Source organism: Gopherus evgoodei, chromosome 1 (genome assembly GCF_007399415.2).
Source record: "Gopherus evgoodei ecotype Sinaloan lineage chromosome 1, rGopEvg1_v1.p, whole genome shotgun sequence".
NCBI lineage: Eukaryota > Metazoa > Chordata > Testudines > Testudinidae > Gopherus > Gopherus evgoodei.
The window spans coordinates 154227969-154300057 of record NC_044322.1 but is presented as its reverse complement, the minus strand read 5'-3'; positions in this window follow the sequence as shown (position 1 = coordinate 154300057).

Below are 72089 nucleotides of genomic sequence, written 5' to 3'. Positions count from 1 at the left end.
CCTTAGTGTCTGCTCCTTATATTAATGCTCAAAGCTGCCCCGTTTACAAAATGCGAAAGTATTAGACCCCTTTTGCTGATGGGGATCTGAGGGTATATCTACACAGCAACTAGACAGCCACAGCTAGCCCATGCTAGCCAACTTGGGCTGGTGGGGCTAAGGCTGTGGGTCTGTTTTATTGTTGTGTAGACTTCCCTTCTGTGCTGGAACCCAGGCTCTAGCACCCTGTGAGGTGGGAGGATCCTAGAGCCTGGGCTCTAGCCCAAGACCAGAAGTCCACACAGCAATAAATCCAGGGTATAGACATACCCTGAGGCTTGGAAAGATGAAGGGCTAGGTCTGCAAAGGGAATTAAGCATTGCAGTACTTCATGGGAGAATGCCTGTTTTGAGAATGCTGTGGGGGATTAGGTGTGAGTGAGGGTGCAGAGCAGCTTGTTAGCTGTGTGGCAGGATCGGGTGGGTTTGGACATGCCCACTGGCAGAAATTTAGGCACCTAGAGTGTTAGGTGGCAATAGCGTGTTGGTTGTGAGAATGTCAGTCGTGCCTAAATCCAATTTAGAGCTACATCCACAAAGGGCTAAATATTGCATTTAGACACCTTTTGTATCTTTGTGGTTCTGCTCTAACTAATTTGTCCAAACTATTGGCCAGAGATGGGAATTAAACTCAATTTTTTTAGGGGATTATAGCAGTGTTTTAAGCACAAGACTATCATTCCTCTCCTTATGTTTATGCAGTCCCATATGCTGTGTAACTCAGCTAAAGACAATGGTGTTGCACAGATGTCATGAAAGGTGTACATTTGGCCTTGAGATTATTTAGTGATGACGATGATGATGATGTGTGGGAAGGAAAGAATTCAGCTTGATTTTCTAATTCCAGGGTGAGTTTGCAGGGGTACAGCATGGAACCACTACATAAATCCTTCAAGTATTAGGAAAGTAGTAATATATTACCATTTTTTGAGTGGGTAAACTGAGGCACACAGCAGTTGCATAAGTAGTTCATAGTCACTGGAAACGTATGGCAGAGCTGGGAATAGAGACCATTGTACTGCACTCTCAGCCCTGTGTTTTAGCAAAAAGACCTGAATTCATATTATGGTCTTTGTTCCATGCTCTAAAACAATACACTATTATAAACACTGCAGTAACATGTCACACTGTACACTTAATCACACAGTCATCTTCCATCACTGTCCATGGCTCTATCGTGAGGATCCAGGAGCGGTGCCAGGGTTTTGGGCGCCCTAGGCAGGGGTCCTTCCGCGCTCCCGGCAATTCTGCAGCGGGGGGGGGTCCTTCCGCGTTCCCGGTCTTTGGGGCACTTCGGCAGCGGGTCCCGGCGTGAGTGAAGGATCCGCCGCAGAATTGCTGCCACTGACCCAGAGTGCGAAAGGACCCTCCACTGCCGAATTGCCGCCCTCCCAAATCCTGGTGCCCTAGGCAACCGCCTAGGTCACCTAAATGGAAGCGCCGACCCTGTGAGGATCCACAAACAACATGGTTAGCGTGTCATTTTAAAGCACTGCTGCTAGATCCCTACGTGTCTTGCAGCAGTTCATACTATGCTTGACATTTTGCAGGCATTTGATTTCAATGCACACTTTGCAAGAAGGGAAGAAACACGAAGGAACAGAACACAGTTTTATGTGTGGAGTATTAAGGGGAAGTGAGGACAGCAGGTCCAAAAATTCCAGTGTTTGTAGCCCATTTAGCTTCTCTCTTCAGGGCTCGTTTGAAATCCTCCCACAGAAAGATGTCTGCCCAGAAACTTCAGTGTCACACACAAATAAGAGCTATTGCATATCCTTCTCTCAGATTGTAAAATATGTGGGTAGATAACAGCACCTAGAAAGTTTTTCATCTTTTTAAATGGGTGCACAAAGTACACAGGATAAAACCTTTTTTTGATGTTGAATCTGAAAGTTGGTTCTCTGGTAAATTAAAAAAAACCTTTCCTTTTACTATCACTTTGAGAACGGCTGCCAAAAGAAAAGCAGGTAAAGACTTTCACTTGTCTAGTGTGTTGATCTTTACAACTCATGAGTTCAACACTAATGAGTTATGGGTTGGCCCACGAAAACATAATGTGTAAATTAGGAATTTAATGATGTGTAAGATTAAAAGCTGTGCAGGGTTGCATTTATTTAAGGCTGCCATCTTGTGTTCAAAGAGGAATTACTTTATCAGACAATGTCCCTTTCACTAGATTTAAATTGATTCTGTTATGCATGTTATGGAGGATATTCAAATGCCTGAGAGTGCTGGCTGATAATATTTCCCACTGCATGTCCTCTCTGTTCCTTTCTTAGCTGCCTCACATAAGCAAAACATACTGTAAGGATATGGCTACGCTTACAGCTGTACAGCGCTGGGAGTTACAGCTGTCTTCATACAGCTGTGTAGGGAAAGTGCTGCAGTGTAGCCACACTGACAGCTACCAGCGCTGCAGGGTGGCCACATTTGCAGCATTTGCAGCGCTGTTGGGAGTGGTGCATTATGGGCAGCTATCCCACAGAGCAGCTCGTCCCATTTTGGAGCCGTGGGTTGTGGGAAGGGGACGGAAGGGTGCGGGTCATTCCGCTTCCTGTTCCAACGCTCCGTGGTGCATCGCTTCACATCCCAGCAGTCACTGTTTTTCCTTCCACTTTTGGCGCCATTGTGAGTCTCCCAATGGTTTCTGTGCAGAGCGATTTCTGTGGGAAATGGAGCCCGAGCTGCTGAGGACTTTGCTGATGAGTGTCGCCAGCACATCACTTTTGGCAGCTGAGCTATTCCTTCAGCTCCAAAGTGACAGTGAGGAGTCCGATGATGATATCGAGTCACCTGACGCGTATGACACTAAATTGCTTGTGGCAGTCACGGAAATGCTCAGCACCGTGGAACGCCGCTTTTGGGCTCAGGAAACAAGCACTGAGTGGTGGGATCACATCATCATGGAAGTCTGGGATGACAATTAGTGGCTGCAGAACTTTCGGATGAGAAAAGCCACTTTCATGGGACTGTGTGAGGAGCTCGCCCCCACCCTGCAGCGCAAGGACACAAGGTTGAGAGCTGCCCTGCCAGTGGAGAAGCAGGTGGCTATTGCAGTCTGGAAGCTGGCAACTCCAGACAGCTACCGATTGGTCGCGAACCAGTTTGGAGTGGGAAAGTCGACTGTTGGAATCTTGTTGATACAAGTTTGCAGGGCCATTAATCGCATCCTGCTAAGAAGAACCGTGACTCTGGGGAACGTGCAGGACATTCTGGATGGCTTTGCACAAATGGGTTTCCCTAACTGTGGAGGGATGATAGATGGGACGCATATTCTTATTCTGGCACCACTTCACCTAGCATCCGAGTACATTAATCGGAAGAGGTATTTCTCTATGGTTCTCCAGGTGCTTGTGGATCACCGTGGGCATTTCATTGACATTAACACAGGCTGGCCTGGAAAGGTGCATGATGTACGCATCTTTTGGAACAGTGGCCTGTTCAGGAAGATGCAGGCCGGGACTTTTTTCCCAGACCAGAAGATCACAGTAGATGCCCATTGTGATCCTTGGAGACCCCGCTTACCCGTTAATGCCTTGGCTCATGAAACCATATACAGGGAAGCTTGACAGCAGCAAGGAACGGTTCAACTACAGGCTGAGCCGGTGCCGAATGACTGTGGAGTGTGCTTTTGGCCGTTTAAAAGAGTGCTGGCGATCTCTGTATGGGAAGCTAGACTTGGGGGAAAGCAGCATCCCTGCGGCTATATCCGCGTGCTGTACCCTCCATAATATTTGTGAAGGGAAGAGTGAAACATTCAGTCAGGAATGGACCTCCGAGGTTCAACATCTGGAGGCTGAATTTGCACAGCCAGAGAGCAGGCTACTAGGGAGGCCTAGCACAGGGCTACGAGGATTAGGGATGCCTTGAGGGAGGAATATGAGGCTGAAAACCAACAGTAATGTTTGGTGCCTTGACCAGGAGTGAAGTGCAGTGGTTACAATGTTAGTAGGAATCTGTTTTTCCTAAGCTGATTTGCAGTGCCTGTTTCTTTCCTGGGCTATGGTATCTTTCACTTTCTGCAATAATAAAGACTGTTTTCAAAGCCAAGAATTCATTTATTGAAAAGAAAATAACTTTCTTGACAGACACACAACATTTTGGGAACCTAAAAGGGCAGAGGAGTGGGGTGGTGAACTGTACAGTCACAGGTTTGAATGTGTCCTGTCTGGAGTGCTATGCAATGACTGCTGCACTTCAAGATGCCTATACTGCATGATGATGGGGGTTGAGTGCAGAAGGTAAGGGTCGTAGTTCTCAGGGCTGGTTGGTGAATGTACAGGTGTTGGGGGCAGCTGCTGGTGGTAAGAACCTGGATGCTGGGGAAGGGGGTTTGGAGCTGACATTGGGGCACAAGGGAAAGAGCTTTGGGATGGGGGGGGGGCAGCACGGTAGTACTCTGCCTGCATGGCTACGAGTGACTGGATAGAGTCCGCTTGGCACACCAGGATGCTTATCAGCTGTTTTGTGCTTTTCTTCTTAGCAGCTGTGTTTCTCTGGCGGAGCCTGCTTTCCCTTTCCCTCCAGTCCTGCAGTTTTTTACGCTCTCTGGCAGAGTGATCCATAACTGCTTTCAGCATGTCTTCTTTGCTTTTTCGCGGCTTCTTCCTGAGGTTTTGTAGCCTCTGAGCAGTGGATGATACGGGCAGTCGAGTAGTCAAGGACTCTTTTGGAAATGCAAAAATGGCAACAGTTAACAGAGGCAGCATTGTTTATAATCTCACCCAGACAGTTATTCCCACACAGTGAAGGAGTTTACAGTCTTCGCTTTAGCATACTTTTCCCATACCAAACAGAGCGCACATAACCCACAGGAGCCACGAAATGGTGAGTAAGGGGAACTGTGCGTTGGGGAAAGCATAATGCTGCAGGGAGCACCTACAGTGAACAGTCTCCCAACATTTTCCACAGAAGTTAATCCTGGAAGCTATCTTGCTGCTGTGGGTCACCTGGGAAGGGGGAATGATTGCTACAGGGCTGTGCTGAGGTTTCTGTGCATTGGGGAAAGCAAACTGCTGCAGGGAACACCTACAGTGAACAGTCTCCCAATATTTTCCACAGCTGCTTACCGGGAACCTGCTCCTCTGCTTGTCCTTCACCAAGTACCGGCTGCTGCGACTGGCTACCTTCCTCCTGGCATGAGAAGAGCTCCTGGCTGCATGCCTCCTGGGACTCTGGGGTGTCTCCCTCCACCCCAGTACCCTCACTCTCGGTTTCCTCTCCCTCCTCCCCCTCCCACTTCCCCTGCTCCTCCTCCTCTCCCCCTCCCCCCCCACTCTGAAGTGTCCATCGTGGTCGTCAGACTGGCAGTGGGGTCACCCCCAAGTATAGCATCCAGCTCCTTGTAAAAACGGCAGGTCGTGGGGGCAGCACCGGAGCGGCGGTTTCCCTCACGGGCTTTGCAATAGGCACTCCGCAGCTCCTTCACTTTAACCCTGCACTGCACTACGTCCCAGTCATGGCCCCTTTCCAGCATGGCCTTTGATATCTGCCCATAGGTATCGTAATTCCTACGGCTGGAGCGCAGCTGTGACTGCACAGCTTCCTCACCCCAAACACTGATGAGGTCCAGCAACTCGCCATTGCTCCATGCTGGGGCTCGTTTGGCGTGTGGAGGCATGGTCACCTGGAAAAATTCTGATTGCACTCTACACCTGGCTGAGTAAACAGGAAGGGGCATTTAAAGGGTGGGTCACCTGAGGCCAGGGCAGTAGTGTGTGAACTGATGAGCAGAGTGGCTGAACAGGCATTCTGGGATACCTCCGAATACGCTGGAGGCCAATTACAGCACTTTTGGTGGCCACACTGGCGGAGCAGCGTTGCATCACCAGCGCTGCAATCGTTATTCCCCAGGCAGAGCAGGAGTACAGCCAGTGCTGCAGCCAGGGAGATACAGCGCTGTATGTGCCTTGCAAGTGTGGACGGTGAGTAAGTTGCAGCGCTGTAAACCCACCACCAGCGCTGCAACTCTCCAGTGTAGCCATACCCTAAGAGTGTTAATGGCTTCACCATAACTTGCAAAGGAATAGACTATGGGGATCTTTTCGGCCATGAATTTGCGCAAAGGAAAGTCAAGATCTTGTACAAGAGATGTAGACAAGAAATGCAAAAATTACATTTGTTTTCCACATTTTACTTTGTTTCCAGGTGTATAGTTGCTAACTCTTCCCAAACCCCAAAAGTACAGTCCCCTCCAAACAAACTAGGTAAACCTATAGGCTAGAACTATACACCTCTACATTAATCACTGTGATGCATTTGAAGTTCTAGTTTTATACAGGGTGACATCACAGCATCACTTGGTAAACCAGAAATCCTAGTTCTTGAGCCATTTTTTGCTGACTTAGGTAACTGACGTGAGTTCATTTGGCACTGAGTCAAGCAGGTGTGCTCTAACTCACGGAGATGGTGAAGGGAACCTGTGTGGGAAGAACTAGAGATGTTCTGTAAGCCTGGAGGAAAGTTTCAGGTTACATAACTCCTTCTTGATACAACAAAGAAAAAGAAGGAAGATGGGTGGGTGTCCACTTTATTTGTACGGACATGCTGGAGAATGACTCTAGTCTGATCTGAGACTACATATGTAGCAAAGTTTTAAATACAAGCAAGGGTGGGTTTACTATAAAAGTGATTTTAATAGCTGTCTTGGATAGATTTTCATATGGCTTGTCTTAAATTGTAATATCTTTGGAGCAGGGACCATGTCTTCATAGGTATTTTTACAGGGCCTAGCACAATAAAGCTCTGCAGTCAGGGGCGGCTCCAGGCCCCAGCACGCCATGAGCGTGCTTGGGGAGGCATGCCGTGGGGGGCGTTCTGCTGGTCGCCGGGAGGGTGGCAGGCAGGCCGCCTTCGGCTGCTTGCCTGCGGAGGGTCCGCTGGTCCCCATGGCTCCACCGAAGCAGTGGGACCAGCGGATTCTCCAGAGGCACGCCTAGGTGAGGTTGACCACAGCCGCGGGATCGGCGACCGGCAGAGCGCCTCCCGCGGCATGCCGCCGTGCTTGGGGAGGCAAAATGTCTAGAACCTCCCCTGTCTACAGTCTCTGGGCACTATTTCAATAGAAATATTAAATGAGGCATATGTGCATATATATACGCCCCCCCCATTTAATATTTCTACTGAAATAGCATGTTTGTGCAGTGCAGAGAATGTGTGGAGAATATATATATACACACACTTTCCATATATAATACGTTCATATAGTTCATACTACTGTTTATTTTTATAACCTACTATTATTTTTACTTTGTAGTTCTAAGTGCTACAGATTTCAAAAGTTTTATTCTTATTTCTATAACCTTGTGACTGTTGTTTTACAGGAAATCTTATGTGGGAGAGATTTAGTCTAAAAAGCCCTTGATAACATTGTTGTTATTTATTTGTATTATGGTAGTGGCCCCAGCCAAGGGTTCCCACACCTGCTTGGCATTGTACAAAGACACTAATCTGTTACAGTTAGCACGGGATGCTGGTAAGGGGGTCAGAGAGGCAACACTTTGCCTTGAGTAGCTTATACAAAGAAGAGATTTGGTGGTAAGGTAAATAAGTCTAGATTATGGCCTCTGGGAAAAATCTCCAATAGTTGCTGTGTTTGTGTTTGGCTAGAAGAAGCTGGTCCCAACACCTATGACATATAAAAGACAGAAATAACCAAAACATTCCATCTATTTTCTTTTGCTATCTCCTAAAGGTATCCATTGGAAATTTAAGGAGAAGTGAACACATCTCATGGACAGAGGTCATCCACTCCACTTGCAAGAATAGTGTGAAATCCTGTTCTGAAGCTGCATGGCAAGATGCTTTCTGCACTTTAGTCATTGACTGGGCACCTCTCCCAATGCCAGTGTGTGTGATTGTAGCGCCATTGCATCTTTTTAACAGGATAAAACTATTTAGCATGTTTCTGGCTGATATTTTTACAGCAGAGGTTTCTGCCATGAGCTCCAGACAATTTACGTAGAATAATAAAAGCTCCTCTCAGGATCACTTTGAGCTCTTCAGTCTAACAAATTGGCATATGACTGTCATCAAATCTGGGGAGAACTCAAGTGTCACAGCTGAGTCCAAGGCTTCCATTTGGTTCAAGCACCAGAGCAAATTACAGAATTCTTCCTTGTTTTCTGATGGCAGGGATATTTGATGATCATAATGCTGTGAGAACCTTCCCTGTCGGTCTTTGCTCACAGAATATTACAGTTCCATGGCTGTGTAGGAGAAGAAACATGACAAGGTTCCCTTCACATGTGGAACTGTTCTGATGTTTCATAGATAATGTTTTATTTTAAACTTTAAAAAGTTTTGTGCCAGAGAAGAGAGAAGCAAACAAAAACATATCGATTGATGTTTCTAACATAACATGGTGTAAGGAGACCTAGGGTGAAATCCTGGCCTCATTGGATATGTCTACTCTGCAATTAAAAACCTGCAACTGGCCTGTGCCAGCTGACTCGGCCTTGAAAGGCCTGGGCTAAGGAGCTGTTTAATTGTGGTGTAGATATTCCAGTCAGGCTGCAGCCCCAGCTCTGGGACCCTCTCACCTCGCAGGGTCCTACAGCCTGCAATTGAACAGCCCCTTAGCCCAAACCCCGCATGCCTGAGCCATGAGTATTTAACTGAAGTGCAGACATACCTATAGACTTTACTTAGAATTTTGCCACTGACTTCAGTGTGGCCAGAATTTCATGGTCTGGGATTTTTAAAGTGTCAGTGATGTGTTTATAACAAACTTTGGATTGAGTTTTTCTATTGGCTCACATTGATTTTATTTTTTAACATCTGTAATATTGCTACTGTTGGAAATTGAGGAAAGAAGAAAAACAAATAATTTTGTCCCTGCCCTGGCTGTAAAATAAAAGCTTTTAGCAAGCATGAAAACAAGCAGAACTTTACGGCCATTCATTATAGGGCCAGATTCTGATACCCTTATTTATGAGGAATGCTGCCTCATTTCACAAGTAGATCCTTTGAACCCAATGGGGCCACTCATAGAGCAATACTCAATTTGTGTATATGTATCATAATCTGGTCCATAATTAGGGTCACATCAAGAACCAAATATAAGTCTGAACCATTTTTTTGTAGCAAGGCATTCTCTCCCACATAATGATATGACTGAAAAGACCATACTTTTGTCTGCCACTTTAAGACATCTAAAGTGTTTTATTTTACTTCAAAATACTTATGAACTGCTACAGTGTTTTCCAAATACAATATAAAGCGATGTTAGCAAGCATTCCTTTGGTGTGTTGCACATTATAGTGAACTCATTCTTGAGCCAACCCCACTCCCCGCACATCATTTTCATGTATGGATATTAATTTATGTGTTCACTTGAATACAAACTCTCTCTGTCTCTGTAAGTTATAGAAGCAATCATCCAAGGATGATCAGAAAAGCCTAAAGTCAATACTGGTGTCATAATTTCATACTCTCATCTGAGATGCCAAATAGTGGCTCTTTTAGATGAGAAGTGGGAGTGTGAAAATACTCCCCTCTTCAGAATGGCAGACTTCATTTCTCTATAAAATATATTTATGTTTTGAAATAAGAAGTGGCTAGCCTGGCAGAAGAACAGTGGGGATTTAAGTCTCTTGGGAGGGCTGCAGCAGCATGCTCAGATCCAGATGAAAAAGAGCACCAGAAGCTTTCAGGCAGGGATTCCTCTCATTCACAAGGTGTCTTGTACAGTGCCTGGCACAATGAGGCACCCCGCTCTCAGTTGAGGCTTCTGGGTGCTACTGTAGTACAACTAAATAATGATGGTGAGTAACAACTCTTCATCTGCCCTGCCTCAATCATGTGAATCTCCCTACCTGATGAATGTGAAGAAACACTTCGTAGATGTTTTGGGGCCCCTGATTTCACAGCAATTGTCCATTAGCTAAACTTGGCTATTGCTTGGACAGCTTAGTGCTCCCTCCTGAGCAGCTTTTATACTACACACTTTTGGTACCTTGCCTGAATGTATCTTTTGGTGCGTTTCCCAAGGTAAAACACAACCCTCTAGGAATAAAGAGCAGTAAGTATTACCTGGGGTGACATTCAGGCCGACTCTACACTGAGGGTGGGGAATTGATCTAAGATACACAACTTCAGCTATGAGAATAGTGTAACTGAAATTGACATATCTTAGATCGAATTAAAATCACTTATTTTGCGTCCTCGCGGTGCGGCTCCCCCATCAACTTTGCTTCCATCTCTCGCCGAGCTGGAGTTCAGCAGTGGATGGGAGAGTGACTGGGGATTGATTTATCGTGTCTACACTACATGCGATAAATTGATCCCCAATAGATCGATCGCTACCCGCCGATCCGGCAGGTAGCATAAACATATTCTCAGTTAGTATAAATCCTTTTACAGACCATGTAAAACAACATACAATGCAACCACCACCCATTTAATTTGATTTGTATAGCAGTGTGGTAAGGTCAACCACCACAGCACCCCTGTGTAGCCCACAATGACATCACTCGCCCTACCTCAGTTTCCCCAGGGATATTTAATGAGACAGAGATTAACCCTCCTTGCCTCAGTGCTTTCAGCTATAGCCTATCTTCCTTTTAGCAAGGTTGTGGGCAGGCAACCATCTCAGTCAGTATCCTCAGGCAGGTCACTGACAAGCTTAAATAATAGCATCAAAGGAAACATAAAACAAAAGGGTCTTCCACCCTCCTGGGCCACCCTTCCACCCAGTCTGGTTTCCTCCCAGGCTTGCTCCTTCGTCCCTTGGCCATCTCCGTAGCCTGCCTCAGGAGCCTCTTCCACTCCCAGGAGACAGTGACAGAAACTCTCCTTCCCCCAGCTCTTCCAGCCTTTTAGGGAAATCACCCATCTCCTTTCCGCTGAGCCTAATAACTGACCTAAGCCAGCTCATCCTCAACTGTCAGGATGAGCTGGGGTGGAGTGGAATTGTAGCTGATGCATCACAGGCCAGGCTCAGCCTAGCTCCCTACCTTTGACAAATGAGCAACAAAAACAAAACAAAAACATTGGAGGAATGGGGAGAGAGAAGGATTAGCCCCATTTCACTCTCTTTACTTTCTTTTCCTCCATACTTAGCTCTTAAAGGCCATGGAGACCACAGTATGTGAGGGAAAGATTGGCCCTCTTCTGAATTTAGCACTGTCACTTCAGGCCCTGGCTGGTTGCTCTTGAGAGACACACCAGTTCTTTCTCCTTGCTCCCCAGGTCCACTGCAAACCTACATCCTGCCACCCAAGGAGCTAGGCCCACAGCCACAAAGGTATTTAGGTTTCTCATTTCCAGCATAAACACCTTTGTGGATCTAGACCCTTGTATCTAATTCAGATTCCCAAACTTGAATGTGTGAGCCTCTATGACTGCTTGCTAGGCTGGTGCTATGTAGTAGTTTTAGCCCCAGCGTCCCAGCTGTGCTATTTGTTAGTTCAGAGCTCACCGCAGTACTTTGCTATAATCAAATAATTTTGGATTCATAGACTCTGGGACTGGAAGGGACGTCGAGAGTTCATCGAATCCAGTCCCCTGCCCTCATGGCAGGACCAAATACTGTCTAGACCATCCCTGATAGACATTTATCTAACCTACTCTTAAATATCTCCAGAGATGGAGATTCCACAACCTCCCTAGGCAATTTATTCCAGTGTTTAACTACCTTGACAGTTAGGAACTTTTTCCTAATGTCCAACCTAAATCTCCCTTGCTGCAGTTTAAGCCCATTGCTTCTTGTTTTATTGTTAGAGGCTAAGGAGAACAAGTTTTCTCCTTCCTCCTGATGACACCCTTTTAGATACCTGAAAATTGCTATCATGTCCCCTCTCAGTCTTCTCTTTTCCAAACTAAATAAACCCAATTCTTTCAGCCTTCCTTCATAGGTCATGTTCTCAAGACCTTTAATCATTCTTGTTGCTCTTCTCTGGACCCTCTCCAATTTCTCCACATCTTTCTTGAAATGCAGTGCCCAGAACTGGACATAATACGCCAGTTGAGGCCTAACCAGTGCAGAGTAGAGCGGAAGAATGACTTCTCGTGTCTTGTTTACAACACACCTGTTAATGCATCCCAGAATCACGTTTGCTTTTTTTGCAACAGTATCACACTGTTGACTCATATTTAGTCTGTGGTCCACTATGACCCCTAGATCTCTTTCTGCCATACTCCTTCCTAGACAGTCTTTTCCCATTCTGTATGTGTGAAACTGATTGTTCCTTCCTAAGTGGAGCACTTTGCATTTGTCTTTATTGACAATTCCACTTCATCCGGTTTACCTCAGACCATTTCTCCAATTTGTCCAGATCATTTTGAATTTTGACCCTGTCCTCCAAAGCAGTTGCAATCCCTCCCGGTTTGGTATCATCTGCAAACTTAATAAGCGTACTTTCTATGCCAACGTCTAAGTCGTTGATGAAGATATTGAACAGAACCGGTCCCAAAACAGACCCCTGCGGAACCCCACTTGTTATACTTTTCCAGCAGGATTGGGAGCCATTAATAACTACTCTCTGAGTACGGTTACCCAGCCAGTTATGCACCCACCTTATAGTAGCCCTATCTAAATTGTATTTGCCTAGTTTATCGATAAGGATATCATGCGAGACCGTATCAAATGCCTTACTAAAGTCTAGGTATACCACACCCACCGCTTCTCCCTTATCCAGAAGTCTCGTTATCCTATCAAAGAAAGCTATGATGGATGATACAATGTTACCCCACTGAAGAAATTGGTTTATTTACATAGAGCTTGTGTGGAATAAACAGGGGATAGGACTTACCAATAGATCTTTAACATAAGCCAAATTTCCTAACAACCAGTTCGTGGGGGAACATCTTGGACTTTAGACAGATTAGACACATGGATAGAATCTACACAAGAGATGCCAAATTTAGTAACAGCAGAGGGATTTATTTTAAGTAAAACAATGCTAAGTTGTGTCTCTCCAGGGTGGTGAGAGGTGTGTTGGTACACTAAGTTGCTTTGAATAACACAAACTATTAAGTGCTTATGAAATGTTAACTAAAAAAAAATGGAGATGAAATTCCTGTGAAAAGATGATGTACTGTACCTATGCATTTTATAACACTAGGTAAGTAGTTTAATGTCTCTCAGACAATATCAAATCTGCGTTTGCAAATCTTAGTATGCTGAGCTCCCTAGTGTTCGAGATAATAAAATGGGATGGTTAAAGGGCATATCCTTGCATTAACTATTCTTTCTAAATTTGAAGGGCCAGCCATTATGAAAATATTTATTATAATTAACAGCTGAAGTTCTCATGTTGTCCTAGTTTGCAGCAGTTGTCTGCAGATACAATCATTCACAGGCTGTGACTCACGATCTGTAAATGGTCAGTTTTTCAACAACTTGGAAGAGGAGGTGAGCAAAGAGGTGGGGCTTTGCTTGTCCTACTAATCAGAGTCATTGCTATTGATGCTAATCACCTATTTGCTTAAATTCCTTTGGTTAAGAAATACTAAATATAGGACCTATAGGCAGAAGCAGGTGAGTCATGGAAAGGTCACATAGCAGCAACATAGCATGTTTCTTTTCACATTGCACGTCACAATGTTATGGCCAGACTTTTTATTACAATATTCTGCCTTTAAAATATTGTTCAATTTGTTTGACTTCTAAGATTCATGAACACATGGGCTTTTGGAGCTCTATCTGAATCTATGCCCAGGAGGAGAAAGGATTCTTTAAAATTTAATACCGTGAGGTATCTTATTGGCAGAGCAAACCAAACTGCTGACAGGAGGACCCAGGATTGTGAAGTGGATTCAGGATCCTGGACTCTGGGCCAAGACAGGTGATGCACTCGGGCACTTGGTTAGAGGAAAACAGTCTGCCCCTTGGTAACAACGCTTTGGTTTGACTTTTCTATGAAGTTACAACAATGAAGGCTCTGTAAATAACCACTCTGTAAATGTCCACCCAGAGGCAGGCTAAAACATTCTGTCTCCCCTCCTTATTTGCAAAATGGAGGAGTCAGTCATTCAGTAAAAGGAAAACATGACAAACTTGCACTTTCAGTTTTAGTATCTACCCCAAAAAATGAAAACACATATACGAGACTAGTCTGAATTTCATCTAGCAGCATCTTTAATGATCAAGAGTCCAAACATTCCCTTGTTATCCTTCCATCTTCTTCCCAACCTTCCCCTTACATTGTGTTTTGCTCTGTTCAAATTTTCCCTTCCCCCACCCCACAAGTCATGGAACACCAATCTGATCCTTCACATTAAGCTGCAGTGGTGGCATCCTTAATATGCTAATGCTGCCCTACTTTGGCTAGTGCCATATTTATTTTTACATGATGCATGTACCCTCCAGCTTAATGCACAGGGTCGATGTTCAAAGAGCGGGGTTGGTTGTGAAAACAGTAAGATAACCTCTTTTTTTTTTTTTTTTTGGTCTTTGTCTTTTAGGCTTTATTAAGCTCCCAACATTTAATCTCCAATACATCTAGAACACCTTTAGCAGTCCTGGCATGAAGTTACAGCACAGGGACACTGAATCTTCAGTCTAAAGAATTCTGGCTGGTGTGACCCCTGCATGTCTGATGACTATGCTACGGAGGGAGCTGCAGTTTTATGACATTAAATATTAACAGCTGGATATTAATAATGAAGGCTGACAGCTCCTTCCCCAGTTTCTGAGGTTCTCTTTCCCCCAGCCTGCAAGTCTAGCAGGACTTGTGCTTTTTCATTGCCTAAGCAATATGGTCAAGGGCCCCTGATCTTTAAGGTCACAGAAGGTAAGAAAAATAACACTGTGGAGTCATCAATGTGAATGAGACTCATCTCCCTTTGACTGGCCCTGTACTGCAACAGCCTCTGGCTGCCTCTCTCTTTAGCCTTGTCAGGGAATGTTCATTGGAAAGCAATTTACAGTTAAAGGCAGAGAAAATGTACAACACTAATAAAAAGCATAACACCAAGGAACCTAAAAGCAGATCCTCATGCATATTTTCAAGACAGAGAAGAATATGATATTTAATATGATTTATTTTAAAAATCTTCCCCCCAAATTACATCTTTCCTTTTTCTCTCCCTTTTCCCCCTTTTAATCAGTTGTTGCTTTTCGCCAGCATAGGATGGTAGCTGAAATGCTGCCTCAGGCCATGTCTACATCTAAAATTTTGCAGCGCTGGTTGTTACAGCTGTATTAGTACAGCTGTATAGGGCCAGCGCTGCAGAGTGGCCACACTTACAGCAACCAGCGCTGCAAGTGGTGTTAGATGTGGCCACACTGCAGCGCTGTTGGGCGGCTTCAAGGGGGGTTCCGGGACGAGAGAGCAAACCGGGAAAGGAAACCAGCTTCCCCGCGGTTTGCTCTCTCGGTCCCGGAGCCAGCCAGCAAACCGCAGGGAAGGAGACCTGCTTGCTCGGGGTTCCGGGACCGAGAGAGCAAACCGGGAACGCCGCGGTTTGCTCTCTCGGTCCCGGAGCCAGCCAGCAACCCGCAGGGAAGGAGACCTGCTTGCTCGGGGTTCCGGGACCGAGAGAGCAAACCGGGAACGCCGCGGTTTGCTCTCTCGGTCCCGGAGCCACCCAGCAAACCGCAGGGAAGGAGACCTGCTTGCTCGGGGTTCCGGGACCGAGAGAGCAAACCGGGAACGCCGCGGTTTGCTCTCTCGGTCCCGGAGCCACCCAGCAAACCGCAGGGAAGGAGACCTGCTTGCTCGGGGTTCCGGGACCGAGAGAGCAAACCGGGAACGCCGCGGTTTGCTCTCTCGGTCCCGGAGCCAGCCAGCAAACCGCAGGGAAGGAGACCTGCTTGCTCGGGGTTCCGGGACCGAGAGAGCAAACCGGGAACGCCGCGGTTTGCTCTCTCGGTCCCGGAGCCAGCCAGCAAACCGCAGGGAAGGAGACCTGCTTGCTCGGGGTTCCGGGACCGAGAGAGCAAACCGGGAACGCCGCGGTTTGCTCTCTCGGTCCCGGAGCCACCCAGCAAACCGCAGGGAAGGAGACCTGCTTGCTCGGGGTTCCGGGACCGAGAGAGCAAACCGGGAACGCCGCGGTTTGCTCTCTCGGTCCCGGAGCCAGCCAGCAAACCGCAGGGAAGGAGACCTGCTTGCTCGGGGTTCCGGGACCGAGAGAGCAAACCGCGGCAAAGCTGGTTTCCTTTCCCGGTTTGCTCTCTCGGTCCCGGAACCCCGAGCAAGCAGGTCTCCTTCCCTGCGGTTTGCTGGGTGGCTCCGGGACCGAGAGAGCAAACCGGGAAAGGAAACCAGCTTGATTACCAGAGGCTTCCTCCTTCCATGGAGGTCAAGAAAAGCGCTGGTAACTGTCTACATTGGATTACCAGCGCTGGATCACCAGCGCTGGATCCTCTACACCCGAGACAAAACGGGAGTACGGCCAGCGCTGCAATCAGGGAGTTGCAGCGCTGGTGGTGCCCTGCAGATGTGTACACCTTCAAAGTTGCAGCACTGTAACTCCCTCACCAGCGCTGCAACTTTCTGATGTAGACAAGCCCTCAGTCTGTACCCAAATCAGTCTTAGTTCCTTAGATAATTTACATGTGACGTTAATGCACAAGGCAGACTATCCCCTCCTACTGGCAGCTTCACCGCAGCTGAATAAGTCATGTCTGTGGCTCAGATTGAGTGGCCTGAGGACAAAAGAACACAAGTCCTGTCTTGAACTCGTGACCCTCAGTCCTGCCTGGAAACATGCTAAATGTTGCTGAAAAGTAATGTCAGAGGAATTAAAACATGGCTTTATTTGAATAAAAAAAGGTGCTAGAAATACAGTTGACACTGATAAATCACAGGCTACTTTATATTACTAGTGCAATTCTCTCTTATTTTTTCCACATTAGACTTTTTTTCCAAATTACATATTCCCAGTTGTGCATTCTAGCTCTTTTTACTGCGTGACAAACTGAGGTACCATTTATTATTTATATTTGCACTTTAATAGTAGTTCAGCTTTGGACACATAAGTCTGCTCTTTGCAGAAATTGCTTATTTGGATCAGTACCCTTCTTCTCTCTCTGCAAAAGTTGACATCTAATCTTGTCTACTGTACAGTGAAACCCCTTTTATCCAAACTGCTTTAATCCAAAGTGCTTTCTAAATCAAATCTAGTCTGTGTTCCCTCCTGTGACCCATGTTTCTAGTAACATTCCCAATTTTACCCAAACCCATTTATGGAAATTACTTTGAATGCTCTCAAAACACTGAAGATAAACAGGGTCATCCTGCTGTCAGTGGAGTTGCTCTGGCTTTACAGCAGTGTAGCTGAGAGCACAGTATGGGAGTGGAGATGAGTGGGGAGAGGAGGTTTGGGTTGAGCTAAGTAGAACATCAAGTTGATGTTATTGTGCATTGTGACCTGAGACATAGGGAAGGGTGAGGAAGGAGGTTTGAGAGGGGAGTAGCCTTAGAACTTGGCCGTGGCTCTTTCAGCTTTTTAAAACTTGTTGAGGCAAATATTGTTTCTCTTTTCCATGAGTCACTAAGGCCTGGTCTCCAATAAGAATGTTTCTGTGTGATTTATTCTTGTCTACACTTAAGGCAGTTAACATAATTTTGGAGAACTATTTTCAGACACGGTCACATTTTGCAGTCTAGACCAGTCCTATAGATTTTTTTTTTCTATTAAAATTTCCCTGGAGTTTCTCAGGCAGTTTTACCCTGCTCTGAACAGGTATAGACAATACAATGGTTAAATAGTGGTAGTCTGTCTACACCATTTGTGCAACTCCACTGGTAGTAGCAATGGTGGAAAATGAAAGAAAAAGCGTCTATTGTAGATGAAGCTTGCTGTCTGAGCAGGCAGGGCTCCTGAGTGCAGAGTGGATAGAATGCTGATCTAGGTGCTTTCCCAGCAGCCTGTCAGAGGCTTTCACACCAATGGACAGAGTGGGATGTATTAGCCTTGGTGAGATGCTGGCCGCTTTTTGCCTATTACTGGAGATGTTAATGGCACTAATAAACACACACAATAAATAATAAGGGACTTGGCTTTTTCAGCTGATTGGCACTGACTCTGGAAGCATCATGAAAGGAAGCAGAGAAAAAGTCTAGACAGGAGTGTCAAACACATTCAGAGGTGAGGGCCAAATTACACCTTCAATTACAGTCTGTGGGCCGGAAGTAAAAAGTTCACTGTGGACGGGCATATTTTGTGGTTCTGGCGGACTGCAGATCGTGCCTCTTGATTTAGGCAAGCAAACTCTCCCCCTCCCCTTCCTCCTCCAACCACACACTTATCTGAAAGCAGTAAGAGCGTTCCTGATGGTGCTGGAGGCAGCAGGAGGCTGCTGTATGCTGTTCCCTGGAGGAGAAGTGGCAGAAAAACAAGATGGATGATCCTGGAAGCCAGGAGTTGTGGGGCTTAATTGACAGTGCAGCACCAGGAACCACAGGAGGGTGGGGAGAGAGGAGAAGGAGAGTAAGAAAGAGAGTCTCCTGTTTACTCCTTCCCAACCTGAAGCAGCAGGTTCAGGAGGACGGGAGCCCCAGAGACCCCTCTTCTCCTTCCCTGGTCCAGGAGAAGCAGCAGCAGCTTGAGGGGGAACCTAAGTAGACTTTGTCTCTGGTCTGTGAGGCAGGATTGGCAGGAAGGGAGAGTGATCCTCTTCTCCTGAGGGGCTCAGTAAGGGAGGGGCTCTGCGCTGGGGCAGGAAACACATTGAGCTGGAGCAGTGGTTCTCAAACTTTTGTACTGGTGACCCCTTTCACACAGCAAGACTCTGAGTGTGACCCCCCCTTATAAATTAAAAACACTTTCACACTATTATAAATGCTGGAGGTGAAGCAGGGTTTGGGGTGGAGGCTGAAAGCTCACGATCCCCCATGTAATAACCTCACAACCCCCCCAAAGGGTGCCGACCCCCAGTTTGAGAACCCCTGAGCTGGAGAGTAGAGATAAGGAGGAGTGTGCTTCATTGCCTGTGACTGATCAGGTATAAGCGCCTCCCTCAAGTCCTCATCCTCTTCAGTAAGTATCTACTTGCAGGAGCAGTGCCAGGGTTTTTGGTGCCCTAGGCGAGGGTCCTTCTGTGCTCCCGGTCGACGGCATTTCAGTGGTGGGGGGGTCCGTCCACGCTCCCGGTCTTAGGGGCACTTCAGCGGCGGGTCTAGGAGCAAGTGAAGGACCTGCCATAGAATTGCCGCTGAAGACCCGGAGCGCGGAAGGACCCCTGCCACCTAATTGCATCCGAGGGCGGCAAAATGCCACCGCCCCAAATCCTGGTGCCCTAGGCGACCGCCTAGGTCGCTTAAATGGAAGCGCCGACCCTGTCTACTTGAGCTCCAGTGCTCTCCTAGCTCCTGCAGAGCAAGCAGCGAGCCAGACTGCACTGATATGCGCAGAGCAGAGCGAGCTGCAGGGTGGATGTGACCTGTGTGCCTCTGTTTGATGCTTCTGGGCTAAAATGGTGAGGGAAGAAGACTGGGGGTATGGCTACACTTGAAATTTCAAAGAGCTGCCGCGGCAGCACTGCAGGAGCGCTGCCGCGGCAGAGCTTTGAAGTGTGAGTGTAGTCAGAGCAGCAGCGCTGGGAGAGAGCTCTCCCAGCGCTGCACATAAACCACATCCCTTACGGGTGTAGCTTGCAGCGCTGGGAGCCGCACTCCCAGCACTGCAGCACTGTTTACACTGAGGCTTTACAGCGCTGTATCTTTCAGCGCTCAGGGGGGTGTTTTTTCACCCCCCCTGAGCGCGAAAGCTGCATCGCTGTAAAGTGCCAGTATAGCCAAGCCCTCAGTATCTTGTCCAAGTGTTGGAGCATTAGAACAGGTAATCTCCAAAGTTTTGTAATTTTTTTCTGTCCTGTCTAAAGGTAGTTTAACTCCCCCCACACCCTAAAGTGAGGGAGAATTTAGCATAAAACACTTATCACAAAACCAAGGCCGCTCTCATAGTCTTGCTATAGAAATTCCTCTCAATCTGCCAAGGCCCAGCTGTGTGAGGGGGACTCATACTGCAGGACACAACAATATGATCCCTAGAGGGAGCTTTAAATGATGCACAGTTCTTTCTTTAAGCATTGATGCCATATTCTATAACCTTGGATCCTGCAGGTTTGATGTAAATACTTTACAATGCTAAACATGGGCTAAGCACTACATTTGCATGGGATAGAGGTAAATTTGGATAAAAGGAAGAAGATGAGAAGGGCAACATCCTCAGTCTTTGTCGGGGACAGAGCGTGATAAAGAGGGGGCCCGGGGAGAGGCCTGCAGCCTGAATTAATCATTCACTCGCTTCAGCTGTTAGTTTTACAATAACCTTGCTCTCTTAGCAGAAAGTACCTCTCCTCCTAGTCTCAGTGAATTGAGCACATCTGCTGCTGGGAGGGGAAGTGGATGGGGTTTGTAAGCAGGAGGAGAGAATGAATGTACATTGAAGGCACTGGGTGAAATCTTAGCTTCCTTCTACCCCCTAGGCTGCCTATTCTTATCAGTCACTTCACAAGGGAGATTCAGGCCCCACTGGCATAAAGGCAGGTCAGGGTCAATGGGGTTAAGGTGAAGCAAAGGGAGCAGCTACCAAAAACAAACCAACCAATGCCCCCCAGCGAGTCCACTTTATTGGCTGGTACACTAACATTTTAATGAAATAACTAGATCAGCAGCTTGCAAACTATGGGGCGGGCCTCCCAGAGCAGCGCAGGAATGTGCCAAAGGAGGTGCGAGCTGTGTGCTTTTTTTACGGGCTCTGGCTGTCAGCCCTGGGTGCTTGGGGCCTGTGCAGAAGGGCCGTGCACACCCGGGAGGTGGAAATAAAGGGGACAGCCAGAGCTCTGCCACCCATTCTCCTTCACCTCCCACCACCATTCCTCACCAGGAGACATCCTGGACTCAGGCTCTCCTTCCTCCACCTCATTCCCTCACCAGGATGCAGTCCAGGCTCAGGGTCTCCTTCCCTTCCCCCCCAATCCCTCACCTGGAGGAATGGGGCTCCGGCTGTCAGCCCCAGGGTGGCAATGGGGCACTAAGTCTGTTGTGAAGAGTGATACTGACAAATATCTCTGTTTACATTGCACCCTTCGTTCTCTACTGCTGCTGGTGCAGTGCGGTCTTCAGAGCTGGATGCCCGGCCAGCAGCCACTGCTCTTCGCTCTGCCTTCACAACTGAGTGGCGGTATTTGGACTTGTGGGGAGGGGAGCATAAAAGACTACAGACACAAAGAAGGTGGGCCAATCAAATAAGTTTGAGAACCACTGAACTAGATAGCCCACATTTGACTCATGGTAGGCTAACGTTCAGAGATTAATAAAATAGTTTCCAGTAATTTAAGGATGGAAAAAATTGTCCAGCTGAGACTTGCCTGCTTTCCAGGGACATGACAGATTCAGGGGCACTTTTGTAAAAGTGGAGGTTTGTCCCAGTGTCCTTGGTCAAAATATTTCATTATGTGCTGGCTTCAGCCCTCACACCGCAGAAGCGGCTGCATTTCAGTGCAGGTATATTGTAGTATAGTTTGTCAAGTGTCTTGTGATTCTTCAGGATGGAAGGTGTTCTGTACATGTAGATATGATTGTCATTACCTTGCTTGGGTCACAAGTAAAATGAGTTTGATGGTCTCAGACATTAGTCTGAACAAGGCATTTGCCCATATTGTACGGCTTGTACACCATGCACTGAAAAGAGCAGGGATGTTGACAGCTAGCAAAATTGAGTTGTCCAGTCAGAGCTTTGGCCCCAACCCTACCGTCAGCTCTATGTCAGTCAAACCATACGCCTATGTGGAACCCTGCTGTGCTAAGTGGAGCTCTGCCCATGTGTCGGTCAAATTGCATGCTCAGGGCCTTAGCATGGAACCTTTTGTGTAGTACAGAGTTCCTGCTAGCCCTGGCTTTAGCCAACAGGGTTGGTCTTCATTTCTTCATAACCCATTATGTTTTTAAAATTCTAATTATAAACTGTCTGAGAGAAGGCTGTCGTCAAAGGACAAGAATGAAGTAGATGTGAGCTGGCAGGAGCTTTCACTGAGATTTCCTCCCCCTCCCCTTGTGCTTATATAGTCTGCAGCGCATTCTACGGGAGAATGGGAGATACAGGAAGATGAGAATTTCGTGACAAGTTGTCACATTCTGTGCATACGTTTTTGTAAAGTGTGAGGCACTGGTGGTGGGAGGAGCTGTTAGGCCACTCAATACAAATCCTGGAAGGTTTAGAAGACTTTACACGGCTTTTATGAGTGTCCCTGTGATGGAATAAACATCGCCTTTCCAGCATGATTCCTGCACAGTGCATATAATCCACACATTATTTGGTAAAGGTGCCTGTAAAAAACAACAGCTGGACAACACTCCCAGTACTAATATGAGTCCCTTTTCCCCTCTTCATTTTCATCCACATAATCACCAACCTTCTGCAGCACGAAATAATTCCAGAAGGAAAAATAATACTCAGTGCTTTTTTTCTTCAGAGCACATTATAGACTCATAGACTCTAGGACTGGAAGGGACCTCGAGAGGTCATTGAGTCCAGTCCCCTGCCCTCATGGCAGGACCAAATACTGTCTAGACCATCCCTGATAGACATTTATCTAACCTACTCTTAAATATCTCCAGAGATGGAGATTCCACAACTTCCCTAGGCAATCTATTCCAGTGTTTAACTACCCTGACAGTTAGGAACTTTTTCCTAATGTCCAACCTAAATCTCCCTTGCTGCAGTTTAAGCCCATTGCTTCTTGTTCTATCATTGGAGGCTAAGGTGAACAAGTTTTCTCCCTCCTCCTGATGACACCCTTTTAGATACCTGAAAACTGCTATCAGGTCCCCTCTCAGTCTTCTCTTTTCCAAACTAAACAAACCCAATTCCTTCAGCCTTCCTTCATAGGTCATGTTCTCAAGACCTTAATCATTCTTGTTGCTCTTCTCTGGACCCTCTCCAATTTCTCCACATCTTTCTTGAAATGCGGTGCCCAGAACTGGACACAATACTCCAGTTGAGGCCTAACCAGCGCAGAGTAAAGCGGAAGAATGACTTCTCGTGTCTTGTTTACAACACACCTGTTCATGCATCCCAGAATCATGTTTGCTTTTTTTGCAACAGTATCACACTGTTCACTCATATTAAGCTTGTGGTCCACTATGACCCCTAGATCTCTTTCTGCCATACTCCTTCCTAGACTGTCTCTTCCCATTCTGTATGTGTGAAACTGATTGTTCCTTCCTAAGTGGAGCACTTTGCATTTATCTTTATTGAACTTCATCCTGTTTACCTCAGACCATTTCTCCAATTTGTCCAGATCATTTTGAATTTTGACCCTGTCCTCCAGAGCAGTTGCAATCCCTCCCAGTTTGGTATCGTCCGCAAACTTAATAAGCGTACTTTCTATGCCAACATCTAAATCGTTGATGAAGATATTGAACAGAACCGGTCCCAAAACAGACCCCTGCGGAACCCCACTTGTTATACCTTTCCAGCAGGATTGGGAGCCATTAACAACTACTCTCTGAGTACGGTTATCCAGCCAGTTATGCACCCACCTTATAGTAGCCCCATCTAAATTGTACTTTCCTAGCTTATCTATAAGAATATCATGCGAAACTGTATCAAATGCCTTACTAAAGTCTAGGTATATCACATCCACCGCTTCTCCCTTATCCACAAGGCTCGTTATCCTATCAAAGAACGCTATCAGATTAGTTTGACACGATTTGTTCTTTACAAATCCATGCTGGCTATTCCCTATCACCTTACCACCTTCCAAGTGTTTGCAGATGATTTCTTTGATTACCTGCTCCATTATCTTCCCTGGCACAGAAGTTAAACTAACTGGTCTGTAGTTTCCTGGGTTGTTTTATTTCCCTTTTTATAGATGGGCACTATATTTGCCCCCTTCCAGTCTTCTGGAATCTCCCCCGTCTCCCATGATTTCCCAAAGATAATAGCTAGAGGCTCAGATACCTCCTCTATTAACTCCTTGAGTATTCTAGGATGCATTTCATCAGGCCCTGGTGACTTGCAGGCATCTAACTTTTCTAAGTGATTTTTTACTTGCTCTTTCCTTATTTTCTCTTCTAAACCTACCCTCTTCCCGTAAGCATTCACTATACTAGACATTCCTTCAGACTTCTCAGTGAAGACCGAAACAAAGAAGTCATTAAGCATCTCTGCCATTTCCAAGTCTCCCGTTACTGTTACCCCCTCCTCATTGAGCAGTGGGCCTACCCTGTCCTTAGTCTTCCTCTTGCTTCTAATGTATTGATAAAAAGTCTTCTTGTTTCCCTTTATTCCCATAGCTAGTTTGAGTTCATTTTGTGCCTTTGCTTTTCTAATCTTGCCTCTGCATTCCTGTGTTATTTGCCTATATTCATCCTTCGTGATCTGACCTAGTTTCCATTTTTTATATGACGCCTTTTTATTTTGTAGGTCACGCAAGATCTCAAGGGTAAGCCAAGGTGGTCTTTTGCCACATTTTCTATCTTTCCTAACCATCGGAATAACTTGCTTTTGGGCCCTTAATAGCGTCCCTTTGAAAAACTGCCAACTTTCCTCAGTTGTTTTTCCCCTCAGTCTTAATTCCCATGGGACCTTGCCTATCAACTCTCTGAGCTTACCAAAATCCGCCTTCCTGAAATCCATTGTCTCTATTCTGCTGTACTCCTTTCTACCCTTCCTTAGAATTGCAAATTCTATGATTTCATGATCACTTTCACCCAAGCTTCCTTCTACTTTTAAATTCTCAACAAGTTCCTCCCTATTGGTTAAAATCAAGTCTAGAACAGCTTCCCCCCTAGTAGCTTTTTCAACTTTCTGAAATAAAAAGTTGTCTGCAATGCAGTCCAGGAACTTATTGGATAGTCTGTGCCCCGCGGTGTTATTTTCCCAACATATATCTGGATAGTTGAAGTCCCCCATCACCACCAAATCTTGGGCTTTGGATGATTTTGTTAGTTGTTTGAAAAAAGCCTCATCCACCTCTTCCGCCTGATTAGGTGGCCTGTAGTAGACTCCCAGCATGACATCACCTGTGTTTTTTACCCCTTTTAGCCTAACCCAGAGACTCTCCACCCTTCCGTCTCCTATGTCCATCTCCACCTCAGTCCAAGTGTGTACATTTTTAATATATAAGGCAACACCTCCTCCCTTTTTCCCCTGTCTATCCTTCCTGAGCAAACTATACCCATACACACCAACATTCCAGTCGTGTGTATTATCCCACCAAGTTTCAGTAATGCCAATAATGTCATAGTTGTATTTATTTATTAGCACTTCCAGTTCTTCCTGCTTATTACCCATACTTCTTGCATTTGTATAAAGGCATCTAAGATACTGGTTTGATCTTGCCTCCCAGCTTTGCCCTGACCCTCCTTCCTCTCTGCCATTATAGCCCGTGCTCCCTCCTGTTTCCAACCCATCTCCCAGGTCTTGTTCCCCACTTACCTGTGGGCTTTGCTCACCTGTCCCCGTCGAACCTAGTTTACATATATTACATATATTAACTAATTTATCTTCACAATACACCTCTGAGCTAGGTCAGTTGTCATCCTTGTTTTTACAGAGTGGGAAACACAGGCAGAGAGGATAAGTGCCTGATTTTCTGAGGTTCTGGGCACCTACAATTCTAATTAAAGTCAATGGAGCTGCAGATGCTAAGCACAGTGGGTGAAAACTAGGACCTGACATTCCTAAGACCAGGAGAGGGCAGGGGAAACTATGAAAACCGGATTTAGAAATCAGATACTCCTAATTCCCAAGCCTGTGCTCTCACCAGAGCTTTATCAGGTACTGCTTCTAGAAGATGGCATATCTGGGAAAGGCATTGACAGTGTTGGCAACTCAGCATTTCCAGCAGAAGTCGGTTCTAGGAAGTAGTCCTCCAGCAGCTACACGTTGAAGGGTAATATTACAGTGTAGTGCATAACATGTAACCTCTTCACCCTACTATGGGGGGTGGATATTGGGTCAAATGGTACCCTGTGTGTCAGCATACTCCCCTGCCTTTGAAAGTAGGTGGATTTTTCTTTAGCCATAATGGGACATCTCTGAAATATACCAGATCATAGGTGCTGAGTTTTACTTTTCCCTGGGGGTGCGCTGCCCTGAGGCGCTGCGCCCACTCCACCACCACCACGACATCCCACCCATGCTCCGCCTCTTCCTGCCTCTGTTCTGCTCCTGCCCCTAAGATCCCTCCTCAATCCGCCTTTTTCTGCCCCCACTCTGCTCCCTCCCTGAGGCCGCTGCCTGCCCACTGTTCGCTGCTCTCCGCCCTCCCCCAAATTCCTCCCCAAGCTGCCAAATAGTTCTGGCTGGTGGTTGCTAAGCACCCACTATTTTTTGTCCGTGGGTGCTCCAGCCCCAGAGCACCCATGGAGTTGGCACCTATGGCTAGAACTCCTCTCTGTAATCCACTATCTTTATTTCATGAAATGCATTCTCTGGGCAACAGGCACTCTGGAGAGGGAATAGGAATGGTTGTGCTGTGGCTGGGGCCCATAAGAGGATTTTTGGCTGAGTGGGAGCTCCAGCTCCACCATGTCTTGAGGGGGTGAATTCTTGCCATTTCTTGTACAATAGGGAGTTCCTTGCACTCACTCCACTTTTGCACTCACACAGGGGCTGGCCAGACTCTGGCCCTTTATTTTTGTTGTATGAATATCTAAGCTTCCCAGGCCTACCATTTTCCTGCTGATTTCGATATTCCCTCCAGCAGAGAGCAATAAGCAGAGTGGGAGCTTAGAATGCAGATGTGCAAGGCCCCTTAATGGGCTTCCCTGCAGCCCTTTGCACTGGCAGATGTAAGGCCCACTGGAACAGGAGCCCCCCACCCATATACAAAGACAACTCTGCATTACCTCTGACAAAGTCCCTGATGTTGAGGAATCCACAGCAAGAGAAGATGGTCCAATAAAAGATATTACCTCATCCACCTTGCAAACCTGATGCAGCGACATGCTAGGTGAATTAGGTGTGTGTGTAAGGGGCATCAGGAGGTGTGGCCAGAGCAACCCTATGGCCTTACTGTTCTCTGACCATGCAAGGCTCAGAGGAACAATGGCAGCCAGGGCACAAGTTAGGGCTCTCTTAACCAGGTCCAGGGGCTGAGTTGGCCCTAGCATATCATGAACTGTGGCGCTGCAAGCCACCTTCTCTTGATCACTGCACTGATCTTAGTGCCAGCAGAGGGATACGTTCCTGTCACAGGCAGGATGGAGGGTGAGCTGCATAATCAAAATACAACCCATGATCAAAATATTAAATTCTGCATTTTTACCCCTTTGCTTTGCTGGTTTGATGCGGGGAGGAAGGCAGCTGCATTTTCATTCACTGTGTATGAGTTAGAATTCATCTCAGGAAAAAAATGATTGAGCAGGCTCTAGGAGTAAAGGTCATTGTATTACATGGCCACACCCAACTAAGGCTGTGCTGTGGAGAACCTGGAGCAAGCAAGTGTTTGGTATCAGGGTCAAATCAGGGCACCCTACATGACCACAGTAATTCAATCCAGCATCTTACCTGTCTAGAAGAAAGTGTTGTATGGACATCAGATTTTACAGCTCTTCAAGGATGATAATAAAACATTGTTTATTGACACGCCCCAAGGTTCTTTTCCAAATTAAAAATCTAAACATTTATTTTTCTTTTGGTGTGTCTCATCAAAACTCTGCGCAGTTAACATACACTAGCTAAAGCTCTCCTTCTCCTTCCTATAAGATCAGCTTTAATTTTGCTTTTTTGGTCTAATGATTTAGATGAAATATTTAAGCTCTCCAGCTTCAGTCCCTTTGGAGCCTCAGCCACAAGGTCATGTAGCTTGGTTGTGGGGCAGGTGTGTGTGTGAGATATGGATTAGCATAGAACTGCAGCCCACCTAGCATTTTGCCTCTCCCTGCTTACAAATTGGTTCCCAGGTCCAGATTTCCAGGAGCTGATTTGTGCAGGCTTGGAAGTAACCAAACTGTGGCAGCAGCTCCCATTCAGACTGAAGATACTCAGCAACCAGCTCAATAGGTTGCTATAGCCAGGAAAGTCCTCCAGTGAGGAGCAGTGAAGTGAAGAAAAACAAAGACTGTTCCACTGCTGCTACAGCAGAGAACGGTTGAGAGCAAAGAATCAGCCTTGTGTGGGTGTGATGGGGGAGAGAAAAGAAAATCAGATGGTATTTTCTACAGCAAACTCAAGATTTAAGTGGCTTCGTTCATTTTTTCCACAAAGAGAAGGAAAACGAATAGATCAAATATTACATAGATTTCCTCTTCTTTTACAAAAAGAATAATTAGCAGAAGCTTCTTCCTCCGATTAACTTCAGATGGAAAGTCTTTTTTTTTTTTAAAGCAGACAGTTCCCTTTAACTCCGCTTGTCCCTGCTCTTCATAGAAGCATTTCTCTGACTCCAGCAACCTAATAGGTTGATTGCTGAGCCTCTTTTGTTTCATTTACTTTTGACTGATTCTCAGGTCTATGTAAACCATTCAGTGCAGCCACCATCCCAGGAACAAAGCTGCAGCAGCTGAAGATGAAAATAGCTTTCATGAGCACTTAGGAGGGAAGTTCAAGCCTTTTTCCTGAACATAAGGTTGCTGCAGGCCTCTCTCACAAACAAGTCTGTGTGGTGTCTGGTCAGTGCTGCTCTGGATCATGGTCATTCTCAGGTCTAGCCTAGGACATGATTGGGGAAGGCTACAATGTTTTTGTGGTTTCCTACCTAGGGACTATGAAGTGCTAGTTTTCCCCCCAGCACAAGTCAGAGCAGCCTCAGAGGACTGTAGTTGACTGGAGATTCTGACCTACTTTGTCTGCAATAAGATTTATTTATAATTTCCCACCGTTCCTATCACTGGTTCAGCTCTACCAGTGGAAGCATCTAACCCTGCTCAAAGTAGATCTGCGCAAGATGGTGCTGAAAACAATTGATTGCACCTTGTGCAGGAACTTCCACCATCGTTACCACAGTGCAGCTGCACTAATGCCCACCAGGGTTCAGAAAAGAAAAGTCTGATGTATTCAAGACTGAGTCAGCTCAGCACTTCCTGGGATCCTTGGTATCCTGCTGTCAATCGAATTGTTTCGTTAGACTGACCTCACACTTGGTAAGGCAACTCACATCTTTTCATGTATTTATACCTGCTCCTGTATTTTCCACTCCATGCATCTGATGAAGTGGGTTCTAACCAACAAAAGCTTATGCCCAAATAACTTTATTGGTCTCTAAGGTGTCACACGGACTCCTCATTGTTTTTGCTGATACTGACTAACACGGCTACCACTCTGAAACCTACATCCCTATAGTACATTCTCTGCTGCTTTTCTTGAACGGAAAAAAAGCATTCCGGGCTCTCTTGTGTCTCCCTAGCTACTGAAGCTAGACAGATCTGCCTATGAGGCACAGATTCTCTTACAGGTTATGTGTCTTCTAGAGCTACCCCCTTGCAAAGGATATGAAGAGATCCTATATTACAGCAGAGCAGCAACAGGGGACAAAGAGTTCTGGCTGGAGAGACACACTGTCCCAGGGGAGAGGATAGGTCATGGTAAAAGGGAGTTCTGAGTGTACTGACCACGTGGGCCCAAAATCCTTCTGGGAAGGGACCTGTAAGACTCTGCTCTTCCTAGAGGGAAGAAGGAGTAGAACAGAAGATGGAGCAACCAGAGGCTGGGAGGCAGGGCCAGCTCCAGGGTTTTTGCCTCCCTAAGCAGCAAAAAGAAAAAAATGCCTTGATCACGATCTGCAGCTCTACTGCCGCCGCTTCAGTCTTGGGTGGCAGTTCTGTGGCTGGTCCTTCACTCCGAGAGGGAGTGAGGGACTCGCCGCCGAATTGCTGCTGAAGACCCAGACGTGCTGCCCCTCACCGTTGGCTGCCCCAAGCAGCTGCTTGGTGGACTGGTGCCTGGAGCCGGCCCTGCAAGGAGGTGCCCTCTTGTCATTTCTAGCACCCATGGGAATAGGCAACTGTATGCTAAGGGGATTGTCACAGATCTGGTCAGATGACTCCTTCTGGTCACCCACCTAATTGCTGTGAGAAGAGTCCAAGCCTTTGGGTCACTAGGTCACCCATTAAGCTCTCCTAGGTTTCAGCAGGCTGCAGCATTAGTCCCGCCCTTGACGTCTCTGGCACATTTCCTAGACACCAACCTGCATTCTGCTACCTCTTCATGGCAATGGAGCTCCTCAGCCTACCTGCCCCTTGGCCCCCGAATACTCCAGTTACTTAAACACACCCTCTCCCAGAACTATACCCCAAAAGTGTGAAGCTTCTGGTTACAGCTGATCTTTCTGAAGCCATGCATTAGTTGTGAAGCATTTAACACAGAGTACGGTGACCAGATGTCCCGATTTTATATAGAGAGTCCCAATTTTTGGGTTTTTTTCTTATATAGGCTCCTATTACCCCCCATCCTCTGTCCTGATTTTTCACACTTGCTTTCTGGTCACCCCAACAGAGAGACATTTTCCCCCAGAGTCTAGCACAATTGCCCCCGTATACTCTCTATCATATAAAGCACAAGAGAGAGTACAGATTACAGAAATCAACATACCATACTTGCATTTCCCTTTCTCAGTTTCCTCACCACTCCAACGCATTTTTTGGGCCAAGGTCAGTGTCCCTTGGGCTGTCCAGAGACCTGATGCTTCAGTGCATGGCTTGTGGGATAGACAATGAAGCCTTCTTCCCCCTAGGTCAGCTTGCTTCCTTTGCCTTTGACCAGTCTGACTCTTTACCATGGGAGTTGCAGGGGCCATCTGGGCTCAGGAAAGCAGGCAGGACCCCTGCAGCTGTAACGCCAACAGATCCCAGTCACTGGTGGGCAGGATCGAACAGGGGACCTCTGGAGCTTAGCGCATGAGCCTCTACTGCAGGAGCTAAAATCCACCTGCCCCTTAGCTAAGGCTGCAGAGCAGACCCATTTTCTCTCTCTCTTTAAGTGGTCTCTATGCCACTAGATGGGACACAAAACCATTCCCAGGAGGTGTTTGAGTTAACGATACTTCCCCTAGCTGAGGGGGGGCAGCCTGAGTTTCAGAGACTTCCCAGTTGAAATTCTGGATAATCCCCCACTTATAAAGCGGATAGACCCCAGTTGTCGGCAGGTGGGATTGAACCAGGGACCTCTGGAGTTTAGTGCATGAGCCAAAAGCCAGCTGCCTTTCTCTCACTAAGAGGTCTCAGTGCCACTAGATGGGACGGAACACCACACTCAGGAAGTGTGTGGGTTACACAAGCTCCTACATATTGGGTTGCTTCTCCCTCTTGTTGAACCGGAGACAAAATAGACAAAAAGAGAGATCAGCTCCTGTCTTAACTCCCTCTGGCAGGTGACATCCTTGCCAGACTCCTTCCGGCTGACTTCATTGCCAAGGTGACCTTTCCCCAGTTCTACTAGCTGGGAGCCAGCCTATTGTTCAGAGCTATTCCATTTCAATGGCTGAGCATTTTAAGTCAACAGCTCTCTTTTGGTGTTCTTTTGCCACTAGTCATTGGATTCTCAGCCCAACATGGATGCCAAGAGACCACAGAGAAGGCAAAAGGCTGCAAATTCAAAATGGAATTTGCAGCTTGTAAACAGATACAGAATTAATAATCTCACACAGAATTCATATTTTGTACAGAGGGACTATCAAAATCATCACAGGAAGTTTATCTGAATTAATATATCCTGGAGAATATTCCCCAGTCCACTACGGCTCTTTTTATTCAGCCCATACCGTCAGAAAAGCCTGGGAGAATAGACAGGCCTCACAACCTGCTCAGAAGTTCAACAAAATCTGGCTCTGTCAGTAGGGCCGGCTCCAGGCACCAGCGAAGGAAGCAGGTGCCTGGGATGGCCAATGGAAAGGGGTGGCAGTGTGTCCATTGTCAGGGCAGCAGGTCCAGAGCGGCGGCACTTTGGTAGCAGCTCAATCGGTCCGCTCTGGATTGGTGGCCGGTCCTTCACTCGCTGTCTTGCTCCTCAGCGGCACTTCGGCAGCAGCTCGATTATGTTCTTTTTTTTTTTTTTTTTCCGCTGCTTGGGGTGGCAAAAAAGCTGGAGCTGGCCCTGTCTGTCAGTTCAAGAGAGGAAGCAAATGGAAGACCTGAGGGCAATCTCATGAGAAGGCCTTACCCTATCACATACAAATCTGTTTGTGGCTTCAGCTTCCTACTGAAAATCTGAAGATAGACCTATCACTGGGAGTGGTGCTGATTTACACAAGAGGGCCCTATCTTGTAAAGATTTACTCTCATGAGTAACTTTTATGCATGTGATTAATCTCTTTGGAAAGAATTTTCCCCTCCATTATGGCCTCCATACACTGCTGCATTGTCAGACGGGGGCCATAAATGCTTTGCAGCCAGCCAGAGTGGGGGAGGGGAGAATTCCTCCAGAGCTGGCAGTACAAGACAGCTGTAGGCTGCTTTATGCAGGCCTTCTCGTGTTTTGACCATGCTGGAAGGTGACAGACACATGTGCTACCACAACTACTCTGTGGAGTTCCGGATTTGCAGAATTGTCCAGAGGCAGCCCAAGCAGAGCTGCTGTAACTTAGAAAAGCACCTGTGCTGCATAAATTACACACTGGGACTGTTTCAGCCTCCCCCCCAACCCCACAGCCCAGAATCTCAAGGGTGCACAAGTGGCTGTTCCTCCATGCACTGCTCCTCCTGGAGGGACAGCACACAGTCTAGCCCCTTGAATTCATGGGGGACTCTCATCCAATGAAGCCCAGAGCAGTTTTTCCATAGGAACTGGGCCACCCAGTCATATGTGTAAAATTACTCAAGTGTGCAAGATTGGAGCACTAGTATATTCTGGAAGTCTGCTTGCCCATTGCAGCCAGTATGGTATGTTTTTATTTATTTCAATTGATACACAAATGTAAATATCCTATTCATGGGTCTAGGTGCCCCTGGCAATATTTAATACCATGGTCATTAACACTTTAAACTCTTTTAGTCACTGACCTAACCAACAATGGCTAGACTGAAACAAACACCAATAAGCCCCACAGAATTAACCTCTTCAAACCTTTCCCCCTCCCCACCTCCACTTCCCTTCATATTTCTGTCAACTCACCAAAGGCCAAGGATAAGAGATGGATTTTGTAGCATGCCTTGAAGGCCAGAACGTTCAGCCTATTTTGGATCAAGGTGTGGAGTCAGACTAGTCCCAAAACAGAGCCCTCAGTATGCAGAGAAGAATTGGACATGAATAAACACCTGCTGTGAAAATCCCTGGAGTGCCCTAATTTACAATGCGCCCCTGTTGGATTGAATAATAAGTGATTTGTGTCAGCAAAGACTTTGAGAAATAGTGACTAGGCCCTGCTCACATAGTGAATTTGGAGAAGAGCTAGAACCCAGGGGTTTTGACCCCCACCTCCCTGCTCTCATCACTAGGTCACAATCCCAAGCCAGCTGTGATTGCACAAACTAGTTTAGTCACAGCCCTCTAGCTAAAAAAAGGAACCGGTCCCTGAAGTGGCAGTTTAAGTCACAGATGTTCTACATTTTAAGTCATGCCTAATTCTTCAGAACTGGTTTTGCCACATTATTTTTTCTTAGAATATTATCAAAGTTGAAAATATGACTTCTATTAATTATGGCAAAAGCAAGAAAAGAACTGCCCCATAGTCTGACTGAAAAGGACTGAAAAAGGACTTTGGGAAAATAACCTGCATCCCTTGTGAGTAGGAGTAGAGTTTAATTTCATCTAAGGGATCCTAGACTCAAAGCTTGAGAGCAAGTGCTGTAGTCATGCAGCCCCTGTGAGGAGACTGCAACCTCTGAGACTGTTGCTTTGTATTAGATATATAGTTCCCCCTACTGTTTTCAAAAGACATTTTAGATGCAGTGCCTCAGTAAACTTAGAAAGTAATGCCAGCTGATCGTAATGTCAGAACAACGGCAAAATTATTAGCTGCCTGTAAGATGAAGGAAAGATTAGGAGGTAGTGAACTTTCTTTTCTATTTGTTGCAACTATTAATGGCATCATGTTCTACAGTACAACACAGTAAATGAATTCCAAGACAATATTCTGTAGTATTAACTCTATAAAGTTAACAGTCTAACCAGGAGCGGCGCCAGGGTTTTTGGCGCCCTAGGTGCAGGGCTGGCTCGCCAGTCCCGCGACTCCGGTGGACCTGCCACAGGCGCCCCTGCAGACGGTGCACTGGTCAAAGTGTAAAGGGAAGAGAGGAGAGGGATGTAATATTCGCCATCATATGCCAGCAATGCCCCTCTGCTATGTACATCGGCCAAACTGGACAGTCTCTATGGAAAAGGATAAATGGACACAAATCAGATATTAGGAATGGCAATATACAAAAACCTGTAGGAGAACACTTCAATCTCCCTGGACATACAATAGCAGATCTAAAGGTAGTCATCCTGCAGCAAAAAAACTTCAGGACCAGACTTCAAAGAGAAACTGCTGAGCTTCAGTTCATCTGCAAATTTGACACCATCAGGTCAGGATTAAACAAAGACTGTGAATGGCTTGCCAGCTACAAAACCAGTTTCTCCTCCCTTGGTTTTCACACTTCAACTGCTATAAGAGGGCCTCATCCTGCCTGATTGAACTAACCTCGTTATCTCTAGCCTGCTTCTTGCTTGCATATATATACCTACTCCTGGAAATTTCCACTACATGTATCTGACGAAGCGGGTATTCACCCATGAAAGTTCATGCTCCAATGCGTCTGTTGGTCTATAAGGTGCCATAATAATTATCAGTTCCCATTGTGTAGTGCTTGCATAGTTGAGTTCCACAGTTGATTAATGGGCGGCCTGGCAGGAATACTTTGCATGCCACTAGCAACTCACAGCGTATTTCAGTAGCAACCATACAGCAGAATCTCATAGCTTTATACACACTAATGATATACATATTTGGACAGAATCACAGGTTTCATCAGATCATGATCTTTCATATGATACCTTACATGGCATGCTTTGTATGAAATATCACAACCATATATGAATGATGAATATGGGGGTCACAAGGTGTAATTCGGAGGTACAGTGTGTCACAGTGTCTAATTGCAATATAGAGATATCCCAAGTGACTTAGAAGCACAAGTCTAATTGAAAGTCAATGGGGTGCATGCTCCTAAATCACTTGGGAAATCTCACCCTTTGTCAATAAATCCTACCAGTTTTTACTTGCTAGTCTATCTAGCTAACAGAAAACTCACAAATGCTGCTTGTGAGCTCAGCATTTCATGCAGCTCTGGGAGTAGGACCTCTATTTAATAATTCCAGCAGTATCTAAAAAGCTAATTCCTTCAACATAGCTACAAACAACTCTGACTGCAGAAAAGCTTTGAGTGAGTTTATTACTCATGAAAGGTGCCAGACTGGCAGCCGTAGAGACTTGCCCTCTATTTATTCTCGGAGTTGGCAGTGGCAGTGCAGATTCCTCAGCTTGTATCTTATAAGGCACGCCAGTAGCATAACAACCCTAAAGGATTTTGGTGCTCCCAGTACCAATGGAAGCAGTTCAGTATTAATTCAGTGCCTGGAGTCCTTGTAAAATACAACATGTCCAATGTGAAATGTGGTATAATATTATAGGATATTATTTGTGAAATAGTATGTGACTGAGTAAATAAAATCTGTGGTAAAATCTATACAAACAAGGGCCAGAGTTAAGGCTATATGTGCAACCTTGCCTTTGGAATGTCCTGGCTTTTGAGTGCTTCACTGTGCATCCTTTGGGCTAAACTGTGCCACAGTCAGAACCTTGAGTACGGGGCAGTGTGGAGCTATCCTTGGGGAAGTGGTTGGGGAAGCACAATCCCTCCCAGAGCTCCCTGTGGCCTAGTGGGGATCCCAGGAGGCCATCCTTTCCAATGATGCAGCTTGCTCTGCTCAGTGTGCTGAAAGAAGGTGTGCTGGGTCATGGTTGCAGCTCCACCTTTCCCCACTCCAGTGCTTTTGGTAAAATGGGCCTGATCCAAATCCAGCAGCAATCAATTAAAAGACTCTTCAAATGTGCTTTGGATCAAGCCCCAGGTGTGCCCAAGGGGAGTGCATAGAAGGAGCAGTCCCTGTGCATCACAATGAAATCAATAATTGCAGCAGGAGCTCTGAAAAAAATTTCTTTAGATGCCTAAACAAGGTTTTAGGAACTTAACTTTAGGCACACTAGTTCACAAATGTTAGCTCTTATTATGCACTCCTCGAGAAACTACATCACATAGAAACTGTCTATCAGTATACAGCATAAGGGAGTTATTGCAGTATGTCTGAGACCTTCACTGCTGCATCCCATTGCAGATTGTGTATTGCAGCAGAACCCTGAGCCTTCCTTTGGAAGTACCAACATTCCATTAGCATGTCAGCACTTCAGCACCTGATATTTGTTTTGCTCTAGGTAGCAGGAATGTTACTCAGCAGAATGATAAACAGAATGTGCTCAGTTTGCGGGACCAAAAAATGGTAGCCATGCAGACAAACATCCAGATGTGCATTGACATTTTTAGAACATGCATTGATTTGTTACGAATATGCGGAGAGAATATTAAACTCTTGGTACCACTGCTCAGGCTGAGTATTTTATATTTCCTTTAGATGCACTGACTTCAAAAAAACAAAAAACAAAAAAACGTTTTTAGGCACTGCCGATTTGAATACAGTGTTTTTTCTTCAGCAAATGAAATGCAAGATGTTTGGGGGGCTTGTTCTTTTGTCAATAATTAAACAGTTCTGCACTTGAGAACACTCTTGCCCTGTCATGGTATAATTTCCCACTCTGAACCTTAGCGTCCAAAAGATGGGGTACCAGCATGAATTCCTATAAGCTCAATTACCAGCTTAGATCTTGTAGTGCTGCCACCAACCAGGACTTGCAGTGCCTAGTACACTCTGGTCCCCCCAAAACCTTCCCAGAGGACCCCAAGACCCAGACCCCTGGATCTTACACAAGGAAAGTAAACCCTTTCCCCCACCGTTGCCTCTCCCAGGCTTTCCCTCCCTGGGTTACCCTGGAAGATCACTGTGATTCAAACTCCTTGAATCTAAAAACAGAGAGGAGTGCACCTTGCCCCCTCCTCTTTCCCCCTCCCCACGAGGTAATGCAGATTCAAGCTCCGTGAATCTAAAACAGGGGGATTCCACCTTCCCCCCTCCCTTCTCTCTCCCTGTCTCCCACCAATTCCCTGGTGAGTACAGACTCAATTCCCTTGAGCCTCAACAAGGGGAAAAAAATCAATCAGGTCTTAAAAAGAAAAACTTTTAATAAAAGAAAGAAAAAAATAGAAGTTGTCTCTGTAATTAAGATGGTAAAGGTTACAGGGTCTTTCAGCTTATAGACACTAGAGAGAAGCCTCCCCCCCAGCACAAATACAAATTAAAATCCTTCCAGCAAAATACACATTTGCAAATAAAGAAAACAATCAAAAAGACTAAACTGCCTTCTACTTATACTTACTATTTGAACAGAAAATTAGAGAGCCTGTAGGTACATCTGGTTACTCTCAGAACCCAGAGAGAACAACAGACAGAGAAACAACACAAAACAAAGACTTCCCTCCCCCGAGATTTGAAAGTATCTTGTCTTCTGATTGGTCCTCTGGTCAGGTGGTCCAGGTTCACTGCTTGTAACCCTTTACAGGTAGAAGAGACATTAACCCTTAACTATCTGTTTATGACATGCCCTGTCTACAGAACAGACTTTTGGCCAAGGTTTTCCATTATTGCTAACACCAGTTAGCTCCACCAGCAGTAGCAAATATTGAGGGGTCTACTGTGAATGGGCTGGCTGGCTGCCACTTGCATTTTAAGCTTTGTTTTGATTAGAACCACTCTGAGCAGGGTTAGAGGACATGGTGCTTAAAAAAATACCAGCAGCAACTGGTCTCTACCTGGGCTTTCTACAGTGGGGTAGAGCCAGGGGTGGCTCCAGACCCCAGCATGCCAAGCTTGTGCTTGGGGCGGCATGCCGCGGGAGGCGCTCTCACGGTTGCCAGGAAGGCGGCAGGCAGCTCCAGTGGACCTCCCGCAGGCGTGCCTGTGGAGGGTCCACTGGTCCCGCACACTTCAGTGGAGCTGTGGGACCAGCGGACCCTCCGCAGGCACACCTGCGGGAGGTCCACCGGAGCCACGGGACTGGCGACAGAGCGCCTCCCGCGGCACGCCGCCCTGCTTGGGGAGGCAAAATGTCTACAGCCGCCCCTGGGTAGAGCTGAACTGCTATTAGCAACTGGGAAATGTTTGCAAAATTTCTTTAGCGAAGACAAGGCTTCAGGGTGCAGAAATTCTCCGGGTGTCAACATTTCGGATTTGTATTCCCCCGAAATAATATGATTTCTGAAGCATAACAATAAATGCAAAAAAAAATAGTTTGCATTTGTGAAGCACATTTATTCCCAAGAGTGTATTAAAAATGTGACTTACAGGAATGATGTAGCCGTTAAGGACAGCAGTTAGATGGACAACCTGCACGAGAGAGAACTGGGGGGAGGAGGAGGAGAAGAGGAGAAACTTTGGCCAAGCAGCACTGTAGCAAGCCCCCTACTATTACAAGAAGGAACAAAGGATCTTTAGTTTCTGTAAGGAGCAGGCGGGTCATCTCAATGGGTAAGGTCTCATCCAGCCCCATGCTGCAATCTGCATGAGACTCCATTTATTTTCCTCAGAGGGCCAACAGGCTACATGCCAGCATGGATGAAGTTTGAGTTTGTTTGTTCAGACCAGTAGGAAAGATCCCTCCAGATCTGTGGGTGGGTCAGGAGTCTCTGCCGTTTCATATTTTCCTGTTGTGGGACCCTGAGAGGACCCTCCACCAATCTGAGGAGCCATGTGTGCAGGGGTGGGAGGCAGAAAGAATGTGAGAGCTGGGGCCAGAGGGAAGTGCATTGTCTCTCACAGTCAGCAGTGGTAAATCCAGTGCATAATCTGTAATGAAGGAGGTGCCAGGGCCCAAGCAATTCAGTGCCAGGGCTCAAGCAAATTTTTTTTACTTTCATAACTGATGCAGCAGGTCCCGAGGTGCCAGGCTATGAACTGCTGAGCCGAGAGGTACCGAGGCTCAGCCCTTGCAAGCCCTGGCACAAATGAGGCACTGAGTAAATCTGTTGAAAAGTTAATGCAGCAGTGGAAACTCTCCATTTAAGGGAATATCCAAGAGCAGCAGAGGAAAGTTGTGGCTGAACTGGAGCTATTCTGCTAGACAGCTGGAGTAGAGGCAGGAAGTGAGCAGATGCAGGGCCTGCCTGCTGAGGGCAATGGTCTCCTGTGGCTCCCTAGATTCTGATGGGGAAGCTCTGTCTCTTCAGTGGCGGTTCTGCCTCTCCGCAGGAGAAATTAAGGACAACTAGGGAAGGGTCCTCTTGCCAAGTTTTCTTTCCTCTGAGGCCCTGGCCTTTTTGTTTTCTGATGGCTGATGCGGGCCCTGAGCCTTGGTCCCTAAAAAATTCCCCCTGCTGTATTGTTTTTTGGCCATATTGTGTCTCTTTATCCCGTTGACTCTTGGTATTTGAAGGTGGAACCGCATGCAGTAAGTGCTGCAGGAGACCCAGCAAGGAAAAGGGAGTTGCTTTCTGCTCCCTGAAGCAGACAGATATGCTGTAATGTCTGATTACAGCTCAAAGTCATCTGTAGAATGAAGAGTCTCAGAGCCACTTCTGCTTAAGGCATCTACTCTGCTTTTGATTGCCTTCTTTTTCTCTTTTTCGCGCCTTCACCTTTATTTATATTATGTCCTGTATCAGAGCCATAATTAGGTGGTTATTTTCACATGAAAGAATCTTACTTCTGGGGTATATTTCGACCATGTGCTTTTGTTGGTGTTGGCCTCCGCTACAGAAGAAAGGGTTTGCCTGACATAGCTATACCAGCCCAGGGTGGCTCTAGGGATTTTGCCGCCCCAAGCAGGGCAGGCAGGTTGCCTTCTGCGGCTTGCCTGCTGACGGTCTGCTGGTCCTGCGGCTTTGGAGGACCTCCTGCAGGCATGGGACCAGCGAACCCTCTGTAGCCGCGCCTGCGGGAGGTCCGCCGAAGCCGCGGGACCAGCGGACCAAGTTGTGGAGGGCAGCCTGCCTGCCACCCTCGCGGCTCCGGCAGAGTGCCCCCCATGGCTTGCCTCCCCAAGCACGCACTTGGTGTGCTGGGGCCTGGAGCCACCGGCGATACCAGCAAACTCTTCTAGTGGAGATGCAGTTTAGACCGACAAAAAAGTGTTTTCCTGTATAGCTTATACCAGTTCTTTGCTATAGAGGCAAAAATATTTTTAAACTGCATCTATAGGGCTTTGCCCTGCACAGTTGTAGGTATGATTTTTTTTGTTCAAAATTACAGAAAAGTGTAGGCCAGTCTGGTGTTTTTCCTTATGCTCTTTCTTCTAGTTTTGCTTCTATATTGCTTGTTTACCCCAGCCATTTACTCGGTCACATCTGGGGCGATATAATTTTCTTAATAATTAAGAGTAATGACTTTGAGGGCTGTGAAGATTTCCCCTTTTTGGAATCATCATCCACCAAAGAGAGGCTCCCAGTAACTGTTCTATACCCATATGGGGGAGGGATAGCTCAGGGGTTTGAGCATTGGTCTGCTAAACCCTGGGTTGTGAGTTCAGCCCTTGAGGGAGCTATTTAAGGAAGTGGGGATTAGTCCTGCTTTGAGCAGGGGGTTGGACTAGATGATCTCTTGAGGTCCTTTCCAACCCTAATAATCTGTGAAATCTGGATCTTAATAGTCAGTATAGAGAGAAATGCAGTGAATAGAAGGAGCCAGGCCAGCAGGCACTTGGGCTCTGAGGATAGAGCTGAAGGGGGAAGCTGAGCCAGCAGGACAGAGGGAGGGGAACTCTGGAGCTGGGGGCAGATTGGATGGAGGGAACATCCCATGACAAACAGATTTGGGCAAGAGGGGCAATGGTAGAGGGAGCTGGGCAGGACATACTCATCTTCATAGGCATCAGTCATTTCATTAACCAACATTTCAATCTGATTCAGAATCAGATTTGTCTGAATGTGGCAAAATGAGTAAGCTTGTCAACAACTGAGTTCTCATTCAAATATTTTACACTCCTCTTACTACTTTGCACTTCACAGATGGGGAAAAGGAGGCACAGAGAAGTAAAGTGTCTTGCCCAAGCTCATGCAGAAGGTTTTTGATTGAGTCAATCATATGTCCCAGTAGCCCTAACTCCCAGTCCCTGGTCTAACTGTTGGAAAGAATTCCCCATGTCTTAACTCCAACTGGCTAGACCAGTGTTTCCCAAACTAGGGATGCCACTTGTGTAGGGAAAGCCCCTGGTGGGCTGGGCCGGTTTGTTTACCTGCCCCGTCTGTAGGTTCGCCCAATGCGGCTCCCACAGGCCCCGGTTCACTGCTCCAAGCCAATAGGGGCTGCAGGAAATGGCACGGGCCGAGGGATGTGCTGGCCGCCACTTCCAGCAGCTCCCATTGGCCTGGAGCAGCGATCCGCGTCCAATGGGAGCCGCAATAGGCTGGACCTGTGGACAGGGCAGCTAAACAAACTGGCCCGGCCCACCAGGGGCTTTCCCTACACAAGCAGTGACCCCAGTTTGGGAAACGCTGAGCTAGACTATAAATAAAGGCAAAAGGCCAGAAAGTTTCAGGAGAGTTACTACAGATTCTCCATAGATCTATTTTAAAAAATCCCAAATGATTTGAAATGTTTTTATTCTACTGATCATCCTGCTGGGCAGAAAGAATGGAAGCAGCAAAAGAATTGTAAATCAAAGATCTGCTTGAGCCAGGGCTGCCAGACACTCTGTGTTAATTTGTCCTTGGCAGCAATCTTCGTGTCTGAGAAGGCTGAAAGCCCTGCTGCTTACCCTTCTCCCAAATTTATATGTGTCTGGCTCAGTATCAGATAGGCAATACAACTATTGGCAGAAGATTACATTTTATATTAGTAGGTGACGTATCAAATCCACATCAGAAACAACTTCAGGTTGGCATGTTCATGCAGGAGACTAGGAGCCAGATTCTTTGGTCCTTCAAGGTGGCTTTGTGTATTCTGGTGGCACAAAGTGACTGTAAACCTATCTTGATTGGTAGTGGAGGATTCTCTTTCCATAGAGGAATTCTCCTGTAGTATAGGGTTGCCTTACTGGATCCTATTACACGCACCCCTCTTGGCTTGTGGTGTACAAGGTCTTGTTATAGAAACAGGGATAAGGCCAGGGCACCCCTGTGCCTTGCTGATCTCCAACTGGTGGAATATCCCTGAAAGGCCGCTGAGTCCAGAGACGACTTTAGGCTACTTTGTTTTCTGCTGGGAACTATACTGGTGGCCCTTGAACTGGGAGAACGGAAAGGTGGTGTTGCTTCTTTGACCAAACAGACAGTTGAAATTTGGGATTTTGTGAGGTGGTTCTATGTGATTGAAAAGTCACTGACACACAGCTGGGGTAATCCTTGGTGTAATGTGTTTATTTACAGAAAGCTATACGCATTGTGCTGTAACCTTGACCAGCAGTAAGAACATATGGCACAGAAGACTTGCAAAAATCTCAGGTCAGACATCTTAGCCGGGTGCCCAAGCAACTGCTTGTCTCTCAGCCTCTGCTTCCTTTCTGGGTCACACTGCAACTCCTCCTCTTCCAGGGCTCTCACAGCCCCACAAACCAAATTATCTCTGGCAGCTCAGCACAAAGTTTCTTTCCAAGAGCTATTTGCTGGTTGCTGAACACACAGTAACATACACCCTTTGCTCCTGCCCCAGCTCCGGAGAGTGACTGAGCTCTCATGCTCTGGAGACAGTGCGTCTGGGTATCACCCTTCCTTTTGTGTAGCCACTCCCAACACAACACCTCATTAAGGTTTCCCTGCATGAGTGTGGCAATTGCATCAATGTCCCCGAATGGCAACCCATTACAATGGCTTTAAGCCACTTTGGTACCCCTGGAAAGTTCCACTACATGCATCTGACTAAGTGGGTATTCACCCACGAAAGCTCATGCTCCAAAACATCTGTTAGTCTATAAGGTGCCACAGGACTCTTTGCTGCTTTTACAGATCCAGACTAACACAGCTACCCCTCTGATATTTGGTACCTTTAATTATGTTGTTCCTGCAAGGCACAGCTTGGTTGGTCCAGAACATTTGTGCCAACTGTCTTATATTTGCCACTTTTCAACACTACCACAGGTCACTTACTTATAAGCAAGTCCTGGAGCACTGAAATAATTCAGTGGGAGTGATCCAGAACACATTAGCAGCAAAGAGTCCTGTGGCACCTTATAGACTAACAGATGTTTTGGAGCATGAGCTTTCGTGGATGAATACCCACTTCGTTGGATGCATGTAGTGGAAATTTCCAGGGGCAGGTATATATATGCAAGCAAGAAGCAGGCTAGAGATAACGAGGTTAGTTCAATCAGGGAGGATGAGGCCCTCTTCTAGCAGTTGAAGTGTGAAAACCAAGGGAGGAGAAACTGGTTTTGTAGTTAGCAAGCCATTCACAGTCTTTGTTTAATCCTGAGCTGAAGGTGTCAAATTTGCCGATGAACTGAAGCTCAGCAGTTTCTCTTTGAAGTCTGGTCCTGAAGTTTTTTTGCTGCAGGATGGCCACCTTAAGATCTGCTATTGTGTGGCCAGGGAGGTTGAAGTGTTCTCCTACAGGTTTTTGTATATTGCCATTCCTAATATCTGATTTGTGTCCATTTATCCTTTTCCATAGAGACTGTCCAGTTTGGCTGATGTACATAGCAGAGGGGCATTGCTGGCATATAATGGTGTATATTACATTGGTGGATGTGCAGGTGAATGAACTGGTGATGGTGTGGCTGATCTGGCTAGGTCCTGTGATGGTGTCGCTGGTGTAGATAGGTGGGCAGAGTTGGCATCGAGGTTTGTTGCATGGATTGGTTCCTGAGTTAGAGTTACTATGGTGCAGTGTGCAGTTACTGGTGAGAATATGCTTCAGGTTGGCAGGTTGTCTGTGGGCGAGGACTGGCCTGCCGCCCAAGGCCTGTGAAAGTGTGAGATCATTGTCCAGGATGGGTTGTAGATCCCTAATGATGCATTGGAGAGGTTTTAGCTGGGGACTGTATGTGATGGCCAGTGGAGTCCTGTTGGTTTCTTTCTTGGGTTTGTCTTGCAATAGGAGGCTTCTGGGTACATGTCTGGCTCTGTTGATCTGTTTCCTCATTTCCTCGTGCAGGTATTGTAGTTTTGAGAATGCTTGGTGGAGATTTTGTAGGTGTTGGTCTCTGTCTGAGGGATTAGAGCAGATGTGGTTGTAACACCAGAACACATTGCAATGCACATACCTACCTTGGAGCAGCAGTTACATCTAGGTTAGCCAAAGTTGTTTTAGTTCTCAGAGTGGAAAAGGAATAACAATACCTTCATTTGACCTGATGCTTTTTATGTTATTGTTTTTACTGTGCTTTATGTGAGGTGCTTAGGGGTAGAAACATAAGAACTAAAACTGTTTATATTATTACTTATAATAAGACTCACTTTTTCTGCATTGGCCACAAGAAGTGAGTTAGTAATTAAAAGCAAAAACATAAACCACAAAACTTCAAATAATTCATCTTGTGAGTTTCTCAGAGCATCCTGTCTTCTCTGTCTATCAGGTGGAGTGCTTACTAACACTGTGAGATCATTATTATGTATTATTTGTAATGCAGTAGTGCTTAGGGTTACTAATCAAGTGTCAGGACACCATCGTTTTAGGTGCTGCATGGACACAATTTAATATTGACTGTTTCCCTTGGGACTGATTGAGGGCTACAGTGATTAGTTCCATCAAAGCCCATGGAACTACTCCTCGTAGTAACAACTATGACCCATGGTGGGTATTTGATCTTTTAATTGTAAAATCTTTAGGGCAAGGATGAGCTCTGCCTTGTGTTTTTTGCAGAGCCGAGCACATTGTTGGGTCTTAAATAGGAAATAATTATAATAATAGTTATAAATACCAAGATTTATCTCTTCCATCAGCAAAATAGTGAGCAGTGCTCACTGGCGAGCTTGAAGCCACACTGTGAGACTCTCCATAGTCTCCTAAGGATGGATTTTCTATGTGAGGGGAAAAAAGGATAATCAAGAGCTCACGTCAATGACTGATGATGCCCTGGCTATGGGAAGTTCCCAATATCATCAGACAATAGAGTGACCAGACAGCAAGTGTGAAAAATTGGGACGGGGGTTGGGGTGGGGTAATAGGAGCCTATATAAGACAAAGACCCCAAAATCGAGACAGTACCAAAAAAATTGGGACATCTGGTCACCCTATTAAACAAGAAACTGATCCTCTCCTCCCAGATACCTCAGCCACTGTTAAAATTAGAGATTGGCCTGAACTAAGACCCCTTCAGCTCTGGGGGAGTTCATATCGGGATCCAAATGTTGTGGTTAACTTCAGGCCCACTGATAGCTGAAATTACTTAAAGAGGAGCCACCAAACACAAACACCTTGGATTTAAAATTAAAGTAAGATTTACTTGTATAATTTGTGCTCTTGATTACTGCTTTGCTTTGTGCCTGCAGGCTTTGCAGACCCCAATTGCTAGCTGTGAGAGAGACAGCGTCACACAACTACAGAGGAACTGCAGGAACTGAAACCAGCTCTGTAATTTATAGCACTAATAAGGCTCAACTGCCATTTCTTGCGGTTTCCTCCCAACTTGTCTTTGAACATTTCTACTTGTACTGTGTTTGTTGTTGGTGCTGCTGCTGCTAAGGTTCACTTGTTAGGTAACTGTTGTACCGTTATGCTGGATCTGTTCTCTTTGGCTCTGAGTACATTATTTAACATTTATATTTCAGTGGTGCCTAAAGGCCAACCAGCCACATGGGCCCCATTTTGCTAGGGGCTGGATAAACCCTAAATGACACTCCCCATCCCAAAGAGTTTACAATCTAAAAAGTTACCCTTAGCGCTTTTCTTCCGATTTCTCTGTTATACTAGTGCTGGTGCAGCTCCTTTGGCGTGAGTGCTGATGTAGACCAGCCACTAGTGGTTTTACTGGAGAGCCATCTAATTCTGCTCAGAGTAGGTCTGTATGCAGGCAGGAAGCTGTTTCTGTCTGCTGTCTGGCTCCTATATGTTGCCGGAGGAGAGCAGTGTAAAGGGGCCAAGGTGGAAAAAAAATTGGGCCCAGTTATCCTGGGGAGAGGAGAACTTTCCAACATAAAATGGACATTGCAAATAGTTTCATTTATGTAAGAGCATTGGTGCGGGGAGGGGAAAGTTTTCAGTGACTGTTGAGAGAAATTGTATTGCCTGAGGTCCTGTCCTTTGGCTGCAACCACGTGGAGAGGTTATGAGTCTTTCTACTAATCTCTGTCCTGCATAATGACAGGTGTCAGAGTAGCAGTCCTGTTAGTGTGTATCCACAAAAAAAGCAGGAGTCCTTGTATCGCCTTAGAGAGTAACAAATGTATTTGAGCATAAGCTTTCATGGGCTGATGAAATGGGTTCTAGCCTAGGAAAGCTTATGCTCAAATAAATTTGTTACTCTCTAAGGTGCCACAAGGACTCCTGTTCTTTTTACTAATCTCTGGTAAATTTTGAACTGCTCTTTCTTTGTGAAAATAACCAAAGCATTGATCGCCCAAGGCTATTGACATCTTCACTGATATTGTCAACTGCTTGCTGGTCATTTGCCTAACAGAACGCGTTTTGGGGATTGCTGGAGGCAAGGTCTGAAGAATGCAGCAAGTAGGTGCGACTTCATCAAAAGTGTCTGACTTTCTTTGGAGAGCTCCCACTGTGGGTAAGCGTTGTACCTCAGTAGAAGAGAGATGGGTCAAAACTACAGTACAACCACAACAGCCCAGTTTTAGCATAGCGTGGATCCAGCTGTTGCAGCCTGAGCTGCTCTTTGCAATGTAGTAGGACCTTTATGCCCCTGCTGCATATTCCCTTATCGCACACACACTCTGCTGTGCTTCACAGCATGGCCGCCTGCACATTCGGAGACTCTGCTGCAGCTCTGGAGAGAGGGACTGTGAAGGGGTTTGTGGACATTACCAGGGAATGGACACTGACAGGTTAAAAAAGGGAGCCGTCACCTCCCCAGCTGCAGTGTATGGGCTGGCTAACAACAGCCAGGGTAAAAGGCTGCAGTTCAGCCCAGCCAGAACAAGGTGGCTGCTGGAGAAACCTAGAGCCGGTGAAGGGACTCTGCAGGGCCAAACTGGAGGAAGCTGCCCAGAGTTCTCTGCCAGAAGGGATCGGAGAAGACTACCAGGCAGGAGGCACCAAGTAGGAAGCTGGCCAGGGAAGCAGTACAAAGACGTCTCTGACTGCATCCCCCAGGATTGCTGGGCTATGACCCAGATGAGAGGTGGGCTTCAGTCCCCCTACTACCGTCACATGGATGGGTTAGAGACTGTTGAGAACTCCTCAGATTATTGAATGCAGGACATTAAATGGGCAGGTAAAACGAGTAGCCCAGCAGGAGGCCTGTATATACAGATGAAGATTGATGGATATAGGTCCCATCCCTAGCCTAAGGGGAACTGAGACAAGCAAGGACAATGGCAGTTCCATGGCAGATTGCCAGGGGGTGCTGCAGGGCTGAGGTCTCTCTTTTACAGAGGCAAACTTTACCCTCACTTGTACATGCACAACTCCCAATGAAACCAGGGTGTAACTAAGGGCAGAATTGGGCCCAGTGTTTGGAGTGATTCTTGCAGCTGGATAACAGAGCCTGTGATAATAATATTTAGCATAATAGAACACTCACTTTAATCTTCACAGCCTTGCAGTGAGATAGGTTTTATCTCCTTTGCCCAAGGCTGCGTGGGAAATCAGAAGCACAGCCAGGATGACAACTCATGGCCTCCTGACTCTTAAACTTATGCTCATTCTTCCAGTCTAACCTGTAGCTTTGGCTGATTTTGCAAGAGGCTTCACTTCTGTTTCCATTGCAGTATCATAAATAGCAAAGTGCGCCTTATAAGTCAGAAGAAAGAGTGTTGCCCATATTTGGGAGCACCTGAATTGGAATTTCTTCAATAATGTTTCAGGGAGAGCTGGTCAAAAATGAAAAAATAAACTGCAAACTCCTGGGAGTTTAAAAAGTTTTTTTTTTTAATTAAAAAAACTAGCTTTGAAAATTTTCATGAAATTTTGTACTGAAAGATTTTGCATTAAAAATGTTCAGTTTGTTTTCTTCCTCCCTCCTTTTCCTTTTTGCCACTGAAAAAGGGAGAAAATGGGAGAAGGGCAGAAAAGAGAGAAAAGGGGAAAGAAAGTGCAACCCCTCCCTGAAAAAACAAACAAAACCCCAAGCTATTTTGTTTCTTTGCAGAAAAATAATAAAACCCCCCCAACAAAACAAAGCCAAAAAATAAGCTGGAAAATTTCAAAAAGTGGAATATTTTGTGAAATTTTCATCTTAAAGTCTTATTTTTCCAACAAAAAGATTCATTTGAACAAAATCCTTGTCATCTGGAAAATTTCAATCAGCTCTAATTGCAAGTCTCTTTCTAAAATCTACATCAATGTGATAATACACAGACTACAGATATATTTGTGGGTCAATTTGTATCATGAGTATATATTCTCTATTGACAGGTCAACACACATCTCTGTGTGGTCCTTTGTGGTATTTTGTTAGTATAAAATGAGTTTATTGAACTCATTTCTACCTTTAGTTTGTAAGATGTTAAGAGTAGGGATTCCGTTTATCTGGCACACTCAGGTTCCATACATCACATCATGGTAGTATCTACATGATTGCAACTACTACTGTAAGCTATCAGGGGGTAGCCACATTAGTCTGTATCCACAAAAACAACAAGGAGTCTGGACTCCTTGCTTTTACTGTAAGCTATGTGCTACAGGATGCTTGGTGCTGTACATGACTTGGAATACAGATAGCCTTTCTGTATCATTCAATTTAAATAAGAGTTTGCAATCTAAATAATCTAATCATAATCAATAATGACTCGGGTATCTTGTAAAACATGACCCACATGATAAATCCTACCACTTATAAATTATGTCTTTGGAACCAGCAGTCAATATTTCCCAAGGATGAGATGTTTCCTACTTAGTCAGTTTTTTCACAGAATACCATTGGCAGTCAATGAAAGTTTCCCTAACTATTACAAACTTGATACTATGTTGTTCAAATTAAAAAGACAGCAAATATTTATAGAATTGTCTTTTTCTAAAAACCTTAAAGCTGACCAAGAAAAGAGCACATTGAAATAATTGCAAAGCAGTCCTCCAATGAAAGAAACTGACATGGGGATTTGTTTTTAAAGGAAGAAAAATATTTAAAACTGGTTCAATTAGTCTTATAAATATGTCAAAACAGGATAACACCACACTTAGATCACCCTTAGTATTTTTGTTTTTGTTTTTAACTGAATTCACAGTTTGTATATATCAGCATAGTTCCATTGAAGCCACACCAATTTATGATAGCTGAGAGGATCTGGCCAAAACATCAGTGCACAACTAACTTAATTTTGTTCTGTGCTTTACTCAGACCAGTTTAAGTTTACTGTGAAAATATTTGTAGTAGAAACAGTAGATGAAATATTTTGCTCCTACATTCTCTCCTTATTTATGCCTCTGATCTTACAAAGGCATGTTAGTGCACTACCCTTCCCCCTTCCAAAAGAGGTAAGAAAATAGGAACTTGTTTTTACTTCTGTTCCGTACTGATAATTTAAGCAAGATACATTCGAAATCTGGAAAAGAATGCAGCTGCATTCCTTTTAGTTGAAAATTTGGGCATCTATGTTGGTTTGTCAAATCCACAGAAATGCAGACAAAAACAAAAACACAGCCACCACCCTCCCCAAACAAATAGGCAAACAACCCTCCCCCAAAACAAACCAACTCTACAGTGGAAAATTTAATCTTACCCAAATGGCAATAACTCTTAAATGGCACCCTGTCATCTACTGAGTAGCTCATGGAGGGAGTACTGAAACATTCAGTATAGAAGAGAAAGTGAAAAAAGTTGGATGACTTTGATAAAATAACACACATTTTTATAGTTGATATCCCTCCCAACATCCAACCATACAGACACAGATGATCTGTTTGTTTATTTTACCCTATGACTTAACTACTCACTTATCTAGAGACAGATGGGAGGGGAATAAGGACAAATAAAACTGGGAATTGTTCTGCCTTTAAGGGGAGGGGGGAAGGGGTGATAAATTATGGAGAGTGGATGTGGGGAAGAGAATTTAGGCTTTGCAGCATGAGCCACAAAAGTATACCCTTGATTGTCCATGTGGTGTTCTACTGAAGTCAAGGCATGGACTGGACTACAGAAGCAGTTCCTTGGTGAGTTTAACTTGAAAAAACACAAACAAAGGGTCCAACAATAAACATAACTAATAAGCCATGTACTCACCCCCATGTTAATCACTTCGTTTGCAACTTCATCCACCTTTCTCTGTTTAAATTGCGACCTCTTCAGGACGGGGATTGTCTTCTTCTTTGCTTGGCAAGCATCTCACTCATTTGGGCACTGCTGCAACTAAATAATAAACTTCTCTAATAACAGATGTAACAAATGTAATATAAACCTCTGTGCACTAGGGCTGTCAAGTGATTAAAACAATTAATCACGATTAATTGCTTGATTAATCACATTGTTAAACAATAATGGAATATTATTTATATAATTTTTGTGGTGTTTTCCATATTTTCAAATATATTTATTTCAGTTACAACACAGAATACAAAGTGCACAGTGCTCACTTTAAATGTATTATTAGTATAAATATTTGCACTGTAAAAAATAAAAGAAATAGCATTTTTCAATTCACTTAATACAAGTACTGTAATGCAATCTCTTTATCATGAAAGTTGAACTTACAAATGTAGAATTATGTACAAAAAATAACTACGTTCAAAAATAAAACAACATAAAACTTTAGAGCCTACAAGTACACTCAGTCCTACTTCTTGTTCAGCCAATCACTCAGACAAGTTTGTTTATATTTGCAAGTGAAAATGAGAACAGGCGTTCACATCGCACTGTTGTTGTAGCTGGTGTTGCAAGATATTTGCATGCCAGATGCACTAAAGATTCATATGTCCCTTCATGCTTCAACCACCATTCCAGTGGACATGCGTCCATGCTGATGATGGGTTCTGCTCGGTAATGATCCAAAGAAGTGCAGCCCAACACATGTTCATTTTCATTATCTGAGTCAGATGCCACCAGCAGAAAGGTTGATTTCTTTTTTGGTGGTTCAGGTTCTGTAGTTTCTGCATCTGAGTATTGCTCTTTTAAGATTTCTGAAAGTATGCTCCACACCTCATCCCTTTCAGATTTTGGAAGGCACTTCAGATTCTTAAATCTTGGCTCGAATGTTGTAGCTATCTTTAGAAATCTCACATTGGTACCTTCTTTGTGTTTTGTCAAATCTGCAGTGAAAGTGTTCTTAAAATGAACACCATGCTGGGTCATCATCAGAGACTGCTATAATATAAAATATATGGCAGAATGTGGGTAAAACACAGAGCAGGAGACACACAGTTCTCCCCCTAGGAGTTCAGTCACAAATTTAATTAACACATTCTTTTTTTAATGAGATCATCAGCATGGAAGCATGTCCTCTGAAATGGTGGTCAAAGCATGAAGGGGCATATAAATGTTTAGCATATCTGGCATGTAAATGTCTTACAATGCCGGCTATAAAAGTGCCATGTGACTGTTCTCACTTTCAAGTGATATTGTAAATAAGAAGCAGGCAGCAGTATCTCCTGTTAATGTAAACAAGCTTGTTCTTCTTAGCGATTGGCTGAACAAGAAGTAGGACTGAGTGGACTTGTAGGCTCTAAAGTTTTACATTGTTTTGTTTTTGAGTGCAGTTATGTAACAAAAAATATCTACATTTGTAAGTTGCGCTTTCACGACAAAGAGATTGCACTAGAGTACTTGTATGAGGTGAATTGAAAAATACTATTTCTTTTGTTTATCATTTTTGCAGTGCAAATATTTGTAATAAAATGATTACTGTAAACTTTGCATTCTGTCTTGTAATTGAAATCAATATATTTGAAAATGTAGAAAAACATCCAAAATATTTAATAAATGTCAATGGTATTCTATTGTTTAACAGTACAATTAATCACAATTCATTTTTAAAATCATGATTAATTTTTTTTTAATTGACAGCCCTACTGTACACACATCATATACTGCATAAAAGTTCCTCTAAGTTAACATGAAAAGATTGTGTTTTATACTATGTGGCCTAAATTTTATGGCTGATGCTGGGTCCAGTGTATTGTGCTCTGGTTTTAAAAGTAGTGACAATAAGACAGCCAGACAGACCCCGGCACTACATCACTTTATATTGAATAGCTGTGGGGTGGTAAGACTGTAATGTTTCTAAACTGTGGAGCAATCTATATTGTGCTGTGAAGTGTTGATCTAAAAAGATGCTAAAGGAATAATGAAACAGTATGGGAATGGAACATTACTTAAGATTTAATACAGGTGTGATTGACTTGAGCCAGGGCATTGCTCAGATACAATAATGAAGATGGTGGCAGGAGAACCTATATACAATACCACAGAGTACTGGGTATCAGTGACTGGGACATGGGTGGCTACGCCTAGTGGCTAGAGCAGCAATCAGTAGCCAAGAATTGGAACCCAGGGTCAGAGGCCAGATACTAGAGCCAAGGTTCACAGACAGAGTCAGAAGCCAGAACCTGGGTCAGAATAGATGCCAGAGCCAAGGAGCAGCAGAGCCTGTCAGGAATCAGCGCTGAGAAGTAGAGCTAAGTTACTTGGAGTGAGACAAGACTGGGGCCAAGGCAGAAGCTCTTTCCATCATCAGGGGCGGCTCCAGGCACCAGCACGCCAAGAGTGTGCTTGGGGCAGCAAGCCACAGGGGGCGCTCTGCCGGTCGCCGCTGGGGCGGCAGGCAGGTTGCCTTCGGCGGCATGCCTGCGGAGGGTCTACTGGTCCCGCGGCTTTGGTGGACCTCCCACAGGCGCGCTGCCGAATCCGCGGGACTAGGGACCTCCCGCAGGCAAGCCACCGAAGGCAACCTGCCTGCTGTGCTTGGGGCGGCAAAATGCCTAGAGCTGCCCCGTCCATCATAAGCAAATGCTTTAAGCAACCACTAAACAGCTGGGCTTAAAAGGTGGTTGTCTGACTCTTCCAACCAATTAGGTAGCATAGACAATTAGGCAGCCTACTACAGGCTGTGCTTGATAGGTTGCCCAGAGGCAGGTTCTGCTGCAGTCCCCCTATTTCAGACACTGGGTTGGAGCATGGTGAGTGTCCTGGTTATTGCTGAGATTCAGTCCCTTCACTCCATCAATGAAGGTCTGAAAAAGCTCAAAATCCACCTTTCTGAGACTTCTAACAAGTTCTCCAGAAAACCAGACCTGACATTTCTAAGGTAAAAAAAGAGCAGGGGAAAAACCCTATCCTGCTCCGTATTAGTGATACAGAATCTAATCTAGGGCAAAAACATAGTTATTCCCAGGGAAGATCACACCTAAGATTAATAAAAAGGTGGTATGATGGCCTGCTTCAAGAACCTGATGAAGTCAACAGTCCCTGGACTACAATTTGAAAGCAATCATCGCAAAGTCACCTACCACGCCTTTGTCACTAGAACTGGCATTGTCTGCTCACATTATATGTAAGACCCCAACAATGCTTTATGAGTTACGGGATCACACTCAGTTCTTTTGTTTCCCTAGGTCTGCATGAGCTGTGAGGGACAGAGAAGTGGGTGCCTCGTGTTACTTCCTAACAAGCCTTTTGGCCAGCTCAGAGTCCTGTTGATGGGCTTCTGAAGCATCTGCATTCAGATCTCTTCTGTTGGAATAGGCTCTGGGGTGGTGCATTTGTGAGTAGGTAAGTGAATGGGAAATACTCAGGGACCTGAATGTTGCTTGACCTTCTAGGGAGTAAATGACTACTAGTCTACAGCAAATTATTTCAGGTCATTTGGTTATACTCAGTCCCATCCCTGCCCCTATTGTTTTGAGGCAGAACACAGCAATGCAATGACTTCCGTGTTTCTTTTTGCTAGCCACAACTCAACTCTGCCAACTGGAGATTTATGACTTGAGATAGAGAGAGAGAGAAAGTTTTGGTTCCCGCAAGAGTGTGTCACGGCCAGGTCACAGGCAGCCAGATCTCGTAGTCACAGCCAGAGTCCACAGTCATGAGACAGGAAATAGCTGAATCAGGATACCAGGGGGTCAGAAGCAAGAGACAAACTGGTGATCAGAACCACCAGTCAGATGCCAGGAAATCAAGGAGTAGAAACCCAATTGTTCAGATAGCTTCCTGTTTCTGCATGAGGCTTAAGGAGGGCTCAGTAGGCCAATCAGCTGCCCTGGGACTCTGCCAATCAGATCTCAGGGCAGAGGCAAACACTGGGGCTGGGATCCATGGGTCCCATTTAAACAGGCTGCCAGGAGGAGGGTATGTGTATGGCTGCCCCCATGAGCCCTGCAGACCTGGGTTCATAGATCCATGCCAGCATGCCCCTCGTTGTTCAAGGAGTTGGATATGACAGCCCTACTCAAATCCTTTTGAGTCAGGCCATGTGACACTCCTGCTTTCTGTGGACCACTGGCCTGTGGATCACAGTTTGAAAACCACTGATCTAGAGAGATAGGTCCATAGGTTATACACACTCATGCCCCATTCAGACTCTTTAAAATGCAGCCACTTTAAAATGCATTATGTGTGCTGTGGCACTGAGCCGTGGCCTGTAGTGCCACTGTAGTCAAGTCACGTTGTTATTCAGCAGCACTCCACATGGTGGTGCTCCTGTCTTTATCTGCTTACCTGCATGAATAGGGGCTTCACACACCATTTATGGCAATATCAATTTCCCAGTACACTAATGGTAGTTCATCAACATACATTGGTACATTACCTTTGGCTCATTTTAAATTCTGAGGCCGTACTTTAGTCTATAATTCCATTATTTAGGTGAGGGGAAAGTCATCTCTCCCATTATTCATATACGAGAGGAGGAAAAATAGAATGCAGCTAGCCATGGCCATGGTGCCCTGAAAGTATACACATACCCTTCTGGGAAAGAGAGAGAGCCCATAGAAACGGGTAATGATGAAAGCTGTGTGCGCACGCCACACTCTCTCTCTCTCTCTCTCTTTCCTTCCTCTAGCTATAAAATAGAATTGCTAGCATACTGAGGAGCACTTCCAGTGGTTAGGGCCTTTTTTATAGCATCTGTTCTTAGCTCTGGGTGCACTAAACATTTGTGCTGGTGAGGGAGCAGAGATGTTCAGAAATTGCCTGCTTGATCAACCTGACATCAAATCTGTATATGTGCAGTAATAACCATACCTTGGAGTCACAGAGCCTTTACCTTTTCTCTGAGCTCTGTGCACTAAATAGCACTGCCTTGTTCCCCTCGCCTGGCTTTGACACAGGAAAGAAAATAAAGTATGCTGAGATCAGACTGTAAATCAACACTTTAAACCTCTCTTTGAGTCCAAAAGAAGGTCACTAAAGGACAACAAGAGTATGGATGCCCCCAGACAAGCAGCAAACAGCAGCTCTACGTGAAGCACTACACAGAGAGCAGGCAAAGTATTATAGACAACAAAGTTGACCCTGGAGTCTGTAGCATAATCCCTTTGATCAGCAAGACTGAGGTTACTGTAGGGTCAGCACTGACATAAAACCAACCAATCAAGCAAGACCACCTAGGTATTTAAATTAATCTTTTTCTTTGGGGGGAGAATACAAATTTCTTCAAGTGTGTCCCCCACACAGAGCTCCATGTGCTCTGTTTTTTCCCCTGTCTTATTGCTGATACAGAAACAGGCATTATCATTCCAGGTCCTTAGCCCTGTAATACTGTACAAGAAAAGGGTGAGATGTCCATTGTTTTAAAAAAAAAATCTTCTGCAGAACTTTCCGAAGGCTGATGTATGTTGCTCTTGTTAACCCCTCCACTCCAAATGTCTTTAAATCTTATGTGTGGTTAAAAAAAATACAAAAATATTCTTTTTTCATTTCCTTTTGCAGAGTGGTAGTGGAATCAATTTGCCATGGTTCTGCCTCCTGCCAATTGTTTAGAATTTCCTGGATTTAATCTTTCATCCTTGTGTGTATCCACTCTTTACCTTTGAATGAGATAATGCATTATGCATTGGGCTTTATGGAAATGAACCATGAAAACCTACTTTCTGAAGACCTGAAAGTTGCACTCCTGCTTTGTGGCCTTGCCTATGCTGGAAAAATTAGTGCCCATGGTAGAACAACTGTTACCAATAGTGAAGCTGCTCTTAAGTGCAAAGGTTAGTTTACAGAGGGCTAAGATGTTTTCAGCACCATGTGCAGAGCAGTGATTTGTGATGCAATAGCCCTGAGCCCTGCCTACCTTAATGATTTAGCTCCTGTGAAGGTGCACCATTGCTGCAATACGGTAGGCATTTTTTAACACTATTTTGTTGCAAGGAGTAGCAATGAAATGCCCTAGCACTCAGAAATATTGGTGCTGTAAGTAAATGGTGGCTGAGAGTCACAATGGCTACAATTATCATGCTGGTGCAATTAGCAAAACTGGCCACACTAGCAGAACATTTCCCACTTTGTTTCCACTGGTTCAGCTCCAGCCATGATAGCAACAGTGGCATGACAGCATAGACAAGATTCCAGGCAGCCATCAGCATTATAAATGGGGTCATCTAATCTTACTCAGGGCTGGTCTATCCGACGGTTAAAATGCCAATGGCTAACGGCGCCTTCTCGACACAGGTGCTCTCAATGTTGGGAAATTGTAAGGAACAAAATGGTCAGGTAGACAAGGCCTACAAGCGCCTTAGAATTAAAAAAACAAAACAAAAAAAAACACACCACATTTCAGGACACGTGATAGGATTGTTTGGAAAATTGGGCCAGCAGACACAAAGAGAAGCTGCTATCATCCTGAAGTTGGTAGTTTCCTCTGTGGTCTTTTAGCCTTTTAAGAAATATTCGTCTTGTGTTAAGTACTCACATGCTTTGGTGGAAGTGAAAATGGAAGGTCATTATCCTTCCCATGCATGTTAAACTGCTCTAATAAAAATGACATTAGCTAGAATACTTTTTTTCTCTTTAATGGACTATTTGGTGTACTCCAATGCTGAATTGGACGAGACGTTTACTGGTGTTTAAGGATCTCAGGGAGGCTTACCAACTGTAGCATAACACGATAAAAATGTAGAGCGAGGGTGGAGAAGGCTGCAAATAAATAACACCTGAGGTCAGTAATAGGGCATAGGCCTTGTGGGTTCACATGAAGTTGTCAAATGTAACAGGACTGGTCTGAAGTATAAGGAGCCATATGTGTTTTCTGGACATGGTTATCCTTGGGTTGAATGCAATTTTCTGCTGTATATGCAGAATTCAGTCAGGGAAATGTTACTTGTAAAGAGGAGGTAACAGTAGCGTAGCTGCAAATCCTGCATGATACTATCTCTTGTTCTAAGCGATGGGTCTGTCTGCAACCGTCAGTGAAGACATAGCAACACTTCTACATGCTCCCCCGTTTAGGAGGCTCAAAGAGCCAGAATCAGCAGAAGCCTTTTAAGAGGTTTCCTGTTGAGGGAGTGTGGGTGCAAGTGACAGCAGGCCTGTTCTGGGGAGTTCTCGCTGTGCTTTCTTTTCCTCCTGCTAAGATTTTCCCCCCCCAGACATTCGGTGTTTCTTTCTAAAAGCCTGTACAGGCCAGAGCCGAGTGCTGACCCTTAGCAAAATGCATACACATGAGAAATGTTAACTTGTGCTGTGCATGAGAATATTTGGCTAATTGTGATAGACACAGAAAGGAAAAGCAAAAAAGGTCAAGGACAGGAAATTCAGTGCAGAGTGAACTAAACTTTCGCACATTTCAGTGAATGAAGAGAGGGGGAAAAATCAGTGATGTGCTGCCAGTATTTTAACAAGGGTGGGCACTCACCTAAATGTATCCTGTGGCCTGGGATAAATCCCACATCCCACTTATTGCTAGAAGAGTGGCAGTAGCACTTGGGAACCTGAGCACTCATTTGCCAATATTAATAAAATCATTTTCTCACACCCACAATTTAGGAAGGAGACAAATGAAGGCCCTGATCCTGCACTGGGAACCACACGGACACAGGGGGCACCTTTGCTGTTCTCACTGCAGGATCAGGGCTGCCTTTTGCTTCAATTTGGTGGAAATGTTTGTCCTTCGTTCCATAAATATGCAGGTCTGCTTCGCCTCTCCCTTATCCTGTTTTAACACAGGAGTAACTACAGTCAGTGCAGGTATGTGAGTGTAAGCCTGGTGTAAGGGAGAGGAGAATCAGGCTCACAGAGTGGATTAATAGCACAGTGCTCAGCTTCAATAAAATAATAATACCACCTTGCTCTTACATAGTGTTTTTTATCCAGAGATCTCCAAATGCTTTACAAAGGAGGCCAGTATCCTAATTTGATGTGAGTATGGGGCTGAAGATCCTGTAGTGGAATCTCCCACTGAGAAATCATTTAGAAATACAGTTTGTGCTATTTGATGCCTTCTGGTCCATTCCAAAGGCCAAACATGCACCCTTCAGAATGGTTTTTATGAGCCCCAGTGGGAAGCCATTTGGGGACAGGGAGGATTTAGCAATATCCAGAGAAGGTGTGATTTCCATCAGAAGTGGATGCTAATTGCTAATTGCTTTCTCCTTCTTGGTGTGAAACAGAAAAAGCCCAGCTGTTTTTAGCTCCCACTCCAGCACTGCATTGGGCACTGTGCACCGGCAGAGCTCCACTGAAGTCAATAGCTCCATGAGGGCTCCTATCAAATTGGTTACGAAATTTTAACCAGCGGCTCCTAGAAATCACGGTGTCTGTGTACACACTGCATCACTCTAACTACACCGATGTAAGCCCTACGCCCCTGGTGGAGGTGGAGTTATTATGTCAGTGTAGTAGGGCACCTCCATCGGTGGGAGCAAGGCTGTAGTGTAGACACTGACATCATTCGTGCCACGTAAGCTGCCTTATGTCGACTTAACTCTGTAGTGTAGACCAAGCTTAAGGCATGTCACTGGAGAGGAGACCTAGGCACTGACCCTGTGCTGTGCTGCACCTGGGTGGACTCTTGTACCTGCGTGGAGCTGTACTGATTTCAGTGGGGCTCTCCTCATGCACGGTGCACTGCTTGATGGAGGCCTAAAAAAGGCTGGGCTTAGTCTGTTTCGCACAAAGGGCTATATTCATGGGCAGAAAGCAATCGGCCAGGGACCATGAAAGGAGCATATCCAGGAGCCTGGTATGTTGCAGGGTAGGGGAGTCACATCACCCCATTGGACTCCCTCCAGTAGGCAGCTTACTGTGCAGCAGTCAAGAGTACCTTGGAGAAAGCCCCAGAGGCACAGTTTGCCCTCTGAGTGAAGGAAGGAGAGGTCAGAGCCAGCGTTAGGTTTTGCAGGGATCCTGTAAAAGGCCTCATCCAGAGAAAGGCAACGTAGTGGCAGTCTCTAAGGGTACATCTACATTGCAGCTGGGATACACCCACCCAGCCCAGATAGACAGACTTGTGTTGGTGGGGCTCATGCTAGCCCACTAAAACTAGCTGTGTGGAAATTCTGGCTTGTGTGGAAGCTGAGTCTTTCAAGCCCGTCTCACCTCCTAGGCTTCAGAGCCCAAGCTGGAATGTGCACACTATTTGTAGCAAGTCTCTCTACCTGGGCTGGGAGGCTCGATCCCAGCTGCAGTGTAGACATTCTCCAAAAGGGCAAAGGATAATTGGCTAAAATAATCCTGAGGTGGGCCAAGTCACAGTCTGGTCTGGGCCTTCACCTGCCAGGCTTTCACCTTGAGTCACGTTAAATGTTCTGTTCAGTGTTAGCTATTTTTTTTCATTTGAACCAAGGCAAACCCAATCAGTCCTCTATATAGAGACTTGGTTGTATTTGCTAGACCATTTGGCAAGTGACTTTCTGAAGGCAGATGGGGGAGCTCAGTGTGTGCTGGCAGAGTGCACCGTGTATAGGACTTTATGACCAAAGAAGACCCGCTGAGAAGCAGACATATGCAGGAGGAAGTGTGGGGTTCGGGCTCTGGGAGGCAGTTTGTGTGTGGGCGGGGGTGCAGGCTCTGGGAAGAAGTTTGGGTGTGTGTGGGGGATGCAGGCTCCGGGCTCTGAGAGGGAGTTTGCATGTGGGGTGCGGGCTCTGGGCTGGAGCAGGGAGTTGGGGTGTGGGAGGGGGTTAGGGGTGGCGCTTACCTCAGGCGGTTCCTGAAAGCGACCAGCACATCCCTCTGGCAGAGGCTCCTAGGCAGGGGAGCCAAGGGGTTTCTGCGCATTGCCCCTGCCTGCAGGCACCACCCTCACTGTTCCCATTGGCCCATGGGAACAATGGGAGGTGCAGAGTTGGCGCTCGGGGCGGGGGCAGCATGCAGAGACCTCCTCCGCCCCCCAGGGGCTGCAGCAACATGCTGGACGCTTCTGGGAGCGGCGGCGCCGGATTTTTAGTGTACAGGAGGTGCTGGGAGCGAGGTGGAGGAGTTGATCAGCGGGGCTCGTGGACCCCCTAGGATACCCTCAGGGATCCCCAGGGGTCTGCAGCCTCCAGTTTGAGCAACACTGGTCTAGGGGGATAACCACATTGCTACCTCCAGCCCCTGAATAATTGTCACTGGTTTTCTTTGCTTTCCTTCTAATTTGCCAACATCTTCCTGGTAACAAAGCGCCCTGAACTGAAGGCAGCCTTCTCACTGCACTCTCCCTACACAAAATGCATATATGGCTGTACCTCTTTGACAGGGCGAGGCGCAGCACTGGGGAGCTGCCTGAGACACTCATCTCATACTCCTGAGCTCTGAAAAAGAGAAAATGGGAAACAACGGCATTACTGAAGTGGCAACTCCCTGCCCCCTAGATAAATCTCAGCTCTCCATTTACCTTCCTCTGGTGCACCACCTCCCATGGGTCATCCACCAACCTCTGTAGGGCCACGACATTCCACAGAGGTCACACTGCATCAGGTGAAGAGTGTGTGTGTGGGTGGGCGGGTTGGGCTGAATGGATGGGCCCACAAGAATGCCTCAGAGCGAGGCCATTTCTGTCTCTGGATATAAAAAAGAGATCTGAAAGAGAAGGAAAGAATTGATCCAAAGCCCACTGAAGTCAATGGGAGCATTTTCATGGACATCAATGAGCTTTGGATCAGGTCCTAGTTCAGCAATAAAAATAAAATGAATAAACTCCCCCCCAGAAAGGAAAGCAAATCCCTCAAGCAAGAAGTAATCAACTACCTAATATAATATACAATAATAAAAACAGAATTTTGTGCACCTGCAATGCACCTTGCCTGGGGAGTTCTTGGCATTGAGAAACAGCTACCAATATGGTCAAGAACAACAACAATTGGAGGGAGAGTTGTGAGCAGACACACTGATACAGCTTGCCCAAGACAGGCTGGTTAGTGGTTTATCTGCTAGGTAGATGGGATAAAGTCATTTTCAGTACTGCTGGACCCTGTTTACACTAGAGGATTTTTTCAAAATTTCCCTTTATTGATAGCACTGATTCTGCTCCACTAATGTTAGTAGAATAGGGAGCCAAAAGTTGACAGGCTGCCAGCTGCAGACACTGTTTTAAATATGATACCACCTTGCTCTGCTCAGGCTGTATCTGACTGACACAGTGTTTAAAATGGTGGCAGGTGCCAGCAGCTTGTCTACACTAGGTCTGCCAGTGTTGCTGGAACTGACCCGGTGTTAACAATGGCAGGGAATTTTTTTGCACAATTTTCCTAATGCAGACAGCCTTAAGAGAAAATGTGATTATGACTGCATTCCACCAGATCTCTACCCAGCTTCCCATAACAGTGTTGAAAATGTTTTTATCTAGCGTGGCTTATCCACCAAATCAATTTTCAACACCAGAACCAATGGATCATTTCCCTTTGACAGACAAACCCAAGATACAACTGTGGAAGCTTTTGTCTGGGAAGGTAACTCCCCCAGTATTGGCCTTTTGGCTGAAATCAGTGGTGCAAATCTCAGGCCTCGGAAAACCTGTGGCTCAGGAAAACATGCGATCGCTTCTTCAGTGAGCAGGGTTTAAACACAATCCTCTCTAGAAATATGCTAATACTGACAGACCAAACCCAATGCTTCATTCTGCCTGAGTTCTCAAGCCATTTTATAATTGTCAGTCTAATAAAGTTGAGATTACAGGCAGCTCTCTGATGAACAGAGATTGGCTTTCAAGCTGACTTGGGACAAAGCAATGCTATCTCTGCTGAAAATTCTTCTAGGGAGGGGAAAGGCTACTTTTCTTCAACTTCTATACTGATGAAATATGTAAACAATGTGGGATTATGTCAGACCTCTGGCCAATATTTTAAGCTAGCAGGTTTATGTCTCCATTAACTAAGTTCTTTAAACATTTAGTCTGTTAAAATTCACTGGGCTTTTTTCCCTTGATGGGATGATGTGTGCCAATCAAATCTGGATTGGATTTTTCCCATTTGCAATCACCTGGTGTTAGAAGCCTCGAGAATCTTGTGACTTTATCTGATTTGAGTCTGATGCATCCAAATGTACCTTTCAACTTGTTTCTTCATGCTGTGTATGTCCAGAGTGTTTTGCAGTAATACCATAAGCCCCTACAAGTGCACAGATTGATAGGAAGGAGTAGAGTAAGATATTGTCCCTGGTGTAACACGTAGCTTGGATGAACGTGCTGAATTTGAATCAAGCCATACCCTCCAACAGAGAATCAGAATGAGAGCTGTTTTTCTTTTATTCTTTTTATTTAAGAATTCTACTTTAACTAAAAGATGCCATCAAGTGATTTAGCATTGGTGTGAGACTCCTCCCATGTAATAATTTTAGAGTGCTAAATAAAATGAACACTATATCAATGCAGTATATATGCCTCACACGTGGCCAGCAACCTTCTACCACTAATATGCTCACTTGCGTGTTTGTTTTCTACCATTCAAGAATCTAAATACATATCAGTGTCTCTATATAGCCTGGTTAATGGATTTCCACTGAAACTCTTTTTTTTTTTTAAAAAGGCTTAGACTTTCTACCAGCATCCAGGCTAATGCTATCATTTAAAAAACACAGGGCCAAATTCAGGAGTTCTATCTGTGTTGGCCAGGGAAATTGTGTTAACACCTTTCAAGGGAACTTACACCCATAAACAGTCTTCTTGCCATAGAGGTGATAACAGTTTCCCCTGTCTGCTGTAGAAAGAGCCCATGTCTGCTTTAAACTTCTTTGTATAATAGTTTTATAGATCTTTTTGAAGAGCAGTTAGGGTTAGCGGACAGCGATGTCAAACCTCCGTCAAAATTCCCATCAGATACAAATGTCTGACTCTTTCCCCCTTAATCTGTAAATATTTCATGTCATCCTATATTGTTAATAAGGTTATTGTGCTACTCAGAGAGCTGATATCACATGCCCTTCGTCTTTCTGACTCACAACAAAACCAGAGGCGTTGCAGTGATGACTGAGAAATTCACTGCCTGTTATGTCTTGTTGTTTAATGATAATATGCAGCTTAGTTGCTTTTCTTCCCCAGATCTTTTTCTCTATTCCCTTCTGACTGCTTCCCTTTATTTGATGTTGTCATCAAACTGAGTAAAAAAGCCAAACAGCTACTGAAAGATCCCCTAGACAGGAGTATAAATAGTCCCAGTCTGAAGAAACAAAAGTAAACCTTGTAAGGGACATGAAAAAATTATTTATATTCACCTTCTGTGGAATAAGATTAGCCCCATTCCTGTACATTAGAGATGGTCTGGAACCAAAACTAAGAGTTCAGAACTGGCACTCATGCTATAATGGATTGAGCCATGATCTTAGGCCTTGTCTACACTACAAAATTAAGTTGACTTAAGTTACATTGACATACAGCCACTGCAGAAATAAAACTGCTGTCGCCTGTCCATGCTACACTCCTTGTGTAGTGGTATTCATCCACAGTAGCAGTGCATGCATCAACACAGAGAGCAGTGCACTGTGAGTAGCTATCCCACTGTGCACCTTGCCTCCGTCCAGTGCAGGGTGTTTTGGGAAGGGTTAGCAATGCCTCATGGGTAGGGTTGCCAACCTTCCAGGATTGTCCTGACATCTCCAGGAATTAAAGATTACTCTTTAATTAAAGCTAATGTCTTGTGATGAAACCTTCAGGAATTTGTCCAACCAAAGTTGGTAACCCTACTCATGGGTGCAAACAAATCACACAGGTGTGGCATGGAACATGGGTTCAGCATCCCACTATGCAGTTTTCTCCGCCCCATCATTTCAAAGGCAGCCAATTACATTTCATGTCTCTTTTCAAAAGTCCCGCTAGCCTGCACATTTGCCATCACTGTGAGAAGCGTGGGTCCAGCACTGCTCTTCAGTATTGAGCTGAGTGTTACGAACACAACACGCCTGATACTGCAGTATTTCATGAGCTCAAGTCTGATGATGATGATGCCTTGCTGTGTGCCATGGAAAGAAACAATTCAAGATTGATGTTGGCATTCACAGAGCAGCTGCACACGGTGGACCATTGGTTCTGAGCCTGAGAAACAAGCACTGACAGGTGGAATCACATCATTATGCAGGTATGGGATGATGAGCAGTGGTTGCAGAATTTTCAGATGCATAAGGCCACATTCCTGGAACTGTGTGTGGAGCTCACCCCAGCCCTCCAGCGCAGCGACACCAAAATGAGAGCTGCAAGGACAGTGTGATTGCTTTGTGGAAGCAGGCAATGCCAGATTGCTACTGGTCGGTCGGGGTTGGTGTAATGCAAGTGTGCAGGGCCATTAATTGCATCCTGCTTTGAAGGACTGTGACTCTGGGCACGATGGAGGAAAGAGTGAATGGTTTTGTAGCAATGGAGTTCCCTAACTGTGGTGGGTCAATAGGTGGCAAGCATATCTCTATCTTGGCATAAGATCACCCTTGCAATGGAGTACATCAACAGAAAGGGCTACTTTTCTATGTGTTGCAAGTGCTTGTGGATCACTAGGGTCATTTCACTGACATCAATGTGGGCTCGTCAAGGAAGGTGCATGATGAATGCATCTTTAAGAACACAAGCCCTTTCAGAAAGCTGAAAGCAGGGAATTTCTTTCCAGACCAGAGGCTTACCACTGGGGATATTGAAATGGTAATAGTGATCCTGGGAGATCCAGCCTACCCCTTGTTCCTCTGGCTCATGAAGCTGTACACCGGCCACCTTGACAGCAGGAAGGAAGATTTCAACAACAGGTTCAGCAGGTGCAGAATGACAATTGAATGTGCCTTTGGCCATTTGGAGGGCAGCTGGTATTGTTTACTTACAAGATTAGACCTCAGTGAAGAAAATATTCTCATGGTCATAGCTGCCTGCTGTGCACTCCATAATATCTGTGAAGCAAAAGGGAAGCCATTTCTGCAGGAGTGGAGTGCAGAGGTGGATTGGCTGTCTGCTGATTTTGAGCAGCCAGATACTATGGCTATAAGAGGAGCTCAATGTGTGTGTGTGTGTGGGGAGGTAGGGTGGTATCAGGGAAGCGTTGGCTCGGGGAAGCATTGAGGGAGCAATTTAACAATGAGCCAAAGTGATGTGTGTTACTGCAGTGTGTTGTGCCAGGTATGGGTTTTTTGCACTGTGCTATGACCCTTGTAATGAGTGATGTGTGCGTGCTAATATAATAATGCAAATTCAACCGTTTGAATGTTACCTTTGAATGTACCTTTGAATGTTAGCCACAGCCATCATATGTTGGAGATTAATAAAGATGAATTCAGTTTTCAAAAATAGACTTTTGTTCCACACCCATGCAAACATACCTATTTAAAGATTAAATAAACTTCATACATACAAGGAAAAGTATCTTTAAAGGGGAAGGAGCAGGGAATTCACAAATGCATCCACTAGTGTAGTCTCTCACAGAAGGGTGTATGTGTGCACTTTCCCACAGGGTGGAGTGCCTTGGGTACTGCTGCGGCCCCAGGAGATACATGGAAGGGGGGAGTGTAGGGAGGTCTTAGAATGCAGTTCTCTATGGCCTGTAGGGGGAGGCGAGCATGGATATGTTCAGCCTGAAGTTCAGTCCAGGGCTGCAGCATATCTTTTTGCTCCCTAAGCAGCGCTATCATCTCTTGCTGCCCGTTTCTTCTGCATTTTGTCATTGATCGTGACCCTCCAAGCCTCTGCTCATAATCTGACACGCCAGAGGCTTGCAGGACATCCTGAAACATGTCTTCCCTTGTCCTCCTTTTTCTCTCAAGGCCACTTTTGCCGCCACTAAAGAAACAATGGACAGAGTTACTATTGTGAGTGCATTCACTCCCCTGGATCCACACAAGTTACAAGCACAACATTCCCACTTCCCCTTGGGATTCATAGAGCACGGTGGGTGAGTCGGCACAATAAGAGGTGGTGGCGGTGGTAGGGGGGTAGCACTCGGGCATCAGCACAAGCGGCTAGGGCAATTGAACTGAATACTGGCATCGTTCTCCACAGGTGATGATTTTTGCTGATATCTCACTCATGAGAGTAACCGAGGCTGAAAAGGAACAGCTCCTCCTGCACGTGCCTGGCTGCAGACTGTGTCCGTATGATAGACTGCTAGACTGTGCAGTGCAATGGTGCCTGCTGAAGTAATTGCTGACTGGAGGGAAGAAATAAGGCAGCTTTCCCCAGAAATCTTTGGCAGAGGATTTCTGCCAGAAGTGCCAACTTTCTCATTTCCCTGAGGATGCTCTACCCAGGTCCACCCCAGACCCCGCCCCTACTCCTTCCCCCTAAGGCCCCACTCCTTCCTGTCCCCAGTCTGTCTCTTCCCACCCCATTCTGCCCCCCTCCTGAGTGCCCCACACCCACTCTCTCTGCTTCTTCCTGTTCCTAGTCCTCTCCCCAGCACCTCCTGCATGCTGCTGAAAAGCTGATCACTGGTGGGCAGGAGATGCGGAGGAGGAGGGGAAGGAACTGATTGGCAGGGCTGCCGGTGCGTGCTAAGTACCCACTATTTTTTTTTCCTGTGGGTATTCCAGGGCTGGAGCACCCACAGAGTCGGTGCCTATGTTTCAGTCTACCTTCAGGAAAGCTTCCTCAAGATCTCTGTGGAGGATTCATGGGACATCCCGGTGCACATAAACAAACTGCAGGCCCCCCTTTGCTTAGCTGAATGGGGAATGAGAAGCAGATAGAAACTCTACCACCATTGGTTATTTCACTACCTCTTCTAGCCTGACTTTAAAAAAAGTATATGAAAAGATGTGTCCTGCAAACTGAGTACTTACCAAAGGCCCCCTCCCCTGCATCAGGCTCTCCAATGCTAGACTGCTGGGACTGTCTAGACTGCTCAGGAGTCAAAAACCGGTCCTTGCTCACCACACCACTGGATTCCCCTGTTGCTTGTTTCCCCATACTCCTCCTCCTCTTCCTTGTCCAGCACCTGGTCCTTAGGGTTCACTGCGGTGCCCAGTGACTCCAGCTTCTCTGAAGTACGCATGGGGAGCTTGGTGGTGGAGGTGGGGTCACCGCCGTGGATGGCGTGCAGCTCCTTAATAGAAGCAGCAGGTCTGCGGTTCCATACTAGAGTGACTGTTTGCCTTCCTTGTCTTCGAGTGTGCCTGACATGCTCCTTTATTTCCTGCAGCATTGGTCTGTGTCCCTGTTATAGCTCTTCTCCACTATGTCCTGAGTGATCTGGCCATAGATGTTGACGTTTATAGGGTTGGACTGGAGTTATGACTGCACAGTTTCCTCTTGCCACATGTCCAGGAGACTCACTACATCTGATGCACTCCAGGTGGGAGTGTGTCTGCAGCATGGAGCTGGCATGGTCAGCTGGGCAATTGCTATGTTAGCTCTTCACATGGAGCATGGAAATAGAATTTTAAAGATTCCCAGGGCTTTAAAAGGGGAGGGGGCGTGCGCCTGTGTACCTGGCCACTGAGCATCGGAATTCAAAAAGGTGACCAGAGCAGTAACAGTGGGGCATTGTCACACCTCCTGGAGGCCACTAAACTCAAATGTCCACACAATGTCCACACTGACACTGCGTCACCTTAGCTACTTCAATTTAAGTGCTATGCCTCTCACCGAGATGGATTTATTGTAGAAGGTGAGTTACAGCAGAGGGAGGAACATCGTAGCATAGACACTTACACAATTAGGTTGCTGTGTGCTGCCTTACACTGACCTCACTCTAGTGTAGACCAGACCTGTGATCCAAATAACTGAATTTTGGGAAAGTGTGGACGAAGTTTTAAAAGGTGCACAGACACGCCGGTGGTGGGCAGAGATCTAAAATGTTAGATTAGATATAGCCAGAGACATTAGAGAGTTTCAGAAAGTTAGACTGTGACTTGTATCACACCCCTGTGCAGAGGAGGAATGGCAAGTAAAAATTGCCTCTATGCTGGCTAGCTGGACCTTGAGTTCATGCATACAGGAATAACTGGGGGCAAGCTCTGGCTGGTACAAGAGGGTGGATGTGTTATGTTGCTAATAGCAAATTAACAACCTGTCCATTTCTGGAGCAAGGGAGAAGGTGGGGGGATTCTGTTGCACAGAGATGGCTCAGACAGTGTGTCTCCCAGGATTATTGCTGGAGTACTAAGTTCCCTCTAAGCTGAATGGCTGCGCAGCAGGCTACAAATAGCTGGACAGCAGCTATAAAGGGCCGTGCAGCAGGGCCCTGGAGAGGAGAGAGGTAGGGGGTGGGTGGGAACTGGGGAGGAGAACAAGTTGGAGGGTGCAGGGTTGCTGTGGACCTCTCCTCCAGCCCTGGAGCTCCGTGCTGCTGGTGGGGAGAGAGGGGCCCCTCCCCTGGACCTTGCTGGGGGGAGTCCTCTGGCCCCAGCCCTGGGGCAGACTGCCTGTACCCCAAACTCCTCATCCTCAGACCCACCCCATAGCCTGCACCCCCAGCCAGAGCCCTCACCCCCCCTGCATCCCAACTCTCTGCCCCTGCCCTGAGCCTCCTTGCACACCCCAAAGCCCTCACCCTCAGCCCCACCTACAAGCCCTCACCCCCAGCCAGAGCCCTCATCTCCCCAGACCCCAGCCCTCTGCCCTACTCTGAACCCCTTGGCCCCACCCCATTAATTTTGTTATGCGCACCAATATGGAGGTGATTTGTCACACATCACCTCCATATTGGTGAACATAAGATTAATTCTGCACTTGAGTGGGAAAAATTAGAGGGAACACTGCTGTGATGGTGCAGTTTATGCATCAGCACTTGCTCAAGGCTGCGGCCAAAGGGACAATCTAGCTCAGACTTCGTTGGTATGGCTCCATGTTTAATATAAACAGGAATCTGGGCAGGCATAAGAGACCATTGTCCGTTGCTTCAAAAACGTAAGTTTGTGGGGAGACAATCCTAGGAACAATAGCAAAAAGGAAGACAACATTTGTAAAGCTCTTGTGTTTTCCCATGACATGAGGGGCCAGGTTCTGAAACTCATACAAGTAATGAGTAGTTCCACTGGAACCAGTGGGACTAATTGTGTAGGAGGGTACTAATCCCTGTGAGCAAGAGAGGTCAGAATCTGGCCCTACCTTATCAGAAAGATCTTGGCAGCGGATGTAATACAAAGTGCATAAGATTTATAGCACTATGCTAGAAATCTCCAGCCATACAATTCTAAACATTAACCTTCTATACCCATGTGAAACAGTGAAGGGGAGTATAAATTTTGGGTTTGTTCTTACACGTCAGTGGAGTGTGCATCTCAGCCATTTCAAGACACAGTCACTTTTGCCGGTTCATTCATGAGACTTGTTGGAATGAGGTTTGGTTTTCTACTGTTACCCAGACGGCAGGGAGGTAGGGAGAACACACAAACAGGAGCAGCATTTTTTAGGCTAGAACTTTATTTTTGACATTCAAAATTCAGACGTATGCTAGACAACTACCTTTAAGATCAGACATTCTGGGTTCTTAGAAGAGCTGTGCAAAGCCTCTAGAATTTTTTCTGGTTATTTTTATTAATATTGGTGTTTTTGTTTTTCACAGTTTTTGTGACACTATCTTTTAAGGGGTCAAAATAACAAATGAGGGTATCTTCTCATGGCTTCGCAGTTCTTTGTGGTACAAAAAGATAATGATACTTTGTTTTTCTCTTATAGTGCTTTACAAACATACATACAAAATGAACCTGACAACAGACTGGTGAATTAGGTATTATTATCCGTATTTAAGTAATGTAAAAACTAAGGTCTCCACAGAGTTTTGTACTTGTATACCTATTTTGATTGAGGGTGTGATTTTTACCATTACGTTAAAGTGGGACAAACCCTGCTAGCGTGGATGCAGTTATAGACTCATAGACTCATAGACTCATAGGTCAGAAGGGACCAATATGATCATCTGACCTCCTGCACAAGGCAGGCCACAGAACCCCACCCATCCAATTTTATAACAACCCCTAACTCAGGACCGAGTTATTGAAATCCTCAAAATTGGTTTGAAGACCTCAAGCTGCAGAGAATCCACCAGCAAGCGACCCGTGCCCCACGCTGCAGGGAAAGGCGAAAAACCTCCAGGGCCCCTGCCAATCCGCCCTGGAGGAAAATTCCTTCCCGACCCCAAATATGGCGATCAGCTAAACCCTGAGCATGTGGGCAAGACTCACCAGCCAGCACCCAAGAAGGAATTCTCTGCAGTAACTCAGTTCCCATCCCATCCAACATTCCCCGCAGACCATTGAGCAGACCTATCTGGTGGTTATCCAAGATCAATTGCCCAAATTAACGATCCTATCATAACATCCCCTCCATATACTTATCAAGCTTTGTCTTAAAGCCAGAAAAGTCTTTTGCCCCTACTACTTCCCTCGGAAGGCTGTTCCAGAACTTCACTCCCCTAATGGTTAGAAACCTTCGTCTAATTTCAAGTCTAAACTTCCTAATATCCAATTTATACCCATTCGTCCTCGTGCCCACATTAGTACTAAACTTAAATAATTCCTCTCCCTCCCTAACGTTAACCCCCCTGATATATTTATATAGAGCAAGCATATCCCCCCGCAGCCTTCTTTTGGCCAGGCTAAACAAGCCAAGCTCTTTGAGTCTCCTTTCATAAGGCAGTTTTTCCATTCCTCAGCTCATCCTTGTAGCCCGTCTCTGAACCTGTTCCAGTTTGAATTCATCCTTCTTGAACATGGGACACCAGAACTGCACACAGTATTCCAGATGGGGTCTCACCAATGCCTTATATAACGGTACTAACACCTCCTTATCCTTGCAGGAAATACCCCGCCTGATGCATCCCAAAATCGCATTTGCTTTTTTAGCAGCCGTATCACATTGGCGACTCATAGTCATCCTGCTATCAACCAGTACCCCAAGGTCCTTCTCCTCCTCTGTCGCTTCCAACTGATGCGCCCCCAACGTATATCCAAAATTCTTATTATTAATTCCTAAGTGCATGACCTTGCACTTTTCACTATTGTATTTCATCCTATTTCTATTATTCCAGTTTACAAGGTGGTTCAGATCTTCCTGAACAGTATCCCTGTCCTTCTCCGTGTTAGCAATACCCCCCAGCTTTGTGTCATCCGCAAACTTTATTAGCACATTCCCGCTCTTTGTGCCAAGGTCAGTAATAAAAAGGTTAAATAAGATCGGTCCCAAAACCGATCCTTGAAGGACTCCACTAGTGACCTCCTTCCAGCCTGACAGTTCACCTTTCAATACGACCCGCTGGAGTCTCCCCTTTAACCAGTTCCTTATCCACCTTACAACTTATACCATAATGAAGGTGTTTTATATTGGTATAGATATACTGACATTAGCACTTTTATAGCAATGGAATTACTATCTACAGAGTTAAAGTCAGACAATTTTGTGTGCAGAAACACCCTAGTGGGTGAAATCTGGGTTCCGCTGAAGTCAGTGGTGAAATTCCCATTGAGTTAAATAGGGCCCAGATTTCACTCAAAGAGATCTAGTCTCCATGTCTAATATCCAGATTCAGGGCCCCAGTGATAACATGGGTGTTTCCCGAGTTAGTAACAATGTGGTCAAAAGTGGCAGTGTAGTCACTGCCTGACTGTGTCCCTGAACTAGATTAAAACCCTAATGTAGAGATTCTCAAACTTTTCTATGGGGTAGACATCTTAATAGGGAAATCGTTTCATGGACAGCTGTGCTCTCATTCCTGACCACATGAACCACTTCTCTTCCCTTTTGTAATATTTCTATGGCATCTACAGCAATTCTTTAAAGGAGGAAGTAAGTATAGAATGTATATTAGTGTATTTTAATACAGTTTAGCTGCTAGAAAAAATGA